This window comes from Gavia stellata, chromosome 28 (assembly GCF_030936135.1).
Source record: "Gavia stellata isolate bGavSte3 chromosome 28, bGavSte3.hap2, whole genome shotgun sequence".
NCBI lineage: Eukaryota > Metazoa > Chordata > Aves > Gaviiformes > Gaviidae > Gavia > Gavia stellata.
Genome location: NC_082621.1, coordinates 7390033 through 7459306, shown reverse-complemented (window position 1 = coordinate 7459306; position 69274 = coordinate 7390033). Strand labels below are relative to the sequence as shown.

Below are 69274 nucleotides of genomic sequence, written 5' to 3'. Positions count from 1 at the left end.
CGCCAGCTGCAGCCGGGACAGCTGCAGGGCCTCGACCTCTGTTTCCTTTGAACAGGTAGTTCCTGGACCTGCTGGGAACAATTTGGCTAACCGAGATCCCTGTACAGCATATTCCCTGTGGTTGGGTGTCATTCCCAAACTTGCAGGAAGTGCCATCCTTCCCACTACTTGTGGTGTTCAGGAAAACATTAAAGATGATTGGTCCTACTGCTGATCCCTGGGAGACCCTACTAGTAAGTGTCTGCCAGGCTTTGCACCAAGATCACAACTCTTTGAGCCTGTTAGTCCAGCCAATTTTCCACTCACCTTATCATCCTCTTACTGAACCCATTCGTTACCAATGTGGTCATAAAGGAAGCCCGAGAGAGGCAGTCAAAGGTCTTGCTATACTCTAGGTACACACATTGGGGTTCAAACTCTGGAACAGTCTTCCTAGAGAGGTGCTTGATGCCCCAAGCCTGTCAGTGTTTAAGAGGCATTTAGACAGTGCCCTTAATAACATGCTTTAACTTTGGTGAGCCCTGAAGTGGTCAGGCACGTGGACTAGATGATCATTCTATGTCCCTTCCTACTATAATCTATTCTATTCTATGCTATTTTATGCTATTCTATGCTATTCTATTCTGTTCTACACCCCCTGCGCTTCCCTTCTCCACAAAGCCTGTTACGTCATTTATAATCGACCACATTTGCCCTCAGATACACTACAGCCTTATCTCAGAAACAGGTCCATGGAGAGGGAATCAGCCCTGGCTGAGCTCTCCCAGAAGAGTTCCCTCGCACTGGTCTCACTGAGGTCACTAAACGGAAGGCGGCAAGGCCTGGATTGCACTGCCTCCAAGATGGATCTGAGCTCAGGTAGACAGACATTCAGGAGGCGAGATGGGCTCAGGAACTTTACACACCATGGGCACCCCTTGTTGGAAAGAGTGTCTCTTCTGGACAACCTTGTGGACAGCATCAGGCTTTGGATGGTGTGGCCTCAAATCCAATGTCCCTTCCCTCCCAGGCACAGTAGCTGGGCGCTCAGACTGAGCTTCCAGTGTGGGACATGATGGATGTGGGGGCTCAACACCAAAGCAGTCATCATTTCTTTGGCTTTCCCTATGCAAGCCACAGGGTCTGTCCTTCCCCTCACAGCATAACAACATCAGGCTTCATGTTCCTTTCATTCAGCACCTGTTTGATCTGAGGTCTCAGCCCCTGCCTGACACAGCATCAGGTTGATGCACAAGTACATTTGGCATTGGCTTGGACATGAGACACCACCAACACTGCATTGGAAACAGATCCACTCCAGGATGGCCAGCACATGGTCAGCAGGATTCCTCAGCCTTTCTGCTTCCCCATAAAGCAAACCCCATCCTTTTGAACTCTCTAGCACTGGAGAGAGCAGCTGTGTTCTGGCCTGGAGAGGCAGGGAGAGGGGACTGCCGGCCATGCTGAGGCACTCCCAATATTGTTACAGTGAATTAAACTAAGCATTCAAACTGGAGTGAAACCATCCTTGTTGTGGCCTGGAACCAGCAGCAGCAGAGCATGAGCTTTGGAGGGGCAGGAGAAGGAGGGCTCAGGAGACAGGGGCTGCATTTCACTGCCTCTTCCCTGGACAGATCTCCAGCAGGCTGGTGCCATCACCACTCAGCTCCACTCAGGGTCCTTCTGAATCTGGGAATCTGATGCTCTGTCATGCTCATGGAGAGAGCCGTGGACGGTGTCCCTGCCATGAGCAGCCCATGCCCTCGTGATGGTGAAACACAAGGACACATATACATAGGTTCATGCATACCAGCATGGAATTATACAGAAATTTTTGCTCCCACATGCATTCACACAAACCCGGCTGCTCACAAATACACACAAGGGAAAGACACACATAGGAACGCAAAGGACCATGGATTTTGCTGAGGCCCCCTGGGGACTGGGCAATGTTAGGCAGGATGAGGTCAAAACCTAGGAGTACAACACATACACCTGGGAAGGCAAACCAACAAGTGACCATTGGGGGTGAGCTGAGGAGGGAAGGAAAGACAAGGACATGGCACATCCTCATGCACGAGATCCCATGGAGTCCAGCTGAGGATTGCTGGAGCTTCTTCTTGAGAACAGCACTTCAAACAGTCCCACCAGAGAGACCCAGGCTAATGTCACTTGCCTGCTCTGAACCTGTCCAGCACTTGAGCTGAGTCTTCTGCCAGCACCGCTGCATTCCTGCCCTAGACATCCTGGGGCCTTTCATCCCAGAGCTCAGAAGAAACCTCAACTGGGGAACGGACATGGCAGCAATGTAGGAATGAAAAGGCAGCAGTGTTGAAAACCAAAGCACAGCCCATATAATGAGATGCGATAGTTGGCATTCAAGATGTGCTTGTCAGCAAATTGTTGCCACTGCAAAGGGTGCCTCTAGTCCTGTGGCAATGAAGGGCAGGTATAAAAGCCCAGCCCAAGTCCCTGCTCTCTCATCCCCTTCTCTTGCCTCCTTGTCCTTGGGAACCAGGTGAGTCGGAAGCCCCGTCTCCTCTTCCAAAGTGAGATCTCTCCTTGATGGACATCTCAGTTGATATTGTTCTGTCCTGTCCTGCGGTATGGATCTTCTTGTCATGACAGAGGGAAGCAGGGGAAGGTCTGCTTAGAGAGATGCTGGGACATGGCTGAGGGGGCTTTTGCTTTTTTGAACTAGGAAAGGTCCTCCCCGTGCCAGGTTGCTCTTCATAGGGCGATGAAGACCATGTTGCTTCTGGCACAGCTTCCAGTTCCCCATTCAGCAGTGGCCTTGGCTTCTTTGTGATAGTGTAACCAGGCGGCTCCTCACCCACCCTTGTGCTCTGTTTCCTCCCTGCCCTCTCTGCCAGGTGCACCTCCAGCTCCAAGGCATATCCTGCTACAACCAGCGCCTGCCATGCCAGCCCTGCGGTCTGACCCCCCTGGCCAACAGCTGCAATGAGCCCTGTGTCAGGCAGTGCCAGAACTCCACCATCATCATCCAGCCCTCTCCCGTGGTGGTGACCCTGCCCAGACCCATCCTCAGCTCCTTCCCACAGAACAACGTGGGGGGATCCTCCACCTCCGCTGCTGTTGGCAGCATCCTCAGCTGTGATGGAATCCCCATCACCTCTGGGTGCTGTGACCTCTCTGGCATTTCCAGATGCTATGGTGGCAGAAGGTGCCTCCTCTGATAAAAATGCTATGAAAGACACAGGGAGTCACCTCAAGGAACCGGGAACACCATGCTGGGCAGAGGATTGAGATTGTGGATGTGTTTTCAGTATAGCTGAATGGCTTTGCTGTTCTTTCCCTTTGTTTCCTTTGGTTCCCCTTTAGATCAAGGTTCTCCCAAGGCCAGCCTGGTGGGGACCATCTGTCTCCTCTCACTCTATGGGGAAAGGAGACAAACATCATGCAGGAACTTCTCCGCGGCCAGCGACTGCAGACTCCTGGCTTCCCTTGGGGCTCCCTGTACTGCTGTCCTCCACTCGGAATGACTTTGTTTCCCACTTTTGACTCATTAAAGTTCTGCTGCATTCAGTCCTGGCCTCCACGTGGTCCTTCCCTCTGTGAACAGGCCCCAAGGTGCCAAAGGAGAAAGGTGTTGCTCGGAGGTGGAAAGGGGTGAAGGCACCTTCTCCATTCACAGAGGAATGGGAGGTTGGGACAGCCTGCAGTGGCTCCTCTTTTGGAAACCATCCCTCGGAGGTGAAGAAGGCATCCCTGGCTGCTTTGCTTCAAGTGACCATCAGGTCGTGCCCTGCTGTGTCTCTGCCCACAAATGCCAAGAAAGGCAGGAGGCCCAAAGGGGTCAGCAGCCCCATGAGCTCTTGAGGAAGGGTACTCCTCTTGCCAGGGCTGGTGCTTTTCTGGGGTCGCAGAGGGTTTGTGTGGGGCTCCAGAAGATGATTTTCTTTGCAGAATGGCAGGAGTGGTAAAGCAGGGAACAGCCCTTGGGATGGCCCATAGCTGCTGCTCCACCTTCCTCTCCTCTCCACCGTGCAATCTGGGGGTCATGGCCGGCATGCGGGGGCTGGAGTAGCCGGGAAAAGTCACCCGTGCTGCTGAATGCATTGAAGCTGGAAGTTGGAGCTAAGCATGTGGGAGCTGAGGGAAGTCAGCATATAAATAGGGACAGTGAAATGGTTTATTTCTGAGGGAGAGCAAATTGCTCTGGTACGGAGCATGCAGGAGAACGTGAAGATCAGCAAGGACGAGTGTGCTGGGTGCACTTTCCAAGAGAGCTGCAGACGGGTACAGAGCCCTTGACTGCTTCCTTGGTCCCACCAGAGAATTTATGCTCAGGAATTGGCTGCCATTCTAGGGGGAGGCGTCTTTTACATGTAAATCTCATCCCTTCTGATTGGTGGAATGTCTTTTGGCAGCTACTACAGTCTCATAGCCTATTTCCTGCATGAAAATTCAGATGTCTCAACAAAAGTGTACAAGTGGAAGGATGGAAATCCCCACACCCATGTCCACCATCAAGAGGGCACTATGGCTCATGAAGCATATCTCAGAATGACTGAAGGCCAAAAGCTTTATAAGGGTGTTTCAGTTGCATGTCTGAAATCTCTTTTCCCTAGTCATTCTATCAATAACCCTCATCAATCCATGCTGATTTTATACTTCAAACTAAAGGGCGTTGTTTCCAGATGGTGTTTGTTTTTCATGGTGATTTAAATCCACTGTGCAGAAGGCAAGCATTGAGCTGTCTCAACCCATGCTTCCCATTTCACTGCTGTTTCTATGGCTCATGTGTTTCCACCTACATGGGAGCCCCCTCAAAAAGGTCACTAGGCAGAGCAGTGGCTGTTCTTCACATTGTTCTTACTCCTCTACTGAATCCCTTGATTTACACCCTAAGAAACAAGGATGTGAAAGCTGCTCTGAGCAGGTTCAAGAGCTGGTATTTGTTCACATGAAGGAAACTACTGGCAGGGTGCCATCACCCTCACCTAAAGACCACTGTATATCAAGGAGTTAGTGATCCATGTGACAGATAACCTGAGGAGGCCCTGGCCTCTCCTCTGCTGTGCCACATGCAGAGCTTCGCCTTCAGGCCTGTGTTGTGCTGCGCAAACCCCTTGGCCAGAGGCCAAACTCAGCTGGCCGATTGTAACCAATGCGGCTGTAGGCAGCTCCTGCTCGGTGCCAGTGATTACACTACTTAGGTGTTCTTGCCTGTATCTAAAGTGCACTAAGAAGTTCTCATGTGAACATCGTCTCTGTTTGACAGCAGAAATGATGAATAGAGCTGTTTTATATTATGAAAATCCTCTAAAAGCTTGACTGACCAAAATGGGGTAACACTATCATGGCCAGGGTCTGTGTGGCAAGCTGTGCCCTGATTGGAGATGCCTCTTGGACAGCACATAGCTTAGGGCTCCTAGCACCTGAAGGATATAGGACCACCTACACTGCCTTCTCTTCCTTCATTGTCTTAGCCTAAGAAATGGCGTTTTAAGAATACTTAACAGAGTCTGAGTGCCTTTACTACAGGAATCAAAACAAACCAGCAGCTCCCAGTGCGAAACCTTTGGTGTATTTGGCAGGTCCCAGTGGGAAATGCCTTTGTAGGGGAAGGATAATGAAGAAGAGATAGACCAAAAGCCTGGCTGGCCCCTCACACAGCCATGGGGGGCCGTCCCAAGGCACTTGGCCGAGGTGGATTACCTGGTGAATTGGGAAAGTGAGAAGTGCTTTGTTTGGTTGTTACTAACATGCTTGAAGTGGACATGGAGATGTCTGGAATTGAAGCAATGGCCTCACGTAAGATGCAGGTGCAGCAGCTCAAAGGGGTCTGGGCAGCAAATGGCGGGGTGGGGTGACGGGGCAGGGAGTGCATGGGGTGGCATTCCCCCTTCCCTGCAAACAAGCCCAGGGAAGGGACGTTCCCTCTTCAGCATGGGGACAGGGACAGGCATGGGCAGGAATGAACTGCTTATTCTTTTTTTCCTTATGTTCTGCTTGTAACACTGTGGAGCCAGCATAATAAGGAACAGGTTATGGCTTTGCTGGATACTGCAGCGGAAGTAATCTTAACTCATGGAAATCTGCCCCATCACCCTAAGAATAAAGTGATGAATGTTAACACAATCGGGGTGTGGGAGGGGTGGAAGAATTGTCTCAATAAGTCTGACTTTGCAGCTAGGAGGGAACCCACTGCTTACAGCTTGGGTTGGGCTCCGAGAGTGCCCCGATATATATCACAGGCGATGATCCATTAGCAGGAAGGACTTTTAATATCCCCAGTGGGGGAAAATATTCCTTCCGCATCTGCTTAGCTCGCAGTGGGGAGGACTGTGCCCCCCTCATTGTGCTGGCCCCTCCCTCCAGGACTGTAGCCTCAGAGCAGGACTGGCTGCCCCTGGGCATGCTGACAGCTATCCATCTAGTAAAACATTTTTAGAAGCCAGGGCTGTCCAGCAGACACATCTGCCTTTCAGGAACCCTGTTTGGCCTGTAAAGAATGGGGCTGGGTCCTGGTGTAAGACTGTAAGTTGCTGGCTTTTGGGCACAGATGTCCCCATGGGGCTGTGGTTGCTCCCCGTAGCATCACCCTGCCAGAGCAGCCAGAGGCCGCTGGTGTGCGTTTGCTGTGCTGCCTCAGGGGTACGGGCACAGCCCCCTGCCTTCCCAGGGGACTGTGGCCCAGCACGGGGAGCAGTGCAGCCTGTCCCCAAGCTGTGAGCTGTCCCCTTACGCTGGCAACAACCTGCTGACTGCATCTACCCAGCAGCATGTTGAGGAGGAACAGGGGAATGTCACGGACACTACAAGAGAGCACAGCTGGGAAATGAGTCCCTAGAAAGCACAACAACTCAGCATTGCAAAATGGGAATGGTATGTTTCCATGCAGGCAAAGCCATGTCCCCACCAAATCAGTGCAGGAGAAAACAGCCCAAATAGGATTGACAGACATGACCAACCCTCACCTGGAGCTGTTAAGCACTGCCTGGGCTCAGAAAACCCCACCACACAAACATCCCAGGCCTGAGCAGCCACATTGCGCCTAGTTCACAGACCTAGATCAGCCAGATGTGTTAAGGGAGGGAGGTGGAGAGAAGCTGCAGCATTTCATCCAGCTCAGCAAAGTGGGTGGGACAGCAGTCAGCATGCAGAGCTAATGGCTGTATTCAGGGTACTAGAGGAGATAGCCCCACTTCCAAGTTGTCCATGAAAATCATTCCTTTGTTTTATCTCATGCAAAACTATTATGTGGAGCCTCACATGACTGCTTCCCCTCACCGCATGCCATGCAGCAACAAGCATGAAGTGTTGGATGCCCCTGCCCTCCAGCCACACCAAAGCTCCTCCTTGTCTTCCATAACAGGCAAGGAACTGGACTGTTTAGTGAACTCTGCACCACCACTGTTTTATGGGGCATGGGACAAGGGGGACAGGACTTCTCTGCTACATCCAGCCATAATATCACTGCTGTTCTATGCTTGCTCTCTTTGCTTTATCTGTCTGCACTGGGTTGACCTTGGCTGGCTGCCAGGTGCCCACCAAGCTGCTCTGTCACTCCCCCTCCATCAACAGGAAGAGGGGAGAAAAATATGGTGAAAAGCTCATGGGTCAAGATAAGGACAGGGAGATTACTTACCCATTTGTTGCGGTTTAACCCCAGCCAGCAATTAAGCACCACTCAGCTGCTTGCTTACTCCCCTCCAATAGGATCGGGGAGAGAATCAGAGAAAAAGTAAAACTCATGGGTTGAGATAAAAACAGTTTAATAGGACAGAAAAGGAAGAAAGTAGTAATAATAATGATAAAAGGATATACAGAAAAGGTGATGCAGAATACAATTCCTCACCATCTGCTGACCGATGCCCAGCCAGTTCCCAAGCAGTGGCCCCACCCCCGTTTTTTTGTTCAGCATGATGTCATACGGGATGGAATATCCCTTTGCCCACTTAGGGTCAGCTGTCCTGTCTGTGTCCCCTCCCAGCTTCTTGTGCACCTGGCAGGGCAGTGAGAGAAGCTGAAAAGTCCTTGACTTAGTGTAAGCACTGCCCAGCAACAACTAAAACATCAGTGTGTTATCAACATTATTCTCATCCTAAATCCAAAACACAGTACTATACCAGCTACTAGGAAGAAAATTAACTCCATCCCAGACAAAACTAGGACAGAATTACTGTCATGGGCAAAACAGACTTGACTTGGGGAAAATAATTTAATATATTGCCAATTAACTGTAACAGAGAAGGATAGTGAAAAATAAAACAAACTAAAAACACTTCCCCCCACCCCTCCCTTCTTCCCCTGCTCAACTTTACTCGTAAATCTTCTACTTCCTGTTCCCAAACAATGCAGAAGATGGCAAATGGGAGTTGCGGTCAGCTCATCACGTGTTGTCTCTGCCACTCCTTCCTCCTCATGCTCTTCCTCTGCTCCAGGGTGGGGTCCCTCCCACAGGAGAAAGTTGACTGCTTCTTTGACCTCCCCAGAGAGTTTGTGCTCAGGAATTGGCTGCCATTGTGGGGGGAGAAGATTCTGTTACATGTAAGTCTCAGCCATTCTAATTGGTGGAAATGTCTCTTGGCAGCCACTATAGTCTCATATCCTATTTCCTGCATGAAAATCCAGACAATAATGTACAAGTGGAAGAATGTAAATCCCCACACCGATGTGCTCCACCAAGAGGGAAATATGGCTCATGAAGCATATCTCAGAACGACTGAAGGCCAAAAACTTCAGTCTCTCTTCTCCAGTGTCTTCTTTCCAAAGATGCTGGAGGGCTTCCCCAGGCCAGGAGGTATGCCCATGTTTTTCCACAGCTGCATGGCCCAGCTGGACTCCTCTCAGCTGCTGAGCAGTGAATGCTCCCTCTACAATGCCATGTCCTACGGCCACTGCTTGGCTATCTGCCACCCTCTGTGCTATGGGGGCCATCATGCATCAGGCTGTGTGCATCTGGCTGCTGGCAGCGAGGTGGCTGTCCTGTTCCCTGCCTCCTGCTCTGCATACAATAATCACCCATCATTTGGGTTACTTTGGGCCCAGGCACATCTGCCACTTCTTCAGTGTTCTGCCAGCCCTCCTGGAAATGGCTTGTGCTGGCACTTCTGCCAACAACACTGTGATCACCTTCAGTGTTGGTGGTGTGCCCCTCAGCTGCTTCCTCTTCATCTTCATTTCTTAGAGGCGCAGAGCAAGAGCAATCCTTTGGCTCTGCTGTGCAGAAGGCAAGCACAGAGCTGTCTCAACCTGTGCTTCCCCTTTCACTGCTGTGACCTGTTTCCATGGCACCTGTGTCTTCACCTACATAGGAAGTGACCTTGAAAGGGTCACCAGACAGAGCACTGCCTGTTCTTTACACCGCTCTTACTCTTATGTGCTTTCATGCAGGTGAGCATGGATGGGAGTGACATTGGTCTGCATATATGTAAGTGTGTGGGCATAGGTGTGTGCTGGTATGTGCTTTTATGTGTGTCCATCTCTGTACGTGAGAGTGCACATGTATCTGTAAGCAAAAACACGCGTGCAGGAGCATGCATAAGTGTAAGCATCTGTGTTGTTTGAATATCTGTGCGTACATGTTGGTATGGGGGGATGGTGGTGCCTGTGTCTGCACATGGGCTCGTTTGGAAACATGTGGGCACACACCACTTTACAAGTGCACACATATGTGTTACTGTTTGGCTGCGTGCAAGCTCACGTGTGTGAGATTGTGTGCGCACACATATCTGTGCGCGTGCATGCCTGTGAGTGTGCTTATCTCTGTGCACATATAGGTGTGCATGTGTGTGAACCCATGAGGGTTATGTCAAAGGTCTTGCTAAAATCAAGGTATACCACAGCCAGTGCCCCTCCCCTTCCCCACAGTGCCAGTCACCTCCTTATAGAAAGCAATGAGGTTGGTGAGGCATGATTTGTCCTCATTAAGCTCACGTGAGCTGCTCCCAACCCCCTTCCTGCCTTTCATGAGTTTAGGAATGGCTTCTGAGAGTATTTGCTCTATCTTCCTTCCAGGGACTGAGTAGAGACTGTCCAGTCAGCTCCCTGAACACCCTTGGATGCATCCCAAGTGATCCCATAAACTTGTGTCTGTCCAAATAGTAGTAAGAGCTCCTTAGCTCTTTCTTCTACTGCTGTGGTGTGCTGGTTCTGGCTGGGCTAGAGTTAATTTTCTTCATAGTAGCTAGTATGGGGATGTGTTTTGGATTTGTGCTGGAAACAGTGCTGATAAAGCAGGGATGTTTTCATTATCGCTGACCAGTACTTTCACAGAGTCAAGGCATTTTCTGCTTCCCACACCACCCCACCAGCGACTAGGCTGGGGGTACATGAGAAGTTGGGAGGGGACACAGCTGTGGCGAAAAGGATATTCCATACCATAAGATGCAATGCTCAGCATATAAAGCTGGGGGAAGAAGAAGGAGGGTGGGGAAGTTCGGTGTTATGGCATTTGTCTTCCCAAGTAACCACGGATGATGGAGCCCTGCTTTCCTGGCGATGGCTGAACACCTGCCTGACGATGGGAAGTAGTGAATGAATTCCTTGTTTTGCTTTGCTTGCGTGCACGGCTTTTGCTTTACCTGTTAAAATGTCTTTATCTCAACCCACAACTTTTCTCATTTTTACTCGTCCGATTCTCTCCCCCACCCCACCAGGGGAGAGTGAGTGAGGGGCTGTGTGGTGCTTAGTTGCCAGCTGGGGTTAAAGCACAACATGTGGGTGCTGCTTTATTCCCCTAGAGTCTCCTGGGAGGCTCAGGGGTGTGGTAGACCTGTGGAGAAGCCATACCAGTAAAAACTGAGGAGAAATAAGTATTGAGTGCATCAATCTTTTCCCTACCATTTGTCACCAGGTCCCCTTCCTCACCAAGCAATGACCCCACATCTACTTAGCCTTCCTTTTGCTGCCAATAGACTTACAGATACCTTTCCTGATTCCCTTCACCTCCCTTGCAAGTTTCCACTCCAGCTGTGCTTTGGCTTTTCCTGTCTCACCTTTCTGCACATTGCAGAGGACCATCCTTGTGCTCTGAGGAGGATGTCTTTGAAGGTTAGACAGCTCTCCTGGGACTCTCTGTGTTCCAGGGCAGTTTCCCATGGCATCCTGCCAAGCAGGTAGGTCCCTGAGGAGACTAAGATGCGTTCTTGTGAAGACCGGGGCAGTGCTCATCCTGTTTGTCTTGGTCAGTCCTCTGAGGATGTTAGGCTCTGCAGTCTGCTGGTCACTGCAGGCAAGGCTGCCCTTGAATGCTACATCATCCAACAGTTCTTCCTCATTTGTGAGTAGCAGGGCTAACAGAGTCTCTCCCCTAGTCCATTCATGGATTGCCTGCATCAAAACTTTCTCTTCCATACACCCCACACACGTCCTGGTGGGCTTGTGCCCAGCCATTTGGGTTCTGCAGCAGACACTGTGGTGGTAAAAGTGACCCATGGGTACCGGGGCCTGTGACTGTGAGGCTTTCCCCAGCTGCCTGACGAACGTGTCATCAGCCTCCTCTTCTTGAGCAGGAGGTGTGTAGCACACTTATAATCACACTACCACCTGCACCACAGGGGAAGAGTGAGATCCTCCCCTGCCATGCTGTCCCCCATGTATACCTCTTCTACTCCTTGTGCTCTCCTTTCTCTTCAGTCTATGGGAGACCTCCCCCTCCCTCCCTACTTTAAACTCCTCCTTCCTAGTTTAGCAGGCATTTGCAAAGACACTCTTGCCTCACCTTGACAAACACATTCCACCCCTGACCAGCACTCCTCACTCTTCCAAGAGGGTCCTCGGGGGACAGAAACCAAAGCTGCTGAGTGCTGCTGCACCCTGCTCCTGCCATGCACGCTGCTCAAATGAGGTCTCGAGGGAGAGGGATCCTCTTCTGACATCTGTGCCATGCTTTGCATCTCACTCTTAGTAAATACACATAATTAAGGGGATGTGAGTGAAATGCATCAAGATCCCTTCGATGGACATGTCCTTCCAGCCCTGTGAGACCAACTCAGATTCCAAAGACATCCTCGTGTAGAGGCTCATTCAGCCCAAACTCACTGCCCTGGAGGGAAGAACCTCTTTGTTACCAGCAAAATTCATAGAAGCATAGAGTCATTGTGTCATAGAATCATAGAATGGTTTCGGTTGGAAGTGACCATGAAAGACCATCTAGTCCAATCCCCCTGCCATGGGCAGGGACATCTCTCACTACATCATGTTGCTCAAAGCCCTGTGTAACCCCGCCTGGAACACTTCCAGGGCTGGGGCATCCATAACTTCTCTGGGCAATGTCTTCCAGTCTCTCACCACCCTCATCGGAAAAAAATTCTTCCTTACGTCTATTCTAAATCCACCCTCTTTCAGTTTAAAGCCATCCTCCCTTGACCTGTTGCTACAGGCCCTGGTAAAACATCTTTCTCTGCCTTTCTTATAAGCCCCCTTTGAAGTATTGAAAGGGCACAAAAAGGCCTCCTCAGAGCCTTCTCCTCTCCAGGCTGAACAACCCCACCTCTCTCAGCCTTTCTTCATAGGAGAGGTGTTCCAACCCTCTGATCATTTTCCTGGCTCTCCTCTGCATGCACTCGAACAGATTCTACAGACTCCTCCCACAGTCCATGAAGAAACATCAGCTCACACATGGGACTTAGCCCATCCCAAAGCAGACATGCACGGTAAATGGCGTGAATCATCTTTCTGGAGACACTGATTCCGCAATTGACCAATGGTGGCCTCTGAACTCCCCAGCTAGTATAAGCTCACAGCAGGGCCTGCATACCTCGTCACATGTGCATGGCTTGCTTCATCATGTGATCAGAAGTGAACCCACGGGCTGTCCCACCTGAGCCTACAAACACCTCCATCCCATGGCTAAAGCCCATATCCATGTCCACGGTACTCAGGGACAGGCAGCGAGCAGGGAAAGGGCTTTTGTGTGGGTGAATGGGCTCAAGCTGGACACGTCATTCTCATCAGCTGCATCTCCCACTCCCACTGAGCACGGATCGATCTTCCTCAGTCACGCTGAATGCTTGGACATAGGACATTCAGAAGATGACCCTCCAACCCTTGTTCGGTGGCCCTGGACAGCCTGTCTTTGGGTGTCTTGAGTCTTCTCAATTAACTCCTGATGACTAGACATTGAGATTTGTGTATGTGTGTGTGTTGTCTACGCCAGCTGTTTAGTCCTTTACTGGACTCTTGCAACATGTGAGATGAGTCCTTTGCCCACGCTGATGAGTTTTGCACTGGAAATGTTTGGGCCTGTCACACAAAAGATGCCTTCCCTGGGGAACGTGCCTGGCATAAAGCAGGAAATGAGAAGGTTGTAATTCAAGAAGGTAAAACACAGCCCATAGCATTAGCTGGGATGCTTTGCATTCAAGATGAGCTTGTCAGAAAATAATCACCTCCACAAGGGATGCCTCTGGCAGCCTGAGGCAGTAAAGGGCCATGATAAAAGCCAGCCCAGCTCCTCGCTCTCTCATCTACTTCTCTTGCCTCCTTCTCCTTGGGAGTCAGGTCAGTCTGAAGCCCTGTCTCCTTCTCTGCTGTCTCTAAAAGGAGGTCTCACTTCAGTGGATCTTTCATGTGATACAAGCTGTGACCCATGCCAGATCTTGGGGCTGCTTGTCACGGGAGAGGGAAGTGGGGAGAACGTTAGACATGGAGGGAAGCTGGGACTGTACTGAGGTGGCTTCTGGACTCAGCGGCTAGGCAGTAGCTGCATAGGAAATGGTGGCTCTTTGTAGGCCCTGGCAGGCTGAGGCCAAGAAGCCCTTACACATCTCTGCACAGCCTCCACCTCCTGGCACTGCATGTTCTTTGGCTCCCTCATGGTGTGGTGACAGGCTGCTCGTCACGCATGCCCATGTTATGCTTCCTCCCTGCCCTCTCTCCCAGGTGCACCTCGGGCCCCAAGATATGTCCTGCTACAACTGGTACCAGCCCTGCCAGATGTACCAGTCCTGCCAGACCTGCCACCCTTGCGGCCTGACCCTGCGGGCCATCAGCTGCAATGAGCCCTGTGCCAGAACTCCACCGTCGTCATCCAGCCCTCTCCCTTCGTGGTGACCCTGCCCAGACCTATCCTCAGCTCCTTCCCGCAGAACACCATTGTAGGATCCTCCACTTCTGCTGCTGTTGGCAGGATCCTCAGCTGTGACGGAGTGCCCATCAACACTGGCTGCTGTGACCTCTCCTGCATCACTAGCTGCTACTGCGGCAGGAGGTGCCTCCCCTGCTAAAGATGCTGGCAATGGCCTCAGATAAGCACCCCTTGGAACTCAGAACATGGTGCTGGACAGAGGATCAAACTTCATGCCATTGTTTTAAGAGCAGCTGACCATCTCTGGCATGTCCTACAAGGGTAAGACTGGAAGGGGCTAGCGTGGGTTCTCTGAATATATGGCCAATGTCTACTTTTTCTGTCTTCTACTCTCCCTTTTTTTTTCTCTTTTCTTCACTGTCTTGTGCTCCCCTCAAAGCCTGCTGTGAGGACCCCAGAAACCAGCCTGGAGTGACCTGCTATCCTTCCTCCTTCCATGGGGCAGTTCGAAAGATGCCCTTCGGGAACTCTGCCACACGAAAAGGGGAACAGATTCTTGGCTGTTCCTGCCTTCACATGGAGTGACCTCATTTCCTTCTTTAGACTCATTAAAAACTTGCTGTAACCCTGCCTGTGTCCCTTAGGTGGTCTTTCCATCTGCACACTGACTGCCAAGGGAGAAAGCCATTGATTTGCAGGAGGAATTAAGTAACAACACAGGGGGACTCTTCATCACTCCTAGAGGCATTGGAAGGTCGGACATACTGCAGCGAGTCCTCTTTCACGGACTGCCTCCTGAAGCTGAGGAATTCAACCCTAGTTACTCCACAGCCAATAGACAGCAGTCCTTGCCTTGCTGTGTCTCTGCTCAGAAACATCCCCTTGGCCCTGGAGCACATCATGGGAACAACAATCCTGACAACTGCTGTCCTCCAGAGAGGAACTGTGGGTGTGTTGGAGGCCCCGGGGAGGTCAGCATTCCCACTAGGTCTTGGGGAAGAATGGTCCTCTTGCTTTGCGTGGAGCTGTGATGGGCAAGGAGGCTCAGAATAATATGTTTCCAAAGGATGGCTGGATTTGGGAATGAGTAAATAGTCTTGGGCATGGCCCACAGTTGCCAACATGTGGAGGGCTGAGGTGTTCACAAGTTAGTATTGGTATCAGCTACAGCAGGTCACACGCGAGAGTCCCCTGTCCCTTTGAACGCAACACCCCCTTGGGTGAAGGCAGACTGTTCTGGTTTTGGCTGGGCTAGAGTTAATTTTCTTCATAGGAGCTACTATGGGCCTATGCTTTGAATTTGTGCTGGAAATAGTGCTGATAAAGCAGGGGTATTTTCGTTATTGCTGAGCAGTGCTTACACAGGGCCTTTTCTGCTTCTCACCCCACCCCACCAGTGAGTAGGCTGGAGCTTCACAAGAAATTGGGAGGGAATACAGCTGGGACAGCTGACCCCAGATGTCCAAAGGGATATTCCATACCATATGATGTCATGCTCAGCCTATAAAGCTGGGGGAAGAAGAAGGAAGGGGGGGGATGTTAAAATGTCTTTGTCTCAACCCACGACTTTTCTCACTTTTACTCTTCTGAGTCTCTGCCCCATCCCACCAGCGGGGAGTGAGTGTGTGGCTGTGTGGTGCTTAGTTGTGGCGTGGGGTTAAACCATGACACAGGCCCAGGACAGCGACTGGTGCCCAAATGCACATGGATGCTCTGTGCTGCCTGGTCTTCTCCAGGCATGGAGCAGCTTTCTTGAGTCCCAGGAACTCTAAGGTCCCACAAGTGCCAGAACCCAACTCTGGTCCAGAAAGGTGCTGTTTGAGAGCAGATGCCCCCAGCTCTGGGGAGACATAGCAGTGACAGTGGGATTTGATTCGGCACCCAGCAGGATCCGTGAGCTGTCTCTCAAGGGCACACGGCATGCACCAGCCCAACCATAGGGCACCTTCCCCCAGGCACCAAGTTCCTTCAGCATTCCCCAAGCTCTGGGGCTGAAGTGGCCCTTGTGCTCTGTGCAGCACCACTGCTCCCCACACAGAGGCCAGGGTGTTCCCACATCTGCAGACCCTGGGGCCCTGTGGTGTGGGGTTTGCCCTCACACAGACCCCACATACCACCAGCGCCATAGGACCAGGATGGAGGAAAGGGTCATTCCTCTGTGCTGGGGGACACGTCTCGCCAAGCCAGGTTCTGTGGGACAAAGTGCTGGGTCATGGCAAAATCCTTCTAGACAACAAATTAAAATGCTGTTGCCATCTTTACTATTCCCTGACTGTGGCGTACGTCAATTAAGAACAAGACCAACATTAAAAAAGACGTTGTCCACACAGTATCTCGTTTTTTCTGAAAAGCCATGCTAGGCCTGATCACAATACACTGTTTTGAAAAGTATATAAATTGCAAGTTTCGCTCCCTTTTTTTTCTTCTCCTCATGTCAAAATTAGTGTGTCAAATTTGGTATGTCAAAATTAGTATGTCAAAATTCATTAGAATGTCTTGAGAGCGATAGAATGAGAGGAAATGGCCTCAAGTTGCGCCAGGGGAGGTTTAGGCTGGATATTAGGAAAAATTTCTTTACTGAGGGAGTGGTGAGACACTGGAATAAGCTGCCCAGGGAAATGGTGGAGTCCCCATCGCTGGAGGTGTTCAAGGAACTTGTGGACGAGGCATTGTGGGACATGGTTTAGTGGCCATGGTGGTATTAGTTGATGGTTGGACTTGATGATCTTAGAGGACTTTTCCAACCTTAGTGATTCTGTGATTCTGTGAGAGAAGACTAAAAGTGCAGCTGTATTGCAGTTCCACAAACACAGGGTTTGGACTTTGTTTTCTGACCTGTCAGGAACCTTTTCTAGGCTGAAGCAGCCTTTCACTGCCTTGCCATTCTCCTCAGAGCTGCTTTCAACTCCTTGTTTCTGATGGCATAAGTGAAAGGATTCAGCAAAAGAGTCAGGAGAGTGTTGGGGGTGGACTCCACTGTCCAAAGGATAAGCGAGCCATGAGTTTCAGCTACGTGAAGATGAGAGCTCCATAGAGGATGGGGACGATGGTGAGGTGGGAGGTACAAGCAGATAATGCCTTCTGGTGGCTGAAAGACAAGGGAATAGATGAGGAATTGCAAAGATGATACAGATGAAGGGACATGTGGAAGCAGAGGCTGTGATGTAGAAAACTTTAATGACTCTGAGGTGGGAAACGAGATCACTTCTAGAGGAGACTGGCTGCCAGTGCAGGGAGAGCAACAGCAGATGCAGAAACTCTGTGCCCATTGCCCACGGTGGAGACCCCACAGGGCATCCATCTGCCTGTCCCACAGAGGGAGAGGGGTCAGCACATGCCCCAGGCTGGCTTTGAGGGTCTTATGGCCCACAAGAACAGAAGACAAGAAAGAGATAGGAGAGAGTGGAAGGCCAGGGATTTAGACTTGGCCATGTTTTCAGAGGGCCACAGCAGCCCTCCTTTGGAAGGGCAGCACTGGATGCTCAGCCTCTCTGAAATCAATGGCCAGGGGCTCTGTCCTCAGTCCAGCATGAGCTTCTGGGTTCCAGGCGGTCCTTGTCTTCTTGCCTGTCACCAGTGGCTTTAGCAGGGGGGGCACCTTCTGCCACAGTAGCAGCTAGAAATGCCACAGAGGTCACAGCACCCACAGGTGATGGACGCTCCACCACAGCTGAGGATGCTGCCGACAGTAGCGGAGGTGGAGGATCCCACCACGTTGTTCTGTGGGAAGGAGCTGAGGATGGGTCCGGGCAGGGTTACCACCACAGAATATTAGTGCGATGAGAGTGCTTTCATGTCCCTGCATCAGCTTTCAAAAGTCCAATGTGTTTTGGTTGCAAAGTCAGAAAATGTGTACTGCCGAGACAGAAATGCAGCCACCAGCAGATTTCTGTGGGGCAGAGACCCCACAGCACCTCAGGGACATAGGGACTCCTCCCAGTTAAGCACTGGTGAGTCCGCAGAGCTGGAGGAGAGACATGAAATGCAGGGGAACAACTCAAGTGCTTGACCAGAGAATCTTGTCCAGTGCCTGGCTGATGGGTCTTGCTCACATGTTGAGGCTTTTGCTGATGCAGGGCTAGGAGGACATTTTCCCTCCTTGGTCTTCTTTGGCTAGGAGATTAAAGCACAGGAAGGTGGGCCCTGGGGAAGGTCCCCCAGCACCCTCAAGATGGTACCTACCGGACTGGGGACGGAGCATCAGCTTGTTCCTTCCAGAGGGGCTGAGCAACCCCAGTACCCCTTGCAAAAGGATGGGGCCAGCCTGGGCTATCTGAAAGCATGGCCCATGCCTGCCTTTCTCCTCTTCCACTCTCTCCTTTCCCTCCCATGTCCTTCTTGTCTTGTGCTCCTCTGGGCTGTGAGCCTCACAAAGCCAGCCAAGAGAGGACCTGCTTGCCCCGCTCCCTCTGTGGCGCAGGCAGATGAACACCTGGCACAATCCCTGCCTCAGCTGTGGGGCACAGAATCCTGTCTGCCCCTGGTGCTTCCTGCTCTGGGGCCTCCACTCGGATCAACCTCATTTCCCTCTTTTGACTCATTAAAGTTCTGCTGCATCCCAGCCTGCTCTTCTGTCTCATCCTTTCCCCTGCAGACCCTCTCCCAAGATGCCCAGGGAGAGAGATGTTGCTCAGGGGTGGTTCTGGGAGGGGCTTGTTGGGGATGGCTGTGCAGTGACCATTAACATAGGCTTGCTTGGAGCATACTTAGTCATGCATCTGGTGGGTTATCCTTTGCTTTCTAAATTTCTCTGCCCATCTGGGGCTGGATGCAATGACCCAATGCAGTTTAATGACCATAGCTACTCCAAAGATTGTTTTAGGTCTCCCACCAAAGCATCCTCTTCACCATGCTCAGCAAGCCCTAGGCCCTCAGCCTTTCCCCCCCAAGGAAGTGCTCCAGCCTCCTCAATATCCTGGCCACCCTCCGCTGAACTCACACCACTTGGTCAAGGTTTTTGTTGCATTACAGCCCAAAACAGCATTCTAGATGCCGTCAGGTGAGTTCTGAGCAAAGTGGGATCATCTCTCCCACTGACTCCAGGCTACCCTCCTGCTCTGATAGCCCAGGTTCTTGATGACAGTCCTTTGTGTCTGGGAACAGTCCCGGGAGTCACACCTGTTTTCAAGGTGTTACTGCAAAAGCACCTTTCCCTGGCTCTGCTTTTGGGCTGCAGCTTGCCAGGTGTGGGGAGACAGGGCTGGTTGGTACCAAGAGAGCTGCTGATCAGGGGTCTGGGTGGACATGTGCCATCTTGCCCAGCTGTGCACTTGCAGAGTGCAGCTAGGAGCTGGACTCCTTCCAAAGGTAGCAGGTCACAGTAGCAGGAGGTCTGAATCGGAGCCTTTCAGGCCAGGTGAGGACCCTTGGAAAAGGCCAGCCCTGCTGAGAGGCTCTCAGGGCACAAGGCCTGTCCTCCTGGTGCTTGCGCAGTGCTGGGCACACCCTCCTGCCACCATTCCTGTAGCTCTGCAGACTGCTCCAGTGCTAAAAGCAGATGAGGAGACAGACATCTCCAGCAGTGGAGCTCCATGAGCTCTAATGAGTCATGTTAACAGGCAGACAGCTTGGCTAAGGCAGTTTGTAATCTCCTGATGCCACCTGCTAATTAATATTTGATTGTCTTTTGAAGAGATGGTATTTCTCTTAAGGCAACTTCATCAGGCCAGCTTTCTTTCTGATGTCCCAGGCTCAGCATTTGCAGCTGCAGGCCATCTGGCTCACCCCAGACACACAACCCTCTGCTGTCAAGTGAGTGTGTCAGGGCAGTACCTCTCGCTGCACTGAAGATGGAACTGGTCCTAGACTTCCACAACCTCTCTATGGCAATCACCAGGGATGGGCCAGAGCTTGTAAAACCTTGGGACTACTTTGACTTCTAAAGTGGGGAACCCCTGGAGCTGCAGCAATAGGGATTCTCTCTAGTTTTGACTTTGTCTCTCATGCACACACTTTGCATATGAACAGGCTGAATGTCCAAACAAGACCCTGGCATCTTGGACCACTACACAGTTTCTCTCTTTCCTGTGATGAGAACAGAGTTGATTGAACTACTTCTGTCCTACCCACAGAAGCCCAAAAGCCCTCTGCTGTCATTAAATCCAACAGGGATGGCTGGTGCCTGATTTACCTTCTTAGCAGTGGGCTTTCAAGGACTTGCCTCAAGTTGTCAGGGGCAAAGAGGCAGAGAGCTGGCTGATGGAGTCCTGATTCTCACAGTGTGTGGTGAGAGGCTGTGCTTCCTCATGTGCATATGCATCTGTCTGTGCCTGTGAGCGTATTTGTTGCTGTGTGTTTGCATTTGAATGTTCATTAGGAAATGCACATGTGAGGGCAAGTGTCTGCCAGTGTGTGTGTGAACAAGTGCAATTCTGTGTGTGTCTGTGCATGTGTTTATGTACATGCACGATTATGCAGGTGAGCAATTAAGTGAGAGTGGTGTCAGGGTGTGGGCATATGTGTGTGCAGAGGAGAACATATGTGTCTGTGTGTTCACGAGCTTCCATATATATATAGAATATATCAAGTTGGAAGGGACTCATAAGGATCACTGAGTCCAACTCCCTGCTCCTCGCAGGACTACTAAACCACATGACCTAAGAGGATCCTCCAGACGCTCCTTGAACTCTGACAGGCTTGGTGCCACGACCGCTTCCCTGGGGACCCTGTTCCAGTGACCGACCACCCTCTCAGTGAAGAACCTTTTCCTAAAGTTCAATCTGAAACGCCCTTGACGCAGCTTCATTCCATTTCCTTCTGTACTGTCAGTGGTCACCAGAAAGAAGAGATCAGCTCCTCCCCCTCTGCTGCCCCCCTTGAGGAAGCTGTAGGATGCAAGGAGGTCACCCCTCAGCCTTCTCTTCTCCAAGCTGAACAAACCAAATGACCTCAGCCACTCCTCCTAAGTCTTGCCCTCGAGGCTTTTCACCATCTTGGTCCCCCTCCTCTGGACACAGGGTCATAGTTTGATGTCCTTCTTACATTGAGGTGGAGAATCCAGCTCTTGCTCTTGTTAAATTTCATACAGTTCGTGATTGCCCAGCTCTCTAGTCAAGCCAGGTCTTTTTTGCAAGGCCTCTCTCTATCCTTGAGGGAGTCCACAGCTCCTCCTAGTTTAGTATCATCGGCAAACAATGTACATTCGATTCCTGGGTCCAGATCATTTATAGAAACATTGAAGAGAACTGGCCCTAAAATTCAGCCCTGGGGAACCCTGGGACATGGACTGAACGTTGCTAGAGAGCAGAGAGTGGAATAATGGTGGGGGATTTCTGCCGTTGTTATTGCCGTAAAGTGTTGAGGGGTGGAGTGTCTGTAAATTGTCCACCTTTGTTGGTCCTGTGAAGGTGTTATTTTGATTTTGGTGTGAGGAATTCTTCTTGATGTAAGTGAAGTTTATGAACATTGTAGATTGTGTGATGAATGTATTCATTAATGATAATTCTTAAATATGTGATTCACAGAGGTGAGGGAGAGAATGCATTGGGTTTATGGGGCAAGCTTTTGGTAGCAAGGGGGCTGCAGGGGTGGTTTCTGTGAGAAGATGCCCGAAGCTGCCCCCCCATATCGGACAGAGCCAGTTCCAGCCAGCTCTAAGACAGACCCACCACAGACCAAAGCTGAGCCAATCAGTGACGGTGGTAGTGCCTCTATTATAATAAATTTAAGAAGGGGAACATACTTGTGCAACTGCAGCTGCAAGAGAGGAGTGTGAATATGTGAGCGAAACAACTGTGCAGCCACCAAGGTCAGTGAAGAAGGAGGGGGAGGAGGTGCTCTAAGCACCAGAGCAGAGCTTCCCCTGAAGCTCGTGGTGAAGACCATGGTGACACAGGTTGTCCCCAGGCAGCCCATGGAAGTCCACGGTGGAGCAGATATCCACCCTGCAGCCTATGGAGGACCCCATGCCGAAGCAGGTGGATGTGCCCTGAAGGAAGCTGTAACCGCAGGGAGAGCTCACACTGGAACAGGGTCCTGCCGTACCTGTGGTCCACAGAGAGCAGCCCATGCTGGAGCAGGTTTTCTGGCAGAACCTGTGGACACATGGGGGACGCACTCTGGAGCAGTCTCTTCCTGAAGGACTGCAGCCGATGGAAATGACCCATGCTGGAGCAGTTCATGAAGAACTGCAACCCACGGGAAGGAGCCACATTGGAGAAGTTTGTGAAGGCCTCTCTCCCATGGGAGGGACCCAATGCTGTAGCAGGGAAGAGCAGGAGGAGAAAGGAGTAGCAGAGAAAATGTGCTATGAAGTGACTGTACCCGCCATTCCCCATCACCCTGCACCACTTGTGGGGACAAGGCAGAGAATTCAGAAATGAAGTCGAGACTGGGAAGAAGGGGGGGTGGGTGGGGGGGAAGATGTTTTTAGATTTGTTCTTATTTCTCATTATCCTACTCTGATTTGATTGGCAATAAATTGAATTAATTTTCCCAAGTGGTGCCTGTTTTGCCTGTGCTGGTAATTGCTGTGTGATCTCCCTGTCCTCATCTTGACCCACAAGACTTTCACTGTCTTCTCTCCCCCTGTCCTGTTGATGGAGGGGGAGTGATAGAATGGATTGGTGGCACCTGGCAGCCAGCCAAGGTCAACCCAATTCCAACAGGCCGTGCTCATGCTGGCCCAGCATCACAATAGAAATGGTCAAGAACCGTCTTGGTGTAGAAAGGACACCGCAGCGACAGAGCCACCTGGGAGAAGATGACCACAAAGCCTGCTGCCCATGCTCCCAGTGCTGGCAGGAAGTAGAGTTTCTTCATCATGATACCTTTTTTTACAGAGCAGTTTGCCTATGGTGAAATAATGATCAAGGGACATGGCTGAGAGGGTCAGGAGCTCAGTCATGCCCAGGAAGAAGAAGCAGAAAAATAACTGTGCCGGGCACAAGGAAACTCTCTTGCCTGTCTCCATCAGGGTCTCCAAGAAGGAAAGCTTGCCAAGGAAGAACTACTTCAGGACCCTCAGGGGCTGCTCACTCCCCACAGTGACAAGGATGAGGCTATTCCCACCACAGTTAGGAGGCACATGGAGAAGACAAACAGGCCATATGCCACCTGGGGATGCCATATGCCCCCCTGCCTGACTACATTTGTGTTACCTTTGGGGCAACGTACTGCCCTGTTTGGAACAGCGTCGTCATGTCCAGAGGGAATCAGCTACCGAGGCAAGAGGGAGGAACCAAAGGTGTGCTGGGGTAAATCCTTTGTGTCTGCTGGTGTCAGAGGAATAAAATCAATTGCTGCTGCAAGACAAGGTAACCACTTTACCCCAGGTGAAAGTCTGGCCCTGCCAGGGCTGAGGAGCAGGTGGTAGACCACAGTGAAGAGAACTTGGCAAAGCTCTGACAAACATTTCTGGTTTGTTGGAACGGATCTTTGTGTTTAAGGGCTGATGCTGGTTGCAACTCATTCTATCTGTGGTAATTCCTGGGTGCATTGGTTTCTTCATTGCCCCATTCTTAATTGCTTACTTCGAATGTCCAAGGAGCCTGTTAGTGGTAATAACAGCCTTGGCTGGAGATCTTGGTACATGTCCTTGAGAAGGGAAAAAAAACCCTGGGAATCTGTGCCATCTGTGACGCATCTCTGAGAGAATGCCGGCAGGATTTTACACACAGAAGCCAGAGGATGCCGCGTTACCCAGAACACTCTGAGCCCTTTCTGGGGAAGCAAGAAAGCCTTGTGGGTCCCCTCTCTGCCTTGCACAGCCCGTCTCAGTTCCCCCCAAGCGTGTCTCTTTGCTGCCTTCAGGAGCACAGAGCCACAGCAGCAGGCGTCAATGAGAAGAGGTGCTGAGCGCACGCGTAGACTCCAAGGGGCACCGGGTGATGCCGGTGACGGTACCAGCACTGATGCCGGAGCCAGTGCCGGTGGCGGTGCTGGGCGGGCGGGGGAACCGGCCCGGGGCCCGGGGCCGGGCGGGGCGGGGTGGGGCGCGGCGGCCCCGGCAGACGAGGCAGCAGCGCCCCCTGGCGGGCGCGTCCGCGGCTGTCCCCCGACACAGACGCCCGGCCCCGCCCGCTGCGGTTCTTGCCCGGCCGCAGCCCCGGCTCCTCTCCCCGTGTCTTCCAGGGCGCAGTAATACACCGCCGCGTCCCCGCACCGGGGCCGGGCGAGCCACAGGGCGCTGGACCGGCGGTCTGCCGCCACCGACAGCCGCCCCGGCGGGTCCTGCAGCTCTTTGGACTCTTTAAGAGCGAGTGCGAGGAATGTGGGGCCTCTGCCAGGGAGCTGACGGTACCAGTGGATGACCTCGTTTGTCTGTATGTTGGCGTGTGAGCAGTTGATGCTGATGCTGGTACCCTCGGTTGTCTCTGCCAATGGGTCCTGCTGCACCTGGGCTCTTGCCACAGCCACTGCTGAGGAGAAAAAGAAGAAAAAACCCTCAAAAACAGCTTCCTACCCAGCCTTGCCTGCTCTTTCCCAGCAGAAGCAGTCAGGAACATACAGAGATGATGAGGAAAAGAATTTCCAGAGGATGTCAACATGTGCATTAATGCAAGTGTCCGTTAATAGTTTGTGGAGAGATGAATGCATGAATGATAGGCGGAAGGGTGGCATTACTGAAGAAAAAAAAGGAGGATAAAAGAAAGAAAGAAAGAAAGTAGCAATGGAGAAAAAAATGACTGCATGAGTTATATGGCAAAACAGAGAGGAAAGGAAGGAAACAGGGAGGGTTGGACAAAGAATAGAGAAGCGAGTTTTCTGAGGGAATGTGGGATGGTAGCAGAGGGAGGGATGGACAGGAGGATGGTTCGGGGGCAGAGGTCTGAGAAGAAGCCAGAGGGGACGGCAGCCTGGAGGGACCTGCGGGGGCTACCCCAGGCTCTGCCCCGTTCCCCATCCACCGCGGACAGCGCTACGCACCCAGGAGCAGCGCGGCCAGCCCCGCCAGCCCTGCGCCCCGGCACCGCCGCATCCCGCTGCTCCACCGCACGCGCCTCGCTGCCCCACCGCCAGCCTCCGCTCTCTGCTCCAGCCGCGGCGCCTCCTCCCCTCCGCCTCCTCTTCTCCGCCGCCAGATGCGTCCCGGGGCTGAGCTCTGCGGCGGCGGAGGGGACTGGGCGGAGGCCGAGGCGGGCCGGGAGCAGAGCGGGCGGGGAGTGCGGCGCTGCCGAGCCCTGGTCCCCCCGCACTGCCCGGCGCAGACCGGGGCGGGACGAGCCGCCGTCGCGGGGGCACCCGGCGCTGCCGCAGCTCCTGAAACCCGGCAGCAGGAACGGGTCGGGTGTTGCTGCTGCCCGGGCACGGGGCACCCCGAAACCACACCAACCCCGCCCCGGAGCCCCTCCGGCTGGTGCTGCCCTTGCAGCCGGTGTCACCGGCCGAGTGGCCCGTGAAAGGCCGGCAGCGGCCCCGGGAACAGCGGCGGGGAGCGCGGAGCCCGCGGGAAGGCTGCGCCGCGGGAGAGAGCAGGCGGGGCGGAGCGGAGCTGCCCGCAGCGCCACGGCGTGTGCGGGAGTGCGGACAGAGGCTGTCCCCGGCACGGGCACCTCGGCCACGGGGACGCCGGTGCCCTGGAAGTGGCCAAAGGGGAGAGGGAACGGCACAGCAACAGGGCATGGCAGGAACTTCTGGAAGTTAAACAGTTCCCGCTTTGACAGTACGCTCATTTTCTCGAAATGTCTCACTGGAAAATTGGATATTTAAAACTGGATCTGGAAGGAAGGGGTACGGGGTTCTGCTGGATGCTCTCATCCATCAGCATGAAAGGAAAAGTAAGCTATCAGGTGAAGTCCCCCGGGGATGCAGTGCAGGTGTCCACTGTCAGGCAAAAAAGCAGGAAGACCCAAGTGCTGAAGGGCAGTTCTTGAGGCAAGGAGGGTGGGCAGGGGAGGAGGTTGTGGGAGCAGGGGAGGTGGAACAGGTAAAGGGGGAGAAGCTGAACATAGAAGAGGAGAAATCAGTGCTGCTGCTGGGAGAGGTGTGGTCTGGGAGAGAAACAAGACGTTTCTGGAAACAGATGGATTCTTCCTTGTTCCCAAACACAAGAACAAACCCAGCCCTCCTTTCCAGCACCTTCTCAGGCAGCTTCTCTCCTCAGCTGGCATCATGACTCACAAGACCATGATCCTGCTTCCTCTTCCTCAGTCCACAGATGTCTCATGTAGAGGAAAAATACCTGCTGACTCTGGCCCAGCCCCCTCCCACCAGGCAACCTGGTGAGGTGAGCTTTCATCTCCTGATTCCTCAGGGTGAACAGCAGGGGATTCAACAGGGCTGTCTTTGTCGTGCAAAAGTCAGCAGCCATGCTGTGCACAGGGTTCTGGGATCCTGTCCTCAGGTACATGGGACCTTGGGCACATAAGAGCTGGCCACTATGTTGAGGTAGGCAGTGCAGATGGAGAAGGTATGACACTTGCCTAAGGCAGAGTGGACCCTCAGGAAGGATGAGATGATGCACACACAGGAGGTGAGGACGGGGGTGAAATGGGTCATAGTGTTGAGCCCCATGTCAAGAAAGATCACCACCTTCTCATAGACGTTGGTGCCCCCAACAACTGGCCTTAGCACAGTTTGGATGTCATGGAAGGTGGATGGAGCCAAAGCTAACGATCACACCCCATTCAGAAATACATGGGGAAAGGAGTAGGGATTCACACAATGAGTCTGTGCAAGGAGGAATGGGGCTGCCATTCAGTGTTTAACATCTCAGGTCTGGGACCATGGCCAGGGTGGGGAAATGTCCAGAGCTTCCCAGAGCAGAGATTTCCAGGCTACCTGGTGCACCTCCATGAAGTCCAAGGCCTGAGCTTGGCTAGCCCTGTGCCCCAGCTGGGGAAATCACAGAATCATTAGGGTTGGGAAAGACCTCTAAGATCATCAGGTCCAACCATCAACCCAACACCACCATGCCCACTAAACCATGTCCCACAATGCCATGTCCACAAGTTCCTTGAACACCTCCAGGGATGATGACTCCACCACCTCCCTGGGCAGCCTGTTCCAGTGCTTCACCACTCTCTCCATAAAGAATTTTTTCCTAATACCTAGCCTAAACCTCCCCTGGAACAACTGTAGGCCATTTCCTCTTGTCCTGTCGCTAATCACTTGGGAAAAGAGGCCAACACCCACCTCTCTGCAACCCCCTTTCAGGTAATTGTAGAGAGCGATAAGGTCTCCCCTCAGCAAGCCACAGGGTCTGGCCTTCCCCTCACAGCACAGCAACATAAGGCTTCATGTTCCTCTCATTCAGCACCTCTTTGATCCGAGGTCTCAGCCCCTGCCTGACACAGCATCTCGCCGATCAACCACACAAGTACATTTGGCATTGAGGTGGACATGAGAGAGGGCTCTGTCCCACCCCAGACACCACCAACACTGCATTGGAACCAAACACCTCAGGGATGGCCAGGACATGGTCAGCAGGATTCCTCAGCCCTTCTCCTTCCCCATAAAGCAAACCCCATCCTTTTGAACTCTCTAGCACTGGAGAGAGCAGCTGTGTTCTGGCCTGGAGAGGCAGGGAGGGGGCACTTCCAGCCATGCTGAGGCACTCCCAATATTGTTACACTGAACTGAACAAAGGATCCAAGCTGGAGTTAAGCTGTTCTTGTTGTGGCTTGAGATTGGCAGCAGCAGAGCATGAGCTTTGTAGGGGCAGGAGAGGTGGGGCTCAGGAGACAGGGGCTGCATTTCCGTGCCTCTTCCCTGGACAGATATCTAGCAGGCTGGTGCCATCACCATTCAAGTGCACTCAGGCTCCTTCTGAATCTGGGAATCTGCTGCTCTGTGGTGCTCATGGGGAGAGCAGTGGAGAGTGTCCCTGCCATGAGCAGCACGTTTCCTCTTTATGAGTGAACACACAAGGAGACACACACACAGGTTCATGCACAACAGCATGGAGTTAGAAACAAATTTGTGCTCCCACGTGCATCCACACAAACCTGGCTGCTTACAAGTACACACAAGGCAAGAATACACATAAGAACATGGCGGACCATGGATTTTTCTAAGGACCCCTGGGGACTGGGCAGTGTTAGGCAGGATGGAGTCAAAACCTAGCAGCACAACGCACACACCTGGCGAGGCAACAAGTGACCATCGAGGTGAGAAGAGGAGGGATAAGGTAGCGGTATATCCTCATTCATGGGAACTTTTGGGTGTTGAGCTGAGGAATGCTGGAGCTTTTCCTGAGAACAGCACTTCAAACGGTGCAATGACAGTGATCCAGGTTGACATCACTTGCCTGCTCTGGACCCATCCAGCACTTGAGCTGAGTGTTCTGCCAGCACTGCTACATTCCTGCCCTAGAAATCCTGGGGCCTTTCATCACAGTACTCAGAAGAAGCCCTTACTGGGGAACGGGCATGGCACAAATCTGGAAATGAAAAGGCAGCAGTGTTGGAAAGAAAAGCACAGCCCATATTAGCTGTGATGGTTTGCCTTCAAGATGAGCTTGTCAGAAAACTGTTGCCTCTGCAAAGGATGCCTCTGGTCCTGTGGCAATGAAGGGCAGGTATAAAAGCCAGCCCACGTCCCTGCACTCTCATCCAGTGGCAGCTGAGGGTAGTCAGCACAGACATGGGGACAGTGAAATGGTGTATTTCTGAGCATGATTGACTTGCTCTGATACAGAGCACGCAGGAGAACGTGAAGATCAGCAAGGACGAGGGTACTGGGTGCACTTCCCAAGAGAGCTGCAGGAGGGTGCAGAGCTCTTGACTCCTTCATTAGTCCCTCCAGAGAGTTTTTGCTCAGGAATTGGCTGCCATTCTTGGGGGAGAGGATTCTTTTTCAGAGGATTTTTCTCATCCCTTCTCATGGGTGGAAATGTCTCTTGGCAGCTACTACAGTCTCATAGCCTATTTCCTTCATGAAAATTCAGATGTCTTGACAAAAGTGTACAAGTGGATGGATGGAAATCCCCACACTCATGTCCTCTCTCAAGAGGGAATTATGGCTCATGAAGCATATCTCGGAATGACTTCAGGCCAAAAGCTTTATAAGAGCATTTCACTTGCATGTCTGAAATCTCTTTTCCCTAGTCATTCTATTAATAACCCTCATCAACAGCAGCACAGTTGGACTTCCTAATCCTACTGCATTAAAACTTGTAATAAGCAGAAGGTAGCTCAGGTCCTTCACAGTGATGATACCATCTGCATTTGTCCTTGTAGAAGAGGGAGGGATGGCTTTGCTTCAGACAGATGAGTAACCCCTTTGGCCAAAACACTGCCAAAGTGCTGCTACTGGTTCTTGACATGACCACTGGTTTGGCTGCCCAACTGAGGAGATCTTGGAAAGCTAGGAAAAGGACACGGGATCCATGTTGATTTTATACTTCAAAATAAAGGGCACTGTTGCCAGAGGATGTTCGTTTTTCATGGTGATTTAAATCTGTTGTGCAGAAGGCAGGCACTGAGCTTTCTCAACCCATGCTTCCCATTTCACTGCTGTGGCCTGTTTCTATTGCCCAAGTCTCTTCACCTGCATGGGAGCCCCCTCAAAAAGGTCGCTAAGCAGAGAAGCAGCTTCTCTACTTCGTCCCTGGTCCCTGCGGGGCTGAGCAGCGGGAAGGGGAGTGGGGATTGTGGTCAGTTCATAACATGTTTTCTCTGACTCTCCTTCTTCCTCATGCTCTTCCCTTGCTTCAGCATGGGATTCTTCCTACAGGCTGCAGTTCTTCATGAACTGCTCCAGCATGGGTCCTTTCCATGGGCTGCAGTCCTTCAGGAACAGACTGCTCCAGTGTGAGTCCCCCGTGGGGGCAGAGTTCCTGCTAGAAAACCTGCTCCAGCATGGGCTGCTCTCCATGGGCCACAGTTTCTGTCAGGAGATTGGTCCAGCTCGGCTTCTCCATGGGTTGCAGCTTCCTTCAGGGCATCTCCACCTGCTGCGGCATGAGGTCCTCCATAGGCTGCAGGGTGGATATATGCTCCATCGTGGACCTCCATGGGCTGCAAGGGGACAACCTGTGTCACCATTGTCTTCTCCATGGCTGCAGAGGAATCTCTGCTCTGGTACTTAAAGCGCCTCCTCCCACTCCTTCTTTACAGACCTTGGTGTCTGCAGAGTTGTTTTGCTCACATTTTCTCACTCCTCTCTTGCAGCTGCTGCACACTGGTTTTTACTCCTTCTTAAATATGTTAGCACAGAGGAGCTACCACCGTTGCTGCTTGGCTCAGCTTTGGCCAGTGGCGGGTCCATCTTGGAGCCAGCTGTTACTGGCTCTGTCTGACATGGGGGCAGCTTCTGGCATCTTCTCACAGAAGTCAGCCCTGCAGCCCCTCCACTACCAAAACCTTGCCAGGTAAACCTAATACACTGTCGTTACGCTCGTATTATTATGTGCAGAAAGTGCTTTCCATATAGGAGCCTTGGCTGCAGGATAAACTCAGCTAGCACATGGTGACAGAGGAGACTGCAGGCAGCTCCCCCTCCCTACAGGCAATTACACCACCAGCACCTGCATACGAAACAGCTGCTCTGTGAATTAATGTTGCTTCTGCATATCTCTGCCTTTGGAAGAGAGGGTGTTTACCTTAAAGTGAGTCTAGGGACAGGTTCACTACTACATCACTTCTGATGTCCCAGCCTCAGTGTCTGTAGCCTGAGGGGAGTCTGGCTTGTCCCAAACACACAACCTTCTGCTGCCACATGAGCATGTCACTGGCACTGCTCCCTTTGCAAGGGCAGGGGCTGGTCCCAGACCCTTGAGGAGATCACAAATGTCAGGCAGGATCTTCTAACACTGCAGGATTTTTTTTCTTTTACTTGCAATATGGGAATTCTTTGTGGGTGCTTCAGCAATGGGGATGTTCTCTAGTTTTTACATTATCCTTCACAGACAGACTTGAGACGTGGAGAGGCTCAATGTCTGGAAAGGCCATGACAGCTCCAACCCTGCTGTGGTTTTTCTCTGTCTTACAGGGAGAAAACAGCTGACTGAGCCACTGCCAAACCCTTGAGCTCACTAAAGCTGATGGGTCTTGCCAGTGGCTAACTCCTTGCCTTAACTGTAGGGTCTGAAGGACTTGCCTAGAGTCATCTAGAGGGGTTGACAGCTGTTGTCGGGAGTCCTTGTTCTCCATGGTGTGTGTGCATAAGCTTGCTCACGTACATGTTCATGTACATTGCACTCATGTGCGCATTCACATGTACATATGTGTGCCAAAGGTAATACTCAAGCAAACCTGAGTGTGCACAAATGTAGCCTCTGTGTCTGTGTGTATGTGTTTGGGCAACGGTGTCTATGAGTGTGAATGTGTTTTAGCACATGCACATACCTTCATGCAGGAGAGTATGAATATCTGTGACTGGTCTGCATATACATAATTGTGTGGGCACAGGTGTGTGTAGATGTGTCCTTTTGTCTGTCTGTATATCTGTGTAGAGGAGAATGCATGTATATTATTTTGCAAATGCATGTGTGTGGGAGCATGCAGGTTCCAGACCCCCAGGTCTCCCTGAAGGAGATCACAAAGACCACCAGGGAGATTGTCATGCATTCTGTCTTTCTACCAGTGGGGTAGAGACACCTGCTGATATGAGGCTGAGGCTGGGGCTGTCTCCCCAGAGAGCGCAGAGGAATGAGGGCCCATGGATGACGCATGCTAGGAGCTGCCTGGGTCAAGCTTTACTTTGTCTGTGTTTGTTTTGTTTAGCATCATACATGCAGATAGGAGACAGAAAAGATACAGCAGCTCTTTACTTCAGCACTGGTAATTTGTGACCAAGGAATGATCTGTCATGGAGGGCAAGAAGGCTCAGTTTCAGAAGAGGTTAAAGTGGCTGGCAGGAGGGATGCCAGAGACAGAATGACTCCCTGTAGGGGGGGTGAAGTTTCCCTTGCTGATGAGATAAGAAACAGCCCCAGCATTGTCTTGTAGCCAACCTGGAATGGGAGAGCTCAGGAGCCACCTTTGGGCAGGAGAGCTGGATTGGGGGATGGACCCATGGCTGATGAAAGTGTGTATAAGGAATGTGCTTTTGATGCATCTTTGCAGACCCCTTTTAGAACGTCTTTTGGCAGTAGGATTCTGTCCAATGCATTGTTCATTAATTACGTTTTAAATTATTTAAGCACAAACATGTGTTTAATTCGCCTCAAGGGGTAACATAAACATTCCCCTACAGCAGCCTGCTGCAAGTCTGGCTTGTCCCAGACACACAGTCCCCTGCTGCCATGGGAGCTCATCACTACAACACTGCTCCCTATACAGGAGCTGCGGGTGATCATAGATCCTCCCAACACCTCTGAGGAGACTGCAAGGAGTCTAGAGGGTTGTAAGGCTTCTTTTGTGTCTTGGTCTCTTTGCTTGCTGGTTACAAACCTGGAGAGCTCTTGGGCCTTTGGCAGTCAGGGCTGTCTGTGTGGTTTGCTCTGCTGCTCAAAGCACAGACTTTGCACAAGGATTGTCTGAACACCTGCAGATAACCTGATGGCTTGACTCAAGAGAGCAAACAAGCCCACAAATCTCTGTCAGAATGCCCTCCAGGGGCCTCTGGATGGGGCTGGTCTGTGCTTGATGTACCTAATTAGTCATGGGCTTGCAGGAATTTGCCAACACTGAGTCTGAGGGGCTGAGAGCAAGCCCCTGGCGTCCTGGTTCCCAACAACAGGCTCTGCCCTACAGTCAGGGTCAGCCATCTCCAGAGACACTGACACGGTGTCCTTTCAGAAAGAGAATCATGCCCTGCAGATCTCTGTGTGCACAGGGGAAGCAGCTCTGCCAGCGGAGTGCTGAGAGCCCATTCCCCCAAGATCAGCCTTGCACAGGCTCATCCCTTCCCTCCCCTGCATTGTTGCACAGTCAAGGAAGCTCCCTGCACCAGGGAGTCATGCATGGCACAGAGGTACAAGGCACTGTCAGAGACCTCGACTACCTCCAGCTGCAGGAGGCTGTATTTCCTCGTGGTGTTCAGCAACATGGTGAGACGGCCACTCTGCGTGGGGCCAGATGCTGTGTGATACGAGATGAGCTGTGGGGCTTGTCTTTTCCTCTGCTGGTACCAGAGCAAACCCCAAAAGGTGGAGGTTTGGTAGGTGCAGGTTGTTTGGAAGGCATTTCTCTGCTTCACTCTGACTCGTCCTTCTTGCTGGGTGATGGTGATCTGCCCCATGGTTCCTGGAAGAAAGTGAAGGTCAGCAGCTCTGCTCCGGGAAAGGCTCTGGGAAGCAAACCAGGAGTGCATGCAAAACCCTGGTGGAGAAGGCTCCCTGTCCCTTGCCCTGCAGGAAAATGCTGAGGCCTGAGGACAGCCAGGTGGAGAGTAGTTTTGGGGAGGATCTCAAAGCTCAAAGTCCTCAGTGGACACTGAGGAGAGTGTTTCTGCTGTTTCTGTGTTTCTGCTGCTGCTCCTACCACCCAGAAGACCAGGAAAGAGCCTGTCAGTCCTGACCCTTGTGTGCTGGGTCCAGCACCCTGACAACAGGTTGAGGGGTCCATGAAGTTATGGCAAAAAGATTCATCCTGCTTCCCCATCCCTGTCATCTCCAAGGGCTCCTAGCTCCCTGAGTAAACACACAGCTGAGGGAAAGAGGGACCCCTGGCTGTGTTGTCAAGCAGGAGGAAACTGGACGCCATTGCAGGTATGTAAGGACCTTAGCAATGTCAGCAGGTGAGAACTTTAAAGTCCCTGTAGCGGCATTGACAGGATCTGCCAATTTGTGTTGGAAAGGGAGAAATGTGGGACTGCAGAGCGAGCTGAGATCTCCTACGGTGACAGCAGGTGCATCAGAAGAGAGAGGCAGAGAGAGACAGATTGAAGGGCAAGAGAAAAGGAGGAGAAGGTGTCTGAGGTATCTCTTCTCTCTCCTTTAGAACTGTAAGAGCGTCTTGGGAGAACCAGTGCAAAAGCACAAATGTGAGCTGACATTTCCCAATGTTTTCCTGTAATTCAAGAGGAGTTCCCCACATGGACCTGATAAGGCTGGTGAGGTTTTCTGCAGAAGAACAAGCATGTTTATAAAAAGCCAGGACTTACCCAGCAGTTGCCCCAGGAAGGCAGCAAGGACGAGATATCCGAGGTGCATGCTGAGACCAACCCGTTTGCAGAGTGAGAGAGAGTCAGAAAACCACCTCCCAGCCCCAAGGTAACAGAGCTGCTGGAAACAACTCTGTTGGGAGAGCAAAGGAAGAAGCGGGGAGGAGAAACAACCTGTTCTTCCTGTGCCTGAAATGCTCCTTCTGGTTTCTCCCTCCTCCAGCAGCAACAGCTGTGGCTCCCTCAACCAATGGCATTCCCAACATTTCCACAATGAGGGGTCTGGGGGCCCCAGTCGAGGGAAGGGGATGTTCCCAGTCACCTCACAGTGGAGTCCTCACCTGCTCAGCTAGAATCGCCAGCTTTTCTGCACACCCACTGCTTGGCCATTTGGGAGGTTAGGGGTTTCTTCCCCACTGAGGTACCACAACTTCCACTGGGGTCCTCAGCTTTCTGGGAACAGACGTCTCCTCTATTTCTGTCACTTCTCCCCTGTCATCCTTCATCTGCCTGGGAACAGTGCCCCTCCTCCAAGTCCCTAGAAATAGGAGATGAACCCTGCTGTGCAGCATATCAGGGGCTCTGGTTGTGTCCTCTGTGTGGGATAACCCACAGTGCGGGAGAAGAACCTGGCTGCAGTGGGGCTGCTGGACGCCACAAACCCAGAGGTGGCAAGGAGAAAGTATTCCATAGGGAGAGGGGTGAGGGGTCAGCAGGGAACAAGATGAAGGATCAGTAGGTCACCCCCACACACCCCCAGGGGGGCACATCGGGCACCCGTTGGAGTGCTTCACTGAGGGGTAGGGATGTGGCAGCCCTGCACCCCCGAGCTGAAAGGGTATTTGAAGGAGTGGGGGGTTGGCAGGTGGAGACCCCTACTCCCACCTCCTTTCCAGATCAACTCCAGAGGGATCCCATGCAGCAGTCACAGCAGAGGTAACAAACTGTTCATTTTGGTTGAATCTAACATGGCTTTTGCTCTAGAAAACCTCCACAATGAGGGGAATAATGATACAGGTAATGATCATGGTTACAATAAGAGTATCCTCATGGAAGTGCTGCACCTCTTTATGCTGTAAAAGGAGGTTTCTAGAGCTGTGGAGGGTCCTGAGGCCAACACAGTCTTTCCCATGTAGAAGAGCAGGCTGAAGCTTACCCTCCAATGGATTCCTGAGATGGATCTGCCTTCTTAGGCTTCATAGCAGACATAAGACAAGGAAGATGAGGATTCTGCATTTCTACTGATAAGACATGTACAAGAAGATGAGGATTCTGCATTTCTACTGATAAGACATGTACAAGAAGATGAAGATTCTGCATTTCTACTGAGAAGAGAAAGTACCCGTAGCCTTCAGCCTGCAACCATCCTTGCTGACCATAGGGCCAGATGGCTGGGAGTCTCCTTCCTTCATGCTTGTGTCCCCTCTCTCCCCTTCCCTTACACATTGTCTGGCTTGGCTGCATCTGGTTCCATCAGTGTATGCCGTGAGGCCTCTCCTGGCACAACCCTAGGATGTAAGTCTCAGACACCTAAAGAATGACACTTAAAGCCCTGCAGACCCTGACTGTCCCTTTCAAACATGTCAGCTTTCTCCCTCTCTCCAAACAAAAGTACCTCATGAACCAGGGAATCCATTTGCCCACATGCAGGGGCCCACAGTAACCACAAAGCTCATGCAGAAGTTAGGGACCTGCATGACAGCTGACCTGAGTAGACAGAGATGCATGCCATGCTGTGCTGTGCTGTATATAATCTCCTGACGCACTTAGCAATGATGCCTCGAGCACATCCTTGTCTTTCTGTAGGAGTGAAGCACCATGTTTTTATATAAATGACGTTTTGCTCAACAGTAGGACTGATGAATAAAGTTGTCTATTTCTACAAAAATCCCATGAAAACTCCTACCACAAGAATGCCAGTGAATGTCCGCATGGGTGGGATGTGCACCTTGTGCCATGCCCTTACGAGAGGTCCATCTCATGTTCCATAACTTGGGGTACTCGGCATCTGAAGCTGAACCCCCTTTTCCTTCTTTGGTTATCTCCAGTTAATGGCATTTTAATCAACACTCTGTGGAGGCAGAGTCTCATTCTTACTGGGATCCATCTACATCCGTGCACAACCCTCATGGTTAAAAAAAACAAAATTCCAAATTTCTAGTAGGAATTTCCCCTGTTCCAGACCGTGTCCATTGTCCTTTGCACTTTTAGTGTGCTCAAGAAGAGTTTGGCTCCATCTTGCTCTTCATCCTACAGTCAAGTGTTAGAAGCACCAAAAACTTGGTCCTAAGCTTCTTTTTTGAAGGCTGAGGAAGGCCAGTTCTCTCAGCCTCTCCTCATGTCTTGTCTTATGGAATCACAGAATTACTACATTTGGAGAGGATCTCTAGAGGTCGTCTGGTAAAGCCCCTGTTCAGGAAGGCTCTCCTAGAGCTGGTTGCCCAGATGATGTCCAGACAGCTTTTCAGTACCTTTAAGGATGGAGGCTCCACAACCTCTCTGGGCATCCTGTGCTAGGATTCCCTCACCCTCCCAGTGAAAAAGAGTTTCCTGGTATTAAGAAAGAGCCTCCTTTGCTTCAGTTTGTGCCAAATGCTTCTTGTCCTGTAACAGGGCACTACAGAGAAGAGTCTGGCTCTGCCTCCTTCAGAGCCTCCCTTCAGATATTTGTAGACAGTGATGAGATTTCCCCTGAGACTTCTCTGTACGGAACAGTCCCAGCTCTCTCATCCTTTCTCCAAATGAGAGATGCTCCAGTCTCTTAATGATCTAAGTAGTCCTTTGTTTGACTGTCTCAGGTATGTCTGTGACGTACAGGTCCCAGTGAAAACACACACACCTACACCCTCCGGGGTCACAAGCACACTGCTCATATATCAGTCCTTCCAGTTGCTGGCACAAGAGAGAAAGGCTTTGTAACCACTAGCCCCTTCTCCTGTTGCTGGCACCCAGGCCTACAATCTCCATGGCCATTGGTTGTTTGCCCAGATACTGGCACCCAGATGTCTCTCTTTCACACCAGTCTCTCCAGTTACTGGCACTCACATGTTGGTGATACGCAGTGAAGATACACAGAAGGATAGTTAAGAAAGAGTTTAATAAGAAGGCAGGGGGGACTGTAGTGATCAGGCACAGGTCTTATCCCACAAGTGCACTGACCAGCCCCTGCTTAGGTGCAGGTACCTCCTTTTATCCTTCCTCCTCTCTATTGCCTCCCCTTGCTCCTCCCCAGTCCCCTCTTTCCTCCCACCTTTGACCCTTCCCTTAAGCATGCCTTAATAAATGTTGCCTAGTCCCGCAGGACCCTACTCAAACATCCCAAATCCCCATGTCCCTGTTGTCACTTCCTGTCACTTACAAAGCTCAGCCTGATCCACTTCAAAGCTACACCTGCAGTTTCCTAATGGCCCATCAATTAGAGGCTGCAGAGCTCTGGGCTCCCTCCTTGTCTCCCTTATCACTTCCTTAGAGATTGGTGGCATTGTGTGTTTTGTTTATCACTTTCCCTTTTACTTGTTCGTCCCTTGGAAAGGAAAAGGGACTTGATCTGAGAGCCTTAGTGGACCAGCTGCTCTCACCTTCCACGTGCCCTGGCAATGCTTAACTTGCTCAAGTGTGCCTGTCCTTCCAAACACTGAAAGGCTCCTGTCCCCAGAGAGAACTGAGTCTCTTGAGTCAAGGCTCTGGCGGGAAACCCCATGTTGAGCTCAGTGTCTGAAGTGTCTCCCTGCAAATCCTGCAGTGTCGCTAAGCCATGGCATTCACTTTTCAGGACATTGGAGATGTTAGCAATATGAAGGACAAGGGTAGAGACTGGCCAAATGAGCTATCAGTTTCAGATGTAATGTGGGTGTAAAAAAGCCCTCAGGTTATGTGAGATGTCGTTCTGGAAGGAGTTAGTTTGTGCACTCATATTCCAAAATATTTATTGTTTACTCTCTCAGATGTCCTGTGTTTCGTACAAGACCCTGAAACGTCTCTCACAGGTGTTTGTATACAACTGAGGATGAGGACAGACCTGAATTCCACCTCCAGGTAGGATCCAAACCATAGCTTTCTTAGCCATCCACGTGGCTTCTCATCTACCTTGTGGTACCTCGCAGAGACACTTTTCTCCAGGTGCCTTACTCTCTTTTGCCTCCTTCTCTTTCGCTCTGGCCCATCTCTCCTTCAGACACATTTGCCAACCACCCTCTTGCACAAAGCCGAGCTTTCTTGTCACCTCAGAATGCCTCACTGCAAACACCTGATGTCATGGCCTGCTGAGGTGACATCACTGCATGAATTAGACCATGTTGGCCTGTCACCATGGCTGCTTTGGTCAGCTTTCCCCAGAGCTGCCCTTCTCCAGGGCCAGCTCTTAACTTTGCAAAACTGACTTAGCATAACAAGAGACGTGTGCACAGAGGGACTAACTAGATCCCAGAAATACACATCCCAGAAATGCAGCCACCAGCGGTTTTCTGCTGGGCAGAGACCCCACAACGTCTCAGGGACATGGGGGTTCCTCCCAGCCAAGCACTAGTGAGTCCCCAGAGCTGGAGGAGAGACGTGAAATGCAGGGGGACAGCTCAAGTGGTTGAACAGAGAATCTTGTCCAGTGCCTGGTGGATGGGTCTTGCTCACATCTTGAGGCTTTTGCTGATCCCCAGATGCAGGGCTAGTAAGATAATTTTGCTGGTGAACGCTGAGGGAAGAACAAGAGCTGGACAAGCAGCTGAGATACTTCTCCTGAATACTCACTGCTGTGTACCGTTCCATTTCAGCAGCTCAGGGCTTCTTCTGAGTATGCTGTGGCAATGCACCCCCATGGCAAAGAAAGGCCGACAGCATCCTAGGCTTCAGTAGGAAAAGCATTGCCAGCAGGTCAAAGCACCTGATCCTTCCTCCCTCCTCAGTGCTGGTGGCACCATGTCTGGAGTGCTGGGTCCAGTTCTGGGCTCCCCTGTACAAGAAAGGGATTGGAGCAAGCCCAGCAAAATGGTGCAGGGACTGGAGCATCTTTCCTATGAGGACACACTGAGAGGTCTGAGAGGTGTGTGTAAATAGCTGATGTGAGGGAATGAAGAAGAGAGTCTTCTGAGTCAGGCGTGCTTTGACTTCACACCTCTGCCACAAGGAGGCTCTGTAGGGAGACAAATTAAAGTTGCTCAGCCAAAGGAAAGATGCCAAAGTGGGACTCCATCTGCATGCCAGGTTTGCAAGGACCAAGAGAAGGTTGTTCAGCATTGGGAGGTTCATGTTTGGGCAGTCAGGCCACAGCTGGGCTTTTCCCAGCCCTCCAAGTCAGAAGGTGCTTGAGCATCCTCTCAGGCAGACAAACCCTGGTGTAGAAGTGCTGCCTCTCCAGGTCACATTGCCAAAGGGGCCTGGGGCACCTGAAGGTTCCTGTAGGAGCCTGAAGGAAGAGATCAAGCTGTCTGCTGTCAGGGAATCAGAGGCTGCAGGCTGTTTTCCTGCTTTTTGCTCCTCCTGGAGATCACAACCAGCCCCCAGCAAGGGAGGAATGTCCACGATGAACTTCTGCCTTCCAGTGCCCAGCCAGAGACAGGGGCCTGCACCCACCTCTCACGGGGCTGGAGACAGGCCCCTTTGCAGCCACACAAGTGCTCCTTGTCCCTCAGTAGTGTCTGAAAGGAGGTAGAAGCAGGAGCAGCCAAAAGCACCTGGAAGCAGGAGCCTGACTCCCTGTCCCCACAGGGCATTTCTCTCCCTCCTCAAATGTCTCTGGGAACAGCACCTGCTGTCAACACCCTCACACAGAGAGTCAAACACGCCATTTCTCTCTGGCCAGAGGACACACAACCCTCTTCTTTACCAATATCTTCTCTGTATCCCTTCAGGTATCACAACTGACTCCTTATCTGGAGATGACACCTCCCAGAAGCATGAGAAGAGGGGTGTTTCTGCCTACAGTGGCATCAGAACTCATTATGGGATGCAGTAGAAAAAGTATTTAGGATGGTGCAAGACATGGGATACTTAGCAGAAACAGCAGTGACAGGGAAAGGGAAGGATGAAGGCAGTTTGGACTGGAGAAAGCATGGGAAGACAGATGGAGGCAGGGATGAGAGGGGCCGATCCCCTGTGAACATGGGACTGATCCATGTGATCTCCTGGCCATGCCTGTTGCCCTGCCTTGTTTGTCCACCTGCCAGTAGTTCCCTGGAAACACACTTATGAAGTCCAGCTGTGACAGGGAGCAGGGCTGATCCTTCACTCTGTGCCTCTGAAGCCTCTGACCATGGGCTTTGAACAGCTGTGTCAGCTACTCAGGCCACACAGAGTTCCCTGGGGACTGGCTGGAGCCCACAGTCTCTTCCCAGAGGCCTCCTTCCAGCTCTCACTCACCTCAGACCTTCAGCCCCTTGGGGCAACTTAGCAAATCTGTTTCTGACTCACTCATCAAGTAGGAACTTGGCATCCCTTGAGGCTGCAGTCAGCATGTCCAGTCCAGGCTTTTACACTGTCTCCTGGGCCTCGACTCCAAAGGGTCTGAGTCCTGTAAAAGAATCTCATTATCTCAACACCAAGCCACTGTGGGGAGTGCTTGAAGGTGCCCATGACCTCGACATCCCCTTCGCCAGTAGTGTGGAGCTTGAATTCCTGACTCCGTGGGATGACTTTGTAACGCTAGCAGGAATGTTTCAAAAGTTCCGTGAAAGCCTGTAGCTGGAGGAAGAAATTTTAAATTGCATATCCGAGCTTTAACAAAGTAACAAAATGTGAACGGCCTTCTGGTTGTTCTTTTCTAAGGCACATTTTGCATTAGCATCTTAGCACTGGAGTCCCTGTGTTTAGGGAGCAGAGGAAAGCACCTGCTCAGGGCTCCCTTGGCTGTCCTAGCGGGGAAAGTCAGAAGCCCGAGAAGAGGCCCTGTATGTTCCATGCCAGCAGTGGCCCGTCCCTGCGGCAGGACCGAGGGCTGTCGGGCTGCCGGTGGGCAGGAGGATCTCTGCTGCCCGCCTCCCTGTGCAGAGCGGAAAGGCGCTGCTCCTCGCCGGGAGCCAGTGGGGCCGGCGGCTGCAATCGCTCCTTCCCGGGCACCGCCAGACACCGCCACGGCTCCGGTCGCCATTCCTCCCCCGCCGCTGCCGCCGCCGGCACTGCCGCGGGGGATTTCTGTCTGCGTCCCGGCGGGAGTGCGGCTGGTGCCGGTGCGGCTGGGGCCCGGGGCCGGGCGGGCGGGGGAACCGGCCCCGCGAGTAGGCCCTGGCGGAAGGAGCGGCAGCGCCCCCTGGCGGGCCCTGCCGGAGCTGTCCCCCCGCCCCTGACACACACGCCCGGCCCCGCCCGCGGCGGTTCTTGCCCGGCCGCAGCCCCGGCTCCTCTCCCCGTGTCTTCCAGGGCGCAGTAATACACCGCCGCGTCCCCGCGCTTGGCTCGGGCAAGCCACAGGGTGCTGGACCGGCGGTCTGCTGCCACCGACAGCCGCCCCGGCGGGTCCCGCAGCTCTTTGGACTCTTTAAGAGCGAGTGCGAGGAATGCGGGTCCTCTGCCAGGGAGCTGACGGTACCAGTGGATGAAGTCGTAAGACTGTATGTTGGGGTGTGAGCAGTTGATGCTGATGCCGGTGCCCTCGGTGGTCTCTGCTGATGGGTCCTGATGCACCTGGGCTCTGCCTGCAACTACTGCAGAGAAAGGAGAAGGAAAGGACAAAGATCAGCAAAGGTCACCCAGCTGATTTTCCCAGAGAAATTGCTAGGAAGAGTGTCAGTGAGACAGGACCGGACTGGAACGGATAGGAAGATGTTCCCGTGAAGAGGGATGGAGATTGATCATGGTGTGGGTGTGTGGAGTGAGGGGAGAAAACTTGGGGAGTTTGGAATTGATGCATTCCGAAATGGGATGAGAGTCAGACTCATGGATGGATGGATGAAGAGGGGGCAAGGAGACTGGAGAATGGATATGTTACAGTGAAGTGCTGAATGCACAGGGGGATGAGTGGATGTATGGAATAATAGAAAGGTGTACAAAAGCAATCCGCTGACTACAGATAGGAAGGAAGCAGAAGAACAGATGAGAGAGGGGTCTCAGAGAGTCGGAGGAGGTGTTGGAGCTGGTAGGGGCCTGGAGAGATGGGCAAAAAGAGGGGTGAATGGATGGATGAAGAGAGGAAGAGCAGAGAGCGAGAGTGGGTGTTACAGTAAAAGTGGGCTGAAATCAGGGTAATACTGACTGCTGAATTCACAGAGAAAAGAGTGGGTGCATGGAAAGGCAGGTGTACGTGCAAGTAAACTCGTAATAGTAGAGAGGATAGGAATGAAGGAGACTACCTAGCAGGGACTCAAGAGAGCTGGGAAACGGGGACAAGAGACAGCAGAGAGAAACATGAGAGGGAAGAGTTTGTGGCAAGCCCCCTGGGGAACACCCTGCGCACAGCTCTGGCCCCCCGCCACCACCGCCAGCCCCACGCACCCAGGAGCAGTGCGGCCAGCCCCGCCAGCCCTGCGCCCCGGCACCGCTGCATCCTGCCGCTCCGCCGCCCGCGCCTCGCTGTTCCACACCAGCCTCTGCTCTCTGCTCCAGCCGCGGCACCTCCTCTCCGCCGCCTCCTCTCCTCTCTTCTCTGCTGCCGCCAGCTCCGCCCCGGGGCTAAGCCCTTTGCCGGTGCCAGTCGGGGTCTCTCGCCCGGGCTGAGAGTGCTCGGTGGCTCTGCACGGGCAGAAGATTGTCTCCTGGCAAGTGGACTCTCCCCGTCCTCCAGGAAGAATAAGCCTGCACAGTGCCAGCTGCAGCCGGGACAGCTGCAGGGCCTCGACCTCTGTTTCCTTTGAACAGGTAGTTCCTGGACCTGCTGGGAACAATTTGGCTAACCGAGATCCCTGTACAGCATATTCCCTGTGGTTGGGTGTCATTCCCAAACTTGCAGGAAGTGCCATCCTTCCCACTACTTGTGGGAGACCCTACTAGTAAGTGTCTGCCAGCCGGGCTTTGCACCACTGGTCACAACTCTTTGAGCCTGTTAGCCCAGCCAATTTTCCACTCACCTTATCATCCTCTTACTGATCCCATTCGTTACCAATGTGGTCATAAAGGAAGTCTGAGAGAGGCAGTCAAAGGTCTTACTATACTCTAGGTACACACATCGGGGTTCAAACTCTGGAACAGTCTTCCTAGAGAGGTCCTTGATGCCCCAAGCCTGTCAGTGTTTAAGAGGCATTTAGACAGTGCCCTTATTAACATGATTTAACTTTGGTGAGCCCTGAAGTGGTCAGGCACTTGGACTAGATGATCATTCTATGTCCCTTCCTGCTGAAATCTATTCTATTCTATGCTATTCCATGCTATTCTATGCTATTCTATTCTATTCTATTCTATGCTATGCTATGCTATGCTATGCTATGCTATGCTATGCTATTCTGTTCTACACCCCCTGCCTTTCCCTTCTCCACAATGCCTGTTACGTCATTTATAATTGACCAAGTTTGCCCTCAGATACACTACAGCTTCATCTCAGAAACAGGTCCATGGAGAGGGAATCAGCCCTGGCTGAGCTCTCCCAGAAGAGCTCCCTTGCACTGCTCTCACTGAGGTCACTAAACAGAAGGTGGGAAGGCCTGGATTGCACAGCCTCCAAGTTGGATCTGAGCTCAGGTAGACAGGCATTCAGGAGGGGAGATGGGCTCAGGAACTTTACACACCATGGGCACCCCTTGTTGGAAAGAGGGTCTCTTCTGGACAACCTTGTGGATAGCATCAGGCTTTGGATGGTGTGGCCTCAAATCCTATGTCCCTTCCCTCCCAGGCACAGTTGCTGGGCGCTCAGACTGAGCTTCCAGTGTGGGACATGATGGATCTGGGGGCTCAACACCAAAGCAGTCATCATTTCTTTGGCTTTCCCTATGCAAGCCACAGGGTCTGTCCTTCCCTTCACAGCATAACAACATCAGGCTTCATGTTCCTTTCATTCAGCACCTGTTTGATCTGAGGTCTCAGCCCCTGCCTGACACAGCATCAGGTACATTTGGCATTGGCTTGGACATGAGACACCACCAACACTGCACTGGAAACAGATCCCCTCAGGGATGGCCAGCACATGGTCAGCAGGATTCCTCAGCCTTTCTGCTTCCCCATAAAGCAAACCTCATCCTTTTGAACTCTGTAGCACTGGAGAGAGCAGTTGTGTTCTGGCCTGGAGAGGCAGGGAGAGTGGACTGCCGGCCATGCTGAGGCACTCCCAATATTGTTACAGTGAATTAAACTAAGCATTCAAACTGGAGTGAAACCATCCTTGTTGTGGCCTGGAACCAGCAGCAGCAGAGCATGAGCTTTGGAAGGGCAGGAGAAGGAGGGCGCAGGAGACAGGGGCTGCATTTCACTGCCTCTTCCCTGGACAGATCTCCAGCAGGCTGGTGCCATCACCACTCAGCTCCACTCAGGGTCCTTCTGAATCTGGGAATCTGATGCTCTGTCATGCTCATGGAGAGAGCCGTGGACAGTGTCCCTGCCATGAGCAGCCCATGCCCTCGTGATGAGTGAAACACAAGGACACATATACATAGGTTCATGCATACCAGCATGGAATTATACAGAAATTTTTGCTCCCACATGCATTCACACAAACCCGGCTGCTCACAAATACACACAAGGGAAAGACACACATAGGAACGCAAAGGACCATGGATTTTGCTGAGGCCCCCTGGGGACTGGGCAATGTTAGGCAGGATGAGGTCAAAACCTAGGAGTACAACACATACACCTGGGAAGGCAAACCAACAAGTGACCATTGGGGTGAGCTGAGGAGGGAAGGAAAGACAAGGACATGGCACATCCTCATGCACGAGAGCCCATGGAGTCCAGCTGAGGATTGCTGGAGCTTCTTCTTGAGAACAGCACTTCAAACAGTCCCACCAGAGAGACCCAGGCTAATGTCACTTGCCTGCTCTGAACCTGTCCAGCACTTGAGCTGAGTCTTCTGCCAGCACCCCTGCATTCCTGCCTTAGACATCCTGGGGCCTTTCATCCCAGAGCTCAGAAGAAACCTCAACTGGGGAACGGACATGGCAGCAATGTAGAAATGAAAAGGCAGCAGTGTTGGAAACCAAAGCACAGCCCATATAATGAGCTGCGATAGTTGGCATTCAAGATGAGGGGGCTTTTGCTTTTTTGAACTAGGAAAGGTCCTCCCCGTGCCAGGTTGCTCTTCATAGGGCGATGAAGACCATGTTGCTTCTGGCACAGCTTCCAGCTCCCCATTCAGCAGTGGCCTTGGCTTCTTTGTGATACTGTAACCAGGCGGCTCCTCACCCACCCTTGTGCTCTCTTTCCTCCCTGCCCTCTCTGCCAGGTGCACCTCCAGCTCCAAGGCATATCCTGCTACAACCAGCGCCTGCCATGCCAGCCCTGCGGCCTGACCCCGCTGGCCAACAGCTGCAATGAGCCCTGTGTCAGGCAGTGCCAGAACTCCACCATCATCATCCAGCCCTCTCCCGTGGTGGTGACCCTGCCCAGACCCATCCTCAGCTCCTTCCCACAGAACAACGTGGTGGGATCCTCCACCTCTGCTGTTGTTGGCAGCATCCTCAGCTGTGACGGAATCCCCATCACCTCTGGCTGCTGTGACCTCTCTGGCATTTCCAGATGCTATGGTGGCAGAAGGTGCCTCCTCTGATAAAAATGCTATGAAAGACACAGGGAGACACCTCGAGGAACTGGGAACATCATGCTGGGCAGAGGATTGAGACTGTGGATGTGTTTTCAGTATAGCTGAATGGCTTTGCTGTTCTTTCCCTTTCTTTCCTTTGGTTCCCCTTTAGATCAAGGTTCTCCCAAGGCCAGCCTGGTGGGGACCATCTGTCTCCTCTCACTCTATGGGGAAAGGAGACAGATATCACGCAGGAACTTCTCGGCGGCCAGCGACTGCAGACTCTTGGCTTCCCTTGGGGCTCCCTGTACTGCTGTCCTCCACTCGGAATGACTTTGTTTCCCACTTTTGACTCATTAAAGTTCTGCTGCATTCAGTCCTGGCCTCCACGTGGTCCTTCCCTCTGTGAACAGGCCCCAAGGTGCCAAAGGAGAAGGGTGTTGTTCAGGGGTGGAAAGGGGTGAAGGCACCTTCTCCATTCACAGCGGAGTGGGAGGTTGGGAAACCCTGCAGTGGCTCCTCTTTTGAGAACCATCCCTTGGAGGTGAAGAAGGCGTCCCTGGCTGCTCTGCTGCCAGTGACCATCAGGCCTTGTCTTGCTCTGTCCTTGCCCACGGTTGTCCAGAAAGGCAGGAGGCCTGGGAGCCAAAGGTGCCAAAGGAGAAGGGTGTTGCTCATGGGTGGAAAGGGGTGTGGGCACAAGGAGACCCTTCTCCATTCACAGAAGAATGGAAGGTTGGGAAAGCCTGCAGTGACTCCTCTTTTGGAAACCATCCCTTGGAGAAGAAGGCATCCCTGGCTGCTTTGCTTCAAGCGACCATCAGGTCGTGCCCTGCTGTGTCTCTGCCCACAAATGCCAAGAAAGGCAGGAGGTCCAAAGGGGTCAGCAGCCCCATGAGCTCTTGAGGAAGGGTACTCCTCTTGCCAGGGCTGGTGCTTTTCGGGGTTGCAGAGGGTTTGTGTGGGGCTCCAGAAGATGATTTTCTTTGCAGAATGGCAGGAGTGGTAAAGCAGGGAACAGCCCTTGGGATGGCCCATAGCTGCTACTCCACCTTCCTCTGCTCTCCACCATGCAATCTGGGGGTCATGGCCTGCATGCAGGGACTGGAGTAGCAGAGAAAAGTCACCCGTGCTGCTGAATGCATTGAAGCTGGAAGTTGGAGCTAAGCATGTGGGAGCTGAGGGCAGTCCACACGTAGATGGGGACAGTGAAATGGTGTATTTCTGAGGGTGATTGACTTGCTCTGATACGGAGCATGCAGGAGAACGTGAAGATCAGCATACTGATTTTATACTTCAAACTAAAGGGCATTGTTGCCGGATGATGTTCTTTTTTCATGGTGACTTAAATCCACTGTGCAGAAGGGAAGCATTGAGCTGTCTGAACCCATGCTTCCCATTTCACTGCTGTTTCTATGGCTCATGTGTTTCCACCTACATGGGAGCCCCCTCAAAAAGGTCACTAGGCAGAGCAGTGGCTGTTCTTCACATTGTTCTTACTCCTCTACTGAATCCCTTGATTTACACCCTAAGAAACAAGGATGTGAAAGCTGCTCTGAGCAGGTTCAAGAGCTGGTATTTGTTCACATGAAGGAAACAACTGGCAGGGTGCCATCACCCTCACCTAAAGACCACTGTATATCAAGGAGTTAGTGATCCATGTGACAGATAACCTGAAGAGGCCCTGGCCTCTCCTCTGCTGTGCCACATGCAGAGCTTCGCCTTCAGGCCTGTGTTGTGCTGCGCAAACCCCTTGGCCAGAGGCCAAACTCAGCTGGCCGATTGTAACCAATGCGGCTGTAGGCAGCTCCTGCTCGGTGCCAGTGATTACACTACTTAGGTGTCCTTGCCTGTATCTAAAGTGCACTAAGAAGTTCTCATGTGAACATCGCCTCTGTTTGACAGCAGAAATGATGAATAGAGCTGTTCTATTTTATGAAAATCCTCTAAAAGCTTGACTGACCAAAATGGGGTAACCCTATCATGGCCAGGGTCTGTGTGGCAAGCTGTGCCCTGATTGGAGATGCCTCTTGGACAGCACATAGCTTAGGGCTCCTAGCACCTGAAGGATATAGGACCACCTACACTGCCTTCTCTTCCTTCATTGTCTTAGCCTAAGAAATGGCGTTTTAAGAATACGTAACAGAGTCTGAGTGCCTTTACTACAGGAATCAAAACAAACCAGCAGCTCCCGGTGCGAAACCTTTGGTGTATTTGGCAGGTCCCAGTGGGAAATGCCTTTGTAGAGGAAGGATAATGAAGAAGAGATAGACCAAATGCCTGGCTGGCCCCGCACACAGCCATGGGGGGCCATCCCAAGGCACTTGGCCGAGGTGGATTACCTGGTGAATTGGGAAAGTGAGGAGGAATTAGCTGAATTTCCCAGCCTACTTGAAGTATTAACTTGTTTCAAGAAACATGGGATAGAGCAAGGAAAATGCAAGGAAAACTTTTGCTTTGTTTGGTTGTTACTAACATGCTTGAAGTGGACATGGAGATGTCTGGAGTTGAAGCAATGGCCCCACGTGAGATGCAGGTGCAGCAGCTCAAAGGGGTCTGGGCAGCAAATGGTGGGGTGGGGTGATAGGGAAGGGAGTGCATGCGGTGGCATTCCCCCTTCCCTGCAAACAAGCCCAGGGAAGGGACGTTCCCTCTTCAGCATGGGGACAGGGACAGGCATGGGCAGGAATGAACTGCTTATTCTTTTTTTCCTTATGTTCTGCTTGTAACACTGTGGAGCCAGCATAATAAGGAACAGGTTATGGCTTTGCTGGATACTGCAGCGGAAGTAATCTTAACTCATGGAAATCTGCCCCATCACCCTAAGAATAAAGTGATGAATGTTAACACAATCGGGGTGAGGGAGGGGTGGAAGAATTGTCTCAATAAGTCTGACTTTGCAGCTAGGAGGGAACCCACTGCTTACAGCTTGGGTTGGACTCTGAGAGTGCCCCGATATATATCACAGGCGATGATCCATTAGCAGGAAAGACTTTTAATATCCCCAGTGGGGGAAAATATTCCTTCCGCATCTGCTTAGCTCTCAGTGGGGAGGACTGTGCCCCCCTCATTGGGCTGGCCCCTCCCTCCAGGACCGTAGCCTCAGAGCAGGACTGGCTGCCCCTGGGCATGCTGACAGCTATCCATCTAGTAAAACATTTTTAGAAGCCAGGGCTGTCCAGCAGACACATCTGCCTTTCAGGAACCCTGTTTGGCCTGTAAAGAATGGGGCTGGGTCCTGGTGTAAGACTGTAAGTTGCTGGCTTTTGGGCACAGATGTCCCCATGGGGCTGTGGTTGCTCCCCGTAGCATCACCCTGCCAGAGCAGCCAGAGGCCGCTGGTGTGCGTTTGCTGTGCTGCCTCAGGGGTACGGGCACAGCCCCCTGCCTTCCCAGGGGACTGTGGCCCAGCACGGGGAGGAGTGCAGCCTGTCCCCAAGCTGTGAGCTGTCCCCTTACGCTGGCAACAACCTGCTGACTGCATCTACCCAGCAGCATGTTGAGGAGGAACAGGGGAATGTCATGGACACTACAAGAGAGCACAGCTGGGAAATGAGTCCCTAGAAAGCACAACAACTCAGCATTGCAAAATGGGAATGGTATGTTTCCATGCAGGCAAAGCCATGTCCCCACCAAATCAGTGCAGGAGAAAACAGCCCAAATAGGATTGACAGACATGACCAACCCTCACCTGGAGCTGTTAAGCACTGCCTGGGCTCAGAAAACCCCACCACACAAACATCCCAGGCCTGAGCAGCCACATTGCGCCTAGTTCACAGACCTAGATCAGCCAGATGTGTTAAGGGAGGGAGGTGGAGAGAAGCTGCAGCATTTCATCCAGCTCAGCAAAGTGGGTGGGGACAGCAGTCAGCATGCAGAGCTAATGGCTGTATTCAGGGTACTAGAGGAGACAGCCCCACTTCCAAGTTGTCCATCAAAATCATTCCTTTGTTTTATCTCATGCAAAACTATTATGTGGAGCCTCACATGACTGCTTCCCCTCACTGCATGCCATGCAGCAACAAGCATGAAGTGTTGGATGCCCCTGCCCTCCAGCCACACCAAAGCTCCTCCTTGTCTTCCATAACAGGCAAGGAACTGGACTGTTTAGTGAACTCTGCACCACCACTGTTTTATGGGGCATGGGACAAGGGGGACAGGACTTCTCTGCTACATCCAGCCATAATATCACTGCTGTTCTATGCTTGCTCTCTTTGCTTTATCTGTCTGCAGTGGGTTGACCTTGGCTGGCTGCCAGGTGCCCACCAAGCTGCTCTGTCACTCCCCCTCCATCAACAGGAAGAGGGGAGAAAAATATGATGAAAAGCTCATGGGTCAAAATAAGGACAGGGAGATTACTTACCCATTTGTTGCGGTTTAACCCCAGCCAGCAATTAAGCACCACACAGCTGCTCGCTTACTCCCCTCCAATAGGATCGGGGAGAGAATCAGAGAAAAAGTAAAACTCATGGGTTGAGATAAAAACAGTTTAATAGGACAGAAAAGGAAGAAAGTAATAATAATAATGATAAAAGGATATACAGAAAAGGTGATGCAGAATACAATTCCTCACCATCTGCTGACCGATGCCCAGCCAGTTCCCAAGCAGTGGCCCCACCCCCGTTTTTTTGTTCAGCATGACGTCATATGGTATGGAATATCCCTTTGCCCACTTAGGGTCAGCTGTCCTGTCTGTGTCCCCTCCCAGCTTCTTGTGCACCTGGCAGGGCAGTGAGAGAAGCTGAAAAGTCCTTGACTTAGTGTAAGCACTGCCCAGCAACAACTAAAACATCAGTGTGTTATCAACATTATTCTCATCCTAAATCCAAAACACAGTACTATACCAGCTACTAGGAAGAAAATTAACTCCATCCCAGACAAAACCAGGACAGAATTACTGTCATGGGCAAAACAGACTTGGGTTGGGGAAAATAATTTAATATATTGCCAATTAACAGTAACAGAGTAGGATAGTGAAAAATAAAACAAACTAAAAACACTTCCCCCCACCCCTCCCTTCTTCCCCTGCTCAACTTTACTCGTAAATCTTCTGCTTCCTCTTCCCAAGCAGTGCAGAAGATGGCAAATGGGAGTTGCGGTCAGCTCATCACGTGTTGTCTCTGCCACTCCTTCCTCCTCATGCTCTTCCTCTGCTCCAGGCTGGGGTCCCTCCCACAGGAGAAAGTTGACTGCTTCTTTGACCCCCCCAGAGAGTTTGTGCTCAGGAATTGGCTGCCATTGTGGGGGGAGAAGAATCTGTTACATGTAAGTCTCAGCCATTCTAATTGGTGGAAATGTCTCTTGGCAGCCACTATAGTCTCATATCCTATTTCCTGCATGAAAATCCAGACAATAATGTACAAGTGGAAGAATGTAAATCCCCACACCGATGTCCTCCCCCAAGAGGGAAGTATGGCTAATGAAGCATATCTCAGAACGACTGAAGGCCAAAAACTTCAGTCTCTCTTCTCCAGTGTCTTCTTTCCAAAGATGCTGGAGGGCTTCCTCAGGCCAGGAGGCATGCCCATGTTTTTCCACAGCTGCATGGCCCAGCTGGACGCCTCTCAGCTGCTGAGCAGTGAATGCTCCCTCTACAATGCCATGTCTTATGGCCACTGCTTGGCTATCTGCCACCCTCTGTGCTATGGGGCCATCATGCTTCAGGCTGTGTGCATCTGGCTGCTGGCAGGAAGGTGGCTGTCTGGTTCCCTGCCTCCTGCTCTGCAAACAATAATCACCCGTCATTCGGGTTACTTTGGGCCCAGGCACATCTGCCACTTCTTCAGTGTTCTGCCAGCCCTCCTGGAAATGGCTTGTCCTGGCACTTTTGCCAACAACACTGTGATCACCTTCAGTGTTGGTGGTGTGCCCCTCGGCTGCTTCCTCTTCATCTTCATTTCTTAGAGGCACAGAGCAAGAGCAATCCTTCGGCTCTGCTGTGCAGAAGGCAAGCACAGAGCTGTCTCAACCTGTGCTTCCCCTCTCACTGCTGTGACCTGTTTCCATGGCACCTGTGTCTTCACCTACATAGGAAGTGACCTTGAAAGGGTCACCAGACAGAGCACTGCCTGTTCTTTACACCGCTCTTACTCTTATGTGCTTTCATGCAGGTGAGCATGGATGGGAGTGACATTGGTCTGCATATATGTAAGTGTGTGGGCATAGGTGTGTGCTGGTATGTGCTTTTATGTGTGTCCATCTCTGTACGTGAGAGCGCACATGTATCTGTAAGCAAAAACACGCGTGCAGGAGCATGCATAAGTGTAAGCATCTGTGTTGTTTGAATATCTGTGCGTACATGTTGGCATGGGGGGATGGTGGTGCCTGTGTCTGCACATGGGCTCGTTTGGAAACATGTGGGCACACACCACTTTACAAGTGCACACATATGTGTTACTGTTTGGCTGCGTGCAAGCTCACGTGTGTGAGACTGTGTGTGCACACATATCTGTGCATGTGCATGCCTGTGAGTGTGCTTATCTCTGTGTGCGTATAGGTGTGCATGTGTGTGAACCCATGAGGGTTATGTTAAATGTCTTGCTAAAACCAAGGTACACCACAGCCAGTGCCACTCCCCTTCCCCACAGTGCCAGTCACCTCCTCATAGAAAGCAGTGAGGTTGGTGAGGCATGATTTGCCCTCAGTAAACTCACGTGAGCTGCTCCCAACACCCTTCCTGCCTTTCACGAGTTTAGGAATGGCTTCTGAGAGTATTTGTTCTATCTTCCTTCCAGGGACTGAGTAGTGACTGTCCAGTCAGCTCCCTGAACACCCTTGGATGCATCCCAAGTGATCCCATAAACTTGTGTCTGTCCAAATAGTAGTAAGAGCTCCTTAGCTCTTTCTTCTACTGCTGTGGTGTGCTGGTTCTGGCTGGGCTAGAGTTAATTTTCTTCATAGTAGCTAGTATGGGGCTGTGTTTTGGATTTGTGCTGGAAACAGTGCTGATAAAGCAGGGATGTTTTCATTATTGCTGACCAGTGCTTTCACAGAGTCAAGGCATTTTCTGCTTCCCACACCACCCCACCAGCGACTAGGCTGGGGGTACATGAGAAGTTGGGAGGGGACACAGCTGTGGCGAAAAGGATATTCCATACCATAAGATGCCATTCTCAGCATATAAAGCTGGGGAAGAAGAAGGAGGGTGGGGAAGTTTGCTGTTATGGCATTTGTCTTCCCAAGTAACCACGGACGATGGAGCCCTGCTTTCCTGGCGATGGCTGAACACCTGCCTGATGATGGGTAGCAGTGAATGAATTCCTTGTTTTGCTTTGCTTGCGTGCACGGCTTTTGCTTTACCTGTTAAATATCTTTATCTCAACCCACAACTTTTCTCATTTTTACTCTTCTGATTCTCTCCCCCATCCCACCAGGGGGGAGTGAGTGAGGGGCTGTGTGGTGCTTAGTTGCCAGCTGGGGTTAAAGCACGACATGTGGGTGCTGCTTCATTCCCCTAGAGTCTCCTGGGAGGCTCAGGGGTGTGGTAGACCTGTGGAGAAGCCATACCAGTAAAAATTGAGGAGAAATAAGTATTGAGTGCATCAATCTTTTCCCTACCATTTGTCACCAGGTCCCCTTCCTCACCAAGCAATGACCCCACATCTACTTAGCCTTCCTTTTGCTGCCAATAGACTTACAGATACCTTTCCTGATTCCCTTCACCTCCCTTGCAAGTTTCTACTCCAGCTGTGCTTTGGCTTTTCCTGTCTCACCTTTCTGCACATTGCAGAGGACCATCCTTGTGCTCTGAGGAGGATGTCTTTGAAGGTTAGACAGCTCTCCTGGGACTCTCTGTGTTCCAGGGCAGTTTCCCATGGCATCCTGCCAAGCAGGTAGGTCCCTGAAGAGACTAAGATGCGCTCTTGTGAAGACCGGGGCAGTACTCATCCTGTTTGTCTTGGTCTCTGAGGATCTTAAGCTCTGCAGTCTCCTGGTCACTGCAGGCAAGGCTGCCCTTGAATGCTACATCATCCAACAGTTCTTCCTCATTTGTGAGTAGCAGGGCTAACAGAGTCTCTCCCCTAGTCCATTCATGGATTGCCTGCATCAAAACTTTCTCTTCCATACACCCCACACACGTCCTGGTAGGCTTGTGCCCAGCCATTTTGGTCCTGCAGCAGATACTGTGGTGGTAAAAGTGACCCATGGGTACCAGGGTGACTGTGACTGTGAAGCTTTCCCCAGCTGCCTGAAGAAGGCGTCATCAGCCTCCTCTTCTTGAGCAGGAGGTGTGTAACAGACACCTAACTGCACCACCACCTGCACCACAGGGGAAGAGTGAGAGCCTCCCCTGGCATGCTGTCCCCCATGCATACCTCTTCTACTCCTTGTCCTCTCCCTTCTCTTCAGTCTATGGGAGACCTCCCCCTCCATGCCTGCTTTAAACTCCTCCTTCCTAGTTTAGCAGGCATTTGCAAAGACACTCTTGCCTCACCTTGACAAACACATTCCACCCCTGACCAGCAGTCCTCACTCTTCCAAGAGGGTCCTCTGGGGACAGAGGCCAAAGCTGCTGAGTGCTGCTGCACCCTGCTCCTGCCATGCACGCTGCTCAAATGAGGTCTCGAGGGAGAGGGATCCTCTTCTGACATCTGTGCCATGCTTTGCATCTCACTCTTAGTAAATACACATAATTAAGGGGATGTGAGTGAAATGCATCAAGATCCCTTCGATGGACATGTCCTTCCAGGCCTGTGAGACCAACTCAGATTCCAAAGACATCCTCGTGTAGAGGCTCATTCAGCCCAAACTCACTGCCCTGGAGGAAAGAACCTCTTTGTTACCAGCAAAATTCATAGAAGCATAGAGTCATAGAATCATGCAATGGCTTTGGTTGGAAGTGACCTTGAAAGACCATCTAGTCCAATCCCCCTGCCATGGGCAGGGACGTCTCTCACTACATCATGTTGCTCAAAGCCCTGTGTAACCCCGCCTGGAACACTTCCAGGGCTGGGGCATCCATAACTTCTCTGGGCAATGTCTTCCAGTGTCTCACCACCCTCATCGGAAAAAAATTCTTCCTTACGTCTATTCAATATCTACCCTCTTTCAGTTTAAGACATTCTCCCTTGACCTGTTGCTACAGGCCCTGGTAAAACGTCTTTCTCTCTCTTTCTTGTAAGCCCCCTTTAAGTATAGAAAGGATGCAGACTGGTGTCCCCAGAGCCTTCTCCTCTCCAGGCTGAACAACCCCATCTCTCTCAGCCTTTCTTCGTAGGAGAGGTGTTCCAACCCTCTGATCATTTTCCTGGCTCTCCTCTGGACGCACTCAAACAGACTCTACAGACTCCTCCCACAGTCCATGAAGAAACATCAGCTCACAAATGGGACTTAGCCCATCCCAAAGCAGACATGCACGGTAAATGGCATGAATCATCTTTCTGGAGACACTGATCCTCCAATTGACCAATGGTGGCCTCTGAACTCCCCAGCTAGCATAAGCTTACAGCAGGGCCTGCATACCTCGTCACATGTGCATGGCTTGCTTCATCATGAGATCAGAAGTGAACCCACAGACTGTGCTACTAGAGCCTACAAACACCTCCATCCCATAGCTAAAGCCCATATCCATGTCCACGGTACTCAGGGGCAGGCAGAAAGCAGGGAAAGGGCTTTTTGTGTGGGTGAATGGGCTCAAGCTGGGCATGTTACTGTCATCAGCTGCATTTCCCGCTCTCACCAAGCGCAGATAAGTCTTCCCTCAGCCACGCTGAACCCTTGGACACAGGACATGCAGAAGAAGACTCGGTCGAGTCCAACACCTGTGCGGTGGCCCTGGACACTGTGGACAGCCTCTCTTTGGGTCTTCTAAATTAACTCTAAATGACTACAGGTCTATATTTGCGTGTGTGTGTATGTGTGTTGTCTAAGCCAGCTGTTTTATTTTATCTTCAGCGTCTTTTGCTGGACTCTTGCAGCATGTGAGATGAGTCCTGTTTCCACGCTGATGAATTTTGCACTGGAAATGTTTGGGCCTCTCATCCTGTCACACAAAAGATGCCTTCCCTGGGGAATGTGCCTGGCATAAAGCAGGAAATGAGAAGGTCGTAATTCAGGAAGCCAAAACAGAGCCCATAGCATTAGCTGGGATGTTTTGCATCCAAGCTTGTCAGAAAATAATCACCTCCACAAGGAATGCCTCTGGCAGCCTGAGGCAGTAAAGGGCCATGATAAAAGCCAGCCCAGCTCCTCGCTCTCTCATCTACTTCTCTTGCCTCCTTCTCCTTGGGAGTCTGGTCAGTCTGAAGCCCCTTCTCCTTCTCTGCCTTCTCAAAAATAAGGTCTCTCTTCAGTGGACCTCTCAGCTGATACCAGCTTTGTCCCATACCTGACCTTGGTGCTACTAGTCACGGGAGAGGGAAGTAGGGAGAAGGTTAGTCATGGAGGGAAGCTGGGACTGTACTGAGGTAGCTTCTGGATTCAGGGGCTAGGCAGTAGCCGCTTAGGAACTGGTGGCTCTTTGTAGGCCCTGGCAGGCTGAGGCCAAGAAGCCCTTATACATCTCTGCACAGCCTCCACTTCCTGGAACTGCAAGTTCTTTGGCTCCCTCATGGTGTGGTGACAGGCTGCTCCTCACGCATGCCCATGTTTTCCTTCCTCCCTGCCCTCTCTCCCAGGTGCACCTCAGGCCCCAAGACATGTCCTCCTATGACCAGTGCCAGCCCTGACAGCCCTGCCAGCCCTGCGGCCCGACCCCGCTGCCCAACAGCTGCAATGAGCCCTGTGTCAGGCAGTGCCAGAACTCCACCGTCGTCATCCAGCCCTCGTCTGTGGTGGTGACTCTGCCCGGACCCACCGTCAGCTCCTTCCCACAGAACACCATTGTATGATCCTCCACCTCCGCTGCTGTTGGCAGCATCCTCAGCTGTGACGGAGTCCCCATCACCTCTGGCTGCTGTGACCTTTCCTGCATCACTAGCCGCTACTGTGGCAGGAGGTGCCCCTCCTGCTAAAGGTGCTGGCAACGGCCTCAGATAAGGACCCCCATGAACTCAGAACATGGTGCTGGACAGAGGATCAAACTTCATGCCATTGTTTTAGGAGCAGCTGACCATCTCTGGCTTGCCCTGCAAGGGCAGACTGGAAGGGGCCAGCCTGGGCCTTCTGAAAACATGGCTGATGTCTAACTTTCCTGTCTTCCAATCACCCTTTTCCTCTCCTTTCTTTGTTGTCTTGTGCTCCCCTCAAAGTCAGCTGTGAGGACCCCAGGAACCAACCTGGAGTGATCTGCTAGCCTGCCTCTTTTTCTAGGCCAGGTCAACAGGAAGAGGGGAACAGAGTCTTGGCTGCTCCTGCTGCTCCCTGCACTGGGGTCATCCACTTGGAGTGACCTTGTTTCCCTCTTTAGACTCATTAAAAAATTACTGCAACCCTGCCTGTGTCCCTTAGGTGGTCTTTCCATCTGCATACCGACTGCCAAGGGAGAAAGACCTTGCTTTGGAGTGGAATTAGCTGGGGTCATAGAGGGACTCTTCATCACTCTTAGAGGCATTGGAGGATGGAACACACTGCAGCAAGTCCTCTTTCAGGGACTGCCTCTTGAAGCTGAGGAATGTAACCCTAGTTGCTCCACTGCCAATAGACATCAGTCCTTGCCTTGCTGCGACTCTGCTCAGAAATACCCCCTTGGCCCTGCAGCACATCATGTGAACAGGAATCCTGACAACTGCTGTCCTCCAGAGAGGAATCTGGAGCATGTGGGAGGCCCCGGGGATGTCAGCATTCCCACAATGTCTTGGGAAGTGTGGCCCTTTTGCTTTGGCTGGAGCTGTGAATATGATGTGAGAATATGTGAGAAAATGTTTCCAAAGGATGGCTGGATTTGAGAATGGGTAAAAAGCCTTGGGGATGGCCCACAGTCCCTATTCCACCTGCCCCTCCCCTCCATCACCTGATTTAGGGGCGGTGATCAGCACACCTGGGCATGGGCAGCAGGGACAGCTTCCCCATGCAGCCCTATCACCCTTCAACACTGCATCTGGCATGGCTCACCTGTTGACTACATGTGTAGGGCTGAGGTGTTCACAAGTTAGTATTGGTATCAGCTACAGCAGGCCACACGCTGGAGTCCCCTGTCCCTGTGAACCCAACACCCCCTTTGGTGAAGGCAGCCCCAGGACAGTGACTGGTGCCCAAACACATACGGATGCTTTTTGGTGCCTTGTCTTCCCCAAGCAAGGAGCAGCTTTCTTCACGCCCAGGAACTCTAAGATCCCGCGAGTTGCCCCAACTCCAGTCCGCAAGGGTACTGTGTGAGAGGAGATTCCCCCAGCTCCATGGAGACATGTCAGTGACAGCGGGATTTGATTCTGCACTCAGTAGGATTCATCACCTCTAGCAGTTGCGTGTAAGCAGGGAAGTGTCTACAAGGCATCACTGTGGAGAAATCCCTCAAGTCCTTTCTAGGAAGTCAACATGCTGGGCTGCCTCTGTCAAGTGCCTGTACACTAATGCATGCAGTATGGGGAATAAACACGAGGAGTTAGAGATCTGTGTGCAGTTGCAGGGCTACAATCACATTGGGATCACGGAGACACGGTGGTATGGATCCTGTGTCTGGAGTGTTACAATGGAAGGCTACAGGCCCTTTTGGAAGGACAGGCTGTGACAAGGAGGAGGAGGACTTCCCTTTCTGTGAGAGTGCAGTTGGATTGCATGGAGCTCTGCCTGGGGATGGGTGATGAACCAGCTGAGAGGTTATGGGTAGAGGTTAAAGAGAAGACAGGGAAGGGTAACATTGCAGTGAGTGTCTGCTATAGGTCGCCTGCCCAGGAAGAACCAGCAAATGACAGATAGGAGCAGCCTCACATTCACAGGACTTGGTCCTCATGGGGACCTTCAGCCACCCCAAAATCTGCTGGAGGGACAACACAGCAGGACATAAGCATGCCAGGAGGTTCCTGGAGTGCACAGATGACAACTTCATCACCCAGGTGATAGAGGATCCAATGAGGACGGGTGTTCTGCTGCACCTCATATGCACCAAGCAGGAAGGGCTTGTTGGGGATATGAAGATCAAGGCAGCCTGGGCTGCAGTGACCATGAAATAAATGGTGGAGTTCAGGATCCTGAGAAGAGCAAGGAGGCTAAATACAAGCTCACAACCCTGGATTTTGGGAGAGCACGCTTCCTTCTCTTTAAATGGCTACTCGGAAGAGTGCCCTGGGATATGGCCCTGGAGGCCAGAGGGGCCCAGGAAAGCTGTTTAATATTCAAGGACCACCTCCTCCAAGCTCAAGAGCAGCATCCCAATGAGCAGAAAGTCAGGCAAGCGTGCCTGCAGGCCAGTGTGGAGGAACAAGGAGCTCCTGGCAAAACCAAAACACAAGAACAAAGCGTACAAGAAGGGGAAGCATGGATGGGTACAGTGGAATACACAGATACTGCCTAAGCATGCAGGGATGAGGTTAGGAAAGCCAAAGCCCAACAGGGACTAAATCTGGCAATGCATGTCAAAGGCAACAGGAAGGGCTTCTGTAACGACATAGGTGACAAAAGGAAGGCTGGGGGAAATGTGGTCCCACAGCTGAATGATTGGGCCTTCTCTGCTGCTGCACAGCCTGACAACACAAGACATGGAAAAGGGTGAGGCACTGAATGCCGCCTATCCCTCAATCTAGAAGAGCCAGATCAATCTTTAGGAAACCTAGGTCCTTGAAACCAGGGGGGAAGTATAGAGCAAGGGAGATGTACTCTTACAGGGAGAGGATCAGGTTGGCAGCACTTAAGCAAACTGGAGACCTCCCTCAAAATTTTTACATCTTGTAGGCAATGGTAACTCAGGTGTTTTGCAAGAAAAAAGTCTTCCCCTGCTTATCTGTGTGCCATGCCAAGAAGTGATTTTTCTCTTCAAGCATCATGCTGTCCACCCCAAAATTTCCCAGCGGTAGAAGAGGGCCGACATAACTTTGGTTTTCAGCAGTGTTGAAAAAATGGGGGAAATAATCTTTGCAGTCCTCGATATCCAAAGTTTGGGAAAGGCTGCTTAGTTACATGGGTAAAAGATGAGGAGTCTATGAAACCCAGCAGTGCAGCCCACCTGCACCCTACATGTAATCATTGGAGTGACTGTGTTGGGAGGGAGGGAAAGAGAAAGACATGGCATGTCCTCACAGAAAGAAGCCTTTGGGTGACCAGCCAAGGATTGCAGGGCTCCTTCCTGTCACTGTGGCCACAGGCAACACCGAGCAATGTGCCCCTGGCCAACATCCCTTGCCTGCACTGCACCCATCCGGCACTTGAGCTGAGGCTTCTGTGGGCACTGGCACATTCCTGCCCAGGAAATCCTATGGCTTCTCGATCCCAGTACTCTGAAGAAACCTCCATGAGGGAATGGGTATAGCATAAGCCAGGAAATGAAAAGGTGGCATTGGGAAAACAACCACTCAGCCCATGTCATTAGCTGGGATGTTTTCTGTTCATCATGAGAACCATAGAAAACTGCCACTTCCGTAGAAGCTACCTCTGGGTCTGGGGCAGGTCAGGGCCATCATAAAAACCAGCCCAACTTCTCACTGCCTCACCCACTTCTCTTGCCAACTGTTTGGGAAACAGGGGACTATGAAGCCCTTTCCCCATGTCCTTATTTTGTTCATGGAGATGTGTGTTCCTCCATCTTATGCTGGGTCATGGTGCTGCTTGAGAGGTGGCAGAAGGGTGAAAATCGGACACAGAGAGTGTCCGGAACTTGGCTGAGGGGACTTTTCTTTAAAGAGATATTCAGCAGGCTTCTTGGGCCTGGCAACACTTTGCAGTACTGGGTCAGGATGAGACCAAGAAACCCTTTGGCCTCGCTGCCCAGTTTCTACCATGTGGCTCAGTGGGTGCCTTTGAAACACTCATGGCCAGGTGACAAACTCATGGTGGGCTGCTCCTCACACATCCCTGTGCTCTGATTGCTCTCCACACTCTCTCCTAGGTGCACCTCCAGCCTCAAGGCATGTCCTGCTCTGACCCGTGCCTGCCATGATGGCCCTGTGTCAGGCAGTGACCCACTGGCCAACAGCTGCAATGAGCCCTGTGTCCGGCAGTGCCAGAACTCCACTGTTGTCATTGAGCCCTCTCCCGTGGTGGTGACCCTGCCTGGAGCCATCCTCAGCTCCTTCCCACAGAACAACATTGTAGCATCCTCCACCTCCGCTGCTGTTGGCAGCATCCTCAGCTGTGATGGAGTGCCCATCACCTCTGGCTGCTGTGACTTCGCTGGCATTTCCAGCTGCTACAGTGGCAGAAGGTGCCCCGCCTGCCAAAGCCACTGTTGACAGCCTGAACGAGGATCCCCAGGAACCTAGAAGCTGATGCTGGACTCAGGACAGAACTCCTGGCCATTGACTTCTGAGAGGCTGAGCATACAGTGCTGCCCTTCCAAAGGAGGGCTGCCAGGGCCCCCTGAAAACATGGCCGAAGTCTAACTTCCTTGCCTTCCACTCTCTCCCACCTCTTTCTTGTCTTGTCTTATGTGCCGTAATAATGCCAGAGCCAACCTGAGGCACCTGCTGGCCCCTCTCCCTCCATGGGGCAGACAGATACATGCCCTGTGGGATCTTCACCGTTGGTGATGGGCACAGACTTTCTGCCACTAGTGGTGCTCTCTCTGCACTGGCCGCCTCCTCTACAGGCGAACTCATTTCCCACCTCAGAGTCATTAAAGTTTTCTGCATCGCAGCCTCTGCCTCCACATAATCCACTGTCCCTTGGAGCTGAGGAAGACATACTCAGCTCCTCCAAAGCCAGTGGTGATCAGGCCCTGCATTCCAGCATCTCTGCTCAGATACGTCCCCTTGGCCTCAGATCACGTCCTGCAGACAGGGAGGTTGACCACTGCTGTCCCCTAGAGAGGAGCCCAGTGTTGAAGGAGGCTCTGAGGGGTCAGCGTCTCACAAGCTTATGCTGAAAGGCCTTCCTCCTGCTTTGGATAGCCCTGTGCTGGGAAAAGCAGCTCAGTCAGAAGATGGATAGAATGGTGTTTTGTGGGAAAGAGCTGAGCATGGGGCCAGGAAGGGTCACCACCACGGGAAGGAGCCCAATGGTAATGGTGGAATTATGGCACTGCCTGACACAGGGCTCATTGCGGCTGTTGGCCAGCTGTTGGCCTTCTCTGTTCACAATCAACAGGCCCAGTGGGGTGCCTTCCCTAGTTGTCTCACTCACCAGCTGTGTCAGGAAGTTATCTTCCACACACTCCAGGAACCTCCTGGACTCTTTCCTCTCTGCCATACTGTATATCTAGGAGACATCTGGTAAGTTGAGGCCCTGTCGCGTTAAAGGGCAAGGCAATTTGGCAGAAAATAAACCCCCTTGCGTTCCAGCTTGTCCTCAGATATCAGAGGGGCTGGGGGCGGCTAGGCTTAGATTCTGAGTGATGCCCAATTTTTCTGTGTTACAAGTCCGGTCGCGTTCAATGTATTGAACTCTCACGATTACGGATACACTCATAACACCATCAGGATGTTACAAGTCCGGTCGCGTTCAATGTATTGAACTCTCACGATTACGGATACACTCGTAACACTGCACACTTTCAGTCTAGTTGCGTTCCATGAACTAGCACGGCCACGCTTAAGGGATTTGGTGGCGTTCAATGAGAACTCTGACGGCTAGATTAGTGAGTAGTGCAGTTTATTGAAGCAACAGATACACAAGTTCTTTTGGATTGCCGGTGATAAAATTACTGCTTGCAAAGCATGTGCAAATACCAAGAATATGAGTAATATAGCCTGGCTACAAACGCGTTAAGTTATAAAGCAACTCTATAGAGATTTCTAAGTTTCCCGGGGAAGCACTTGGTATAACCAAGTGTTCGAATCTTACCCAAAGGCGTCCCTGTGGGGGGGAAGAGAGGCTCAGCCCGTCGACTGATCCCAGGTGTCAAAGGTGGTCTGCGATGGTATCTTCCCTGGCATCCTTCCTCTCTTAAGCCATTTTTATGTTATTTGTCCTTACAGGTGGAGCTTGAGTGACTCTAGTCATGCATACCTCTATTGTAATTGGTGTAAAAGTTTCTCGTCTACTTTTAAAGGTATAGACCAAGAAAAATTCAGAGCGCAAGCTCAGTGAGGGGTGCTCGCGCCTTGGAGGTGGGTAGCTTTGGGATGGAGGTGTGTTCTCTGGTATTATAATGAGATTATAATGAGCAAAGTTCACCCAAAGGATAGTATTTTGTCAAAAAATGACAGACTGTTGGCTCAGGGTGGTAAATATACAGCTCAGGGTAGTAAATATGCAGCTTGTCAGTTCCATAGTAACTTCCAGTTCCCGTCTTATCACAGAGCCTGGCCACAGTGTCTTCACTCCGCTCCACCCTCCGTGTAGTTTCTCTTAGAGTCAGCGCACCAGGCTCCCCTGGTGTTGCCAACATCTAAGGTTGCCTAGGGAACTTCTGTGGGATGGATTCCTTGCATATTTGCCACACTCCACCCTGAAGATTTCTTCAGTGCTGTACCTTTAATATAAATTTAATTCCTAAATTACCTCCAGCAATTATTCCACAGGCCCCTCATGAGAACAAGGGCTATCAACCATGGGATTTCTCCCAGCTGTTTATAGAATATTTCGTCTGTCTCCTCCTCCTGATTGGGTGGTCTATAACAGACTCCCGCCATGATATCTGCCTTGTTGGCCTTCCCACTGATTCTTACCCACAGACACTCAATCCTATCATCACTGTTGTTAACCTCTAGACAGTCAAAATACTCCTTAACATAAAGGGCTACCCCACCACCTCTCCTTCCTTGCCTGTCCCTTCTGAAGAGTTTGTAGCCATCCAGTGGAGCACTCCAGTTGTGCGAGTCATCCCACCATGTTTCCATGATGGCCACTGCATCATAGTTGCCCTGCTGGACAATGGCTTCCAGCTCCTCCTGTTTGTTGCCCATGCTGTGTGCAGTGGTATATATGCACATTAGCTGGGCTATTGATCCTGCCACCTTTTTGGGAGAAGAAGCCCTAATGCCTATGTGACTGCTCTCAGGCGCTTCCCTGGTTTCTAGAACATAAACAACCCCTACATCTTTGCTGCCATGTGGGTCCCCATCCCCTACCTCTGCTGAAATGGCAGTCCAAAGTCCCTTGCCAGCACACCTCCCAGCAAACACTGGCATTCCACCCCCAGGCTTATCATCAGCCAGCCTGATTTTATCCCTTTCCCCCTTCAAATCTAGTTTAAAGCTCTTTCAATGAGCCCTGCTAACTCCTGCGCCAGGATCCTTCTCCCCCTTTTCTCTGCACATAGGCAGTGGGAATGAGTTCACCCTCGGCAAGTTTGCAGATGACACCAAGCTGAGAGGGGCAGTTGGTACTCTTGAGGGAAGGGATGCCATCCAGAGGGACCTTGACATGCTTGAGGAGTGGGCCCATATGAACCTCATGAAGTTCAGCAAGAGCAAGTGCAAGGTCCTGCACTGGGCAATCCCCAGTATCAAATCAGCTTGGGGGATGAATTGATTGAGAACAGCCCTGCAGAGAAGGACTTGGGCATACTGGTGGTTGAAAAATGGGACATGAGCCAGAAATGTGGGCTTGCAGCCCAGAAAGCCAATTGAGCCCTGAGCTGCATCAAAAGAAGCATAGCCAGCGGGTCTACCCTACTCAGGTGACACCCCACCTGGAGTACTGCATCCAGTTCAGCAGTGCCCAATAAAGAAAGACATGGACCTCTCAGAGCAGGCCCTCCAAGGGAGGTCCACAAAAATGATCTGAGGACTGGAACACCTGTCTCATGAAGAAAGGCAGAAAGAGTTGGGGTTGTTCAGCCAGAGAGGCTGAAGAGACGGCTCCAGGGAGGCCTCATTGTGGTCTTTCAATATATTAAAGGGGACTTATGACAAAGATGGAGAAAGACTTTTCACCAGGGCCTGTAGTGACAGGACAAGGAGTAATGGTCCATCAGAGCAGCAACTGCCAAGCTCACCAGCCAATGATGGGAAATCCTGACACAGGCGTGCTTTTTGCATGCATGGTACCCCTGTATTATGGCTGCCTGGTGACTAACAATGGCAGCAGCTGGTTTAGCCTAAGCAGTGCTGCAGCTGCTTTCTGAGAAGATTTCTAAGAAACCCATCTGGCTGGCACCTTGCTTCCTGATGTTGCACTTGCAGAGCATAGCTAGGAGCTGACTCCTTCCAAGGGAGGCAGGTCACAGTTGGGGGGACCTGAATAGGAGCCTGACAGGGCAGGTGAGCACCTCGGAATATGCCAGCCCTGCTGGGAGGCTCTCAGGGCACAAGGCCTATCCTCCTGGTGCCTGTGCAGTGCTGGGCACACCCCCCTGCCAAAACTCCTGTGGCTCTGGGTACAGCTCCAGTGCTAAAAGCAGATGAGGAGGCAGACTTCCGAGCAGCACAGCTCCATGAGCTCTAATGAGCCAGGATAACTGACTGATGTTAAGGCTTCACTCAGGCCGTTTGAAATCTCCTGAAGCCACCTGCTAATTAATATTATTTTGGCTTTTGCAGGGATGGTATTTCTCTTAAGGCAACTTCATCAGACCAGCTTCCTGACCAGAGGTGGCCCAGCCTCAGCATTTGCAGCTGCAGGCCATCTGGCTCACGCCAGACAGACAGACCTTTGCTGTCCTGTGAGCATGTGAGGGCAGCACCTGTCCCTGCACTGAAGCTGGAACAGGCCCCACACTTCCACAACAATCTTATTGGCAATCACCAGGCCAGGGATGGGCTGGATCTTGTAAGACTTTGGGATTATTTTGACTTATAAAGTGGAAAACACCGGGAACTGCAGCAATACAGATGGTCTCTACCTTTGACTTTGTCTCTTGTACATGGACTTGCCTAAAGTTGTCAGGGGCACAGAGGCAGAGAGCTGGCTGGTGGAGCCCTGGTTCTCAGAGTGTGGGGAGGGGCTGTGCTTCCTCATGTGCATATGCATCTGTCTGTGCCTGTGGGCGTCTTTGTTGCTGTGTGTTTGCATTTGAATGTTCTTTTGCAAATGCACATGTGAGGGTGAGTGTCTGCCAGTGTGTGTGTGAACAAGTGCATTTCTGTGTGTGTCCGTGCATGTGTTTGTGTACATGCACGATTTTGCAGGTGAGCAAGTAAGTGTGTGTGGTGTGAGTGTGCATGTGTGTGTATGTCTGTGGGCGTATGTGTGTGCAGGCGAGCACAGATGTGTCTGTGTGTGTATACGAGCCTGCATATGGACCTGCAAACACTTACATGATGGCAAGACTGGGGGGTGACTGTGTGTGCACGTGCACGTGTTCCTGTGTAACTGGGTGTGCATGCTTATGTGTTTTCACGTGTGCTGGCATGTGAGTGAAGGGAGGATGGAGCTCCTGGCCATGGTCTTTCAGAGAGATTGTTCATCCCTGGTTCTCCTTGCAAAGTAAGGCTGGAAGGGGTCAGCCTGAAAGCATGGCCCTTGTCTGCCTTTCTCTCCTTCCACTCTCTCTTTGCCCTCTCCTCTCCTTGTTGGCTTTTGATCCCCTTTGGTCTACCCAGGCCAGTGTAGGGGGGAACGTGCTGCACCCCTCCCTCCTCAGTGCAAGGCAAGGGACGCGCTGCAGGAACTCTGCTACAGCCAAAAGGCACCAAATCTTGACTTTCTCTGGTGCTCTCTTCACGCTGGCACTCCACTCGCAGTAACTTCATTTTCGTCCTTTGTAGCATGAAAGTTTTGCTGCACCCCAGCCTCTTTCTCCGTGTTGTCCTTCCCTGTGTGGACACTCTCCCAAGCGCTCAGTGAGCAAGGTGTTAGTCTGGGGTGATCAGGTTGGAGGCAAAAGGGGATTCTTCACTGTCCACAGAGTACGGGGAGTGTGGGACACAGTGCTGTGGGCCCTTTTAAGGCACTGTTCCCGGGAAGTGAGGAAGGCTGCTCCAGAGCCAGTGGCCTGCCTTGCTTTGTCTCTCCCTAGAAATGCCCTCTTGAGAATGTCCTGTGGTTGGGGTGCCTGATCAGTGGCGTCCTCAAGCAAGCAGCCTGGGGACTGCAGCAGGACAGTGAGGCTCACAGCCTCCTCCTGGGGATGGGTGTGTCTCCCAGTCTGCACGGAGCTCTGCTGGGAGGCAGCTTGGCAGAAGATGACCTTCAAGGCTAGCACAATTCCTGAGCAGAGGGGAGAGGGAAGCAGGAGAGAAGCACGGCAGGAAGAGTGGCTGAGGCTGCGGCCTGTGTGTCCCAAGGGTGGCCAGGTGCTTTCCAAATTACTGCTTTTACCCACAGAGGGGTTGGAAAGCATTTTCTCCCTGTGGAAAGGGACCTACTGAAGTGCTGTAGGAAAGTGCTGGGCTTGCTGAAACGCCTCTGCCCAAGACATTGCTCAAGGGTTGGTTTGGCAGCGCAGACTCAACCCACTCTCTGACCCCGCATTTCTTCAAACTCCTCACAAGCAAAGCCCAAGAGGGGAGGGAGGAAAAGCTAGTGAGAGGGGAGGCAGCTACTTCAACACAGACATGTGAACTGAAATGCTGATACAAAGATCTCCTTTTCCTGTCAGGTCTATTTAGGGGTGGGCTGGCTTTTTTGTTTTTGAAGAAAATGCATTTACCTGCAGATAAACTTGGGAGCAACTTCATTAGTTCAACCCCATTTCTGTGTGCAGACCTCAGCATTGGCAGCCTGCAGGAAGCTGGGCTGGTAGCAGACACACAGTCCTCTGCTGCGGCATTGCTTCTTGCAGAGGAGCTGGGGGGCTGGTTCCAGACCCCCAGGTCTCCCTGAAGGAGATCACAAAGACCACCAGGGAGATTGTCATGCATTCTGTCTTTCTACGAGTGGGGTAGAGACACCTGCTGATATGAGGCTGAGGCTGGGGCTGTCTCCCCAGAGAGCGCAGAGGAATGAGGGCCCATGGATGACGCATGCTGGGAGCTGCCTGGGTCGAGCTTTACTTTGTCTGTGTTTGTTTTGTTTAGCATCATACATGCAGATAGGAGACAGAAAAGATACAGCAGCTCATTACTTCAGCACTGGTAATTTGTGACCAAGGAATGATCTGTCATGGAGGGCAAGAAGGCTCAGTTTCAGAAGAGGTTAAAGTGGCTGGCAGGAGGGATGCCAGAGACAGAATGACTCCCTGTAGGGGGGTGAAGTTTCCCTTGCTGATGAGATAAGAAACAGCCCCAGCATTGTCTTGTAGCCAACCTGGAATGGGAGAGCTCAGGAGCCACCTTTGGGCAAGAGAGCTGGATTGGGGAATGGACCCATGGCCTGGATAAGGTGCCCCATGCAACTGTTCACAAGATCGGTCCTGATGAAAGTGTGTATAAGGAATGTGCTTTTGATGCATCTTTGCAGACCCCTTTTAGAACGTCTTTTGGCAGTAGGATTCTGTCCAATGCATTGTTCATTAATTATGTTTTAAATTATTTAAGCATAAACATGTGTTTAATTCACCTCAAGGGGTAACATAAACATTCTGAGGGCCCCTTCCCCCAAGATCAGCCTTGCACAGGCACATCCCTTCCCTCCCCTGCATTGTTGCACAGTCAAGGAAGCTCCCTGCACCAGGGAGTCGTGCATGGCACAGAGGTACAAGGCACTGTCAGAGACCTCGACTACCTCCAGCTGCAGGAGGCTGTATTTCCTCGTGGTGTTCAGCAACATAGTGAGACAGCCACCCTGCGTGGGGCCAGATGCTGTGTGATACGAGATGAGCTGTGGGGCTTGTCTTTTCCTCTGCTGGTACCAGAGCAAACCCCAAAAGGTGGAGGTTTGGTAGGTGCAGGTTGTTTGGAAGGCGTTTCTCTGCTTCACTCTGACTCGTCTTTCTTGCTAGATGACGGTGATCTGCCCCATGGTTCCTGGAAGAAAGTGAAGGTCAGCAGCTCTGCTCTGGGAAAGGCTCTGGGAAGCAAACCAGGAGTGCATGCAAAACCCTGGTGGAGAAGGCTCCCTGTCCCTTGCCCTGCAGGAAAATGCTGAGGCCTGGGGACAGCCAGGTGGAGAGTAGTTTTGGGGAGGATCTCAAAGCTCAAAGTCCTCAGTGGACCCTGAGGAGAGTTGTGCTGTGTCCCTGCTGCTGCTCCTACCGCCCAGAAGACCAGGAAAGAGCCTGTCAGTCCTGACGCTTGTGTGCTGGGACCAGCACCCTGACAACCATTTGAGGGGCCCATGCATTTGTGGCAAAAAGTTTATTCCTGCTTCCCCATCCCTGTCATCTCCAAGGGCTCCTAGCTCCCTGAGTACAAGCAATGCTGAGCTTGAAACGAGGGACCCCTGGCTGTGTCAACAACGAGGAGAAAACTGGAAGCCATGGCTGATGTGCCAGCCAGGAGGCCGAATGGGACACCTTATTAATATCAGTGGGATGAGAGCTTTATAGTCCCTGGGACAGCTCTGACAACACCTACTAATTTGTGTTGAAAAGGGAGAAATGTGGGACTGCAGAGAGAGCTGAGATCTCCTATGGTGACAGCAGGTGGATCAGAAGAGAGAGGCAGAGAGAGACGGATTGAAGGGCAGAGAAAAGATTGAGAAGTGTCTGTGGCATCTCTCCTCTCGACTTTCCAACAGTAAGAGCGTCTTGAGAGAACCGGTGTAAAACCACAAATGTGAGCTGACATTTCCCAATGTTTTCCTGTAATTCAAGAGGAGTTCCCCACATGGACCTGATAAGGCTGGTGAGGTTTTCTGCAGAAGAGCAGGTATGTGTTGATAAGAAGCCAGGACTTACCCAGCAGTTGCCCCAGGAAGGCAGCAAGGACGAGATATCCGAGGTGCATGCGGAGACCAACCTGCCTGTTTGCAGAGTGAGAGAGAGTCAGAAATCCACCTCCCAGCCCCAAGGTAACAGAGCTGCTAGAAATGACTCTGTTGGGAGAGCA

General features: G+C 51.8%; 2 gene segments (V, D, J or C); both read right to left on the bottom strand.

Annotated features, from left to right (window-relative positions):
• Window positions 1-16987: 16987 nt before the first annotated feature.
• LOC132319421 (T cell receptor alpha variable 4-like) lies at window positions 16988-24896 on the bottom strand. The segment is given in 4 exon segments: window positions 16988-17066; window positions 17888-17914; window positions 24048-24333; window positions 24845-24896. Coding segments are annotated over 4 exon segments (444 nt in total).
• A 14112-nt stretch (window positions 24897-39008) lies between these two features.
• LOC132319420 (T cell receptor alpha variable 26-2-like) lies at window positions 39009-42377 on the bottom strand. The segment is given in 3 exon segments: window positions 39009-39032; window positions 41258-41538; window positions 42326-42377. Coding segments are annotated over 3 exon segments (357 nt in total).
• Window positions 42378-69274: the final 26897 nt, after the last annotated feature.